At 46.7% G+C, this 72089-nt stretch overlaps 2 protein-coding genes and 1 non-coding gene across 3 annotated transcripts in view; 1 reads left to right on the top strand and 2 right to left on the bottom strand.

Moving 5' to 3' along the window:
- LOC119179900 (uncharacterized) overlaps positions 1-6752 on the top strand; it is a 127589-nt gene extending 120837 nt beyond the window's left edge. The window contains exons 5-6 of the mRNA XM_037431016.2: positions 4474-4803; positions 5843-6752. Coding sequence (XP_037286913.2) covers positions 4474-4803; positions 5843-6343 — 831 coding nt within the window. The 3' untranslated portion in view covers positions 6344-6752. The remainder of the gene's footprint in view (positions 1-4473; positions 4804-5842) is intronic.
- A 12116-nt stretch (positions 6753-18868) lies between these two features.
- Positions 18869-19031, bottom strand: LOC142767964 (U1 spliceosomal RNA). The gene has a single exon (XR_012885177.1). It is a non-coding gene; the product is annotated as a U1 spliceosomal RNA (small nuclear RNA).
- A 4286-nt stretch (positions 19032-23317) lies between these two features.
- LOC142767062 (uncharacterized) lies at positions 23318-28995 on the bottom strand. Its single transcript, XM_075868282.1, has 2 exons — positions 27091-28995; positions 23318-23704 (listed from the first exon to the last, which is right to left on the bottom strand). Exons 1-2 carry the CDS (start codon positions 28992-28994, stop codon positions 23371-23373), a joined length of 2238 nt encoding a protein of 745 aa, XP_075724397.1. The 5' UTR covers position 28995; the 3' UTR covers positions 23318-23370.
- Positions 28996-72089: the final 43094 nt, after the last annotated feature.

A 72089-nucleotide genomic window follows, 5' to 3' on the forward strand; every position in this document is an offset into this window, starting at 1 on the left:
GCACCCAGGATAGCCGCGCCGAGTCCAAGCAACCGAAAAAACCTCGACCCTCTTCTAGAGGGTTGAGAGAGAGAAAAATAAATAAACAAAAGGGAGACAGGAAGGTTAACCTAAAACTGGTTTCCTACCCTGTACAGGGGTGGGCAAAAGGGTCGGAAAGAGGATAGAGATAGTGAGATATAAAATTAAAACAAATTCACGTGCTGTGTAGTGTGTGCACTCCAGTTCCCGGACAGATCCTCGGGGTACCGAATCGAAAAACACGACCAGGTCAGTCACTATCTATTTATGTATGTATTTATCCATTTATCTATCTATTTATGTATTTTTCTATTTATCTATTTATCTATGTATTTATCTACTTATCTGTGTATTTATCTATTTATCTATGTATCTGTCTATTTATCTATCTATTTTTCTATTTATCTATCTATTTCTCTATGTATTTGTCTATTTATTTATTTATCCATGTATTTATCTATTCATTATGTATCTATTTATCTATTTATTTATGTATCTATTTATCAATTTTTTAATTATTTATGTATTTATCTTTGTATTTATCTATTTATTATATTTATCTATTTAGATAGATAGATAGATAGATAGATAGATAGATAGATAGATAGATAGATAGATAGATAGATAGATAGATAGATAGATAGATAGATAGATAGATAGATAGATAGATAGATAGATAGATAGATAGATAGATAGATAGATAGATAGATAGATAGATAGATAGATAGATAGATAGATAGATAGATAGATAGATAGATAGATAGATAGATAGATAGATAGATAGATAGATAGATAGATAGATAGATAGATAGATAGATAGATAGATAGATAGATATGCGTATGGATATAGAGAGAGATACGTATGGATATAGAGAGATGTAGATATAGAAAGATAGATAGATCTGTCTCTCTGCCTACGACTTTTGGCTCTCCAGGCCGTTTCGATAATGGTATTGATACTAAACTTGGTATTGCATAACAAGATTGCATAAAGAACATATTTCCCCTGTCATAACATCAAAATCATGACCTGTATGTCATGAATGTCATCATTTACATTTAATGGTCCTGCAGCTTTTGGCGGTGGTTTCGTTCACATGATATGTTGCAAAACTAATATGGTATGGCATGATTGCATGGCGAACACAAGCGACAGACCCTTACTTGAAAATCAGGACATGCGTGTCATGTAACAACATGACAACATGCCACACTCATGATGCGCTCGCGGCCATTTCGCTAGCTTCGTATTACGTGACGCCAATGGAGGACGAAGGTATGTGACTGGTGCAAACATGATATTCATGAGATGCGTCTCATATGAGAACATGGCTACATACCACAGTCAAGGCGCCATTACATTTCGACGTGACGCGGTGCGCGTGCTCGACGGCGTTCATTTCGTCCCGTCGCGCCGGCGTTCTTATGAGGTTCTTAAAGGGAAAAGAAGAGAAAAGTGAGACCCGTAACTGTCTGCATCAGGTGCGACACCTCAACAGTAGCTCACAAGAGATGGGGGAAAGGAGAGATGAAAAGGTTATGATTAAAAGTTATATATGGAGAGAGGAAGGAGAGAGCGAGGCGCAGGGACAACGAGCGATAGAAGTAAAGAGGAGGTGGGAAAGATGGAAACAGTCGCAGGAGTCGGAGGACGGGGCGCCACTCGACGAGAGCTCTTGTCGGCGTCAGGAGATGGCGTCGGGCGAGCCCAGTAAGCCAGCGCTACGCTGTCGTCGGAGATCGCGAGGGTACAACCGGTAGGCACGGAATGGCACTGGTGCAAACATAATAATCATAAGATGTGTGTTATGTGAGAACATGACTACATGCCACAGTCAAGTCGCCAATACATTTCGACGTGACGCGGTTTCGGTGTTGCGACGCCAGGTGCCAGCCCTTCCATAAATTGCAGGCGCGCGCCACGCTGCATTGCTTTGACACATGCGCATTTCAGCGCGTCCGATGTCCCTCCGTCACGAAAAGAGGGAGACGCAGTGTTGTCTGGGTAACGCATCGGCGCGAAATGCAGCATGTCGCATTTCGCGCCAGTTGCCGTCGGGCCGCGCCGACGGACGCTGGTCGCACAGGTCGCACCTGGCGTCATAGAAATCTCGCGTTTTGCTAACGTAGCGTCGCTGCGCTCAGCGTGCGCGCGCGTCAACGCTACATCAGAGTATATCGGGCCCGTCATGATGCGCTCGTGCCCATTTTGATAGCTCCACATATACCAAATGTGGTGTTACGAGACGTCAATGAATGACAAAATATATCTCTGGTGCAAACATTATAATGCTGACACGCGTGCCATGTAAGAACATGACAACGTACCATGCTCCTGGCGTGCTCGCGGCCATTTCGCTAGCTTAATATACACTACATTTTGTATGATAACTGATTTTGTATGTAAGCATGATAACCATGACGTGGAAGTCATGTACGGCAACATTTACCTCCACCTCGTAACGTTGTGTTGATTTTAAAGTGACGTATCAACATTTCTATTCGTGATTCGAATATCATCGATTCCCACTCTACGTGGGATCTGCAAATTTTTTCTTTCGTGACATATCGCTTCAGTGTAGTTATAATTATTTTTAGCCACGCTCTTTTATACGGAATGATCACGTTTTCTATGATGCTATCATTCGTCAAACTGTGCGTTTTGTGTATTTATGGGCCAGCTCAAACAGTGATGTCCAATGGTTTTTCCCGTGACCTGGACGTGTATTTTCTAGACGATCGCCTTGTTATACTTACTGGAAATTTTAATTGTGTATTATTCACCTTTTCACAGAGGGAAAAAAACACCGCCATGATGGGCTGCGCGCGGGAGTACGAACGCATTGACAAGGCGTCATGTACCGCCTTGTCAATGTATTTTTGAGGGGAGATGCCAATTTGCACCGCCCAAAGAGGACTATGGCGGCGCCCAGGGAGGCGTTTTTAAAAAGGTCTGTACACGCTAGCTGACGTGCAGGGTCCAGGATGGGGTCGCTCTGATTGGAACGCGCGGGAGCTGCGTCGTCTGGTCCAACATTTCTCTTTGAGCGGACAGGAAAAACTCTATTAAAAAATAAAAAAGCGGCCCTGCAGGGTTACCGGCCCGGGCTCGTGCCACCCCGACGTTTTGGGCGGTGAGGCGTAGCCTTTCTACCACTGTCCGGGCCTGCTGGATTGCCCACAGTTGGTCGTACAGATTTGAGCTAATCAGCGCACTTAGCCAACGCTCCTCGAGAAGGTCCGGTTTTATATTGTCCTCTCGGTCTATTACAGTGACCTGTGTGCATTGCCATAGAATATATGCCATATCTGCGTGTTCGTGCTTACAGAGGGTACAACTTGTTTGTGGGTATTGTCTGGAATTTACTCTGTTCAGGTGTACTTGATTTGAAAAGGTTCTGCTTTGCACTCTTCATCAATCTGTTTCTTGAGATCTGTCTATCTGTTTGTGTGGTGGCGGATATTCTTCTCGTTGTCGCTTATAATGTGCCAATATGCCATGATACGTGACCAGCCTGTATCTGTCGTCTTGTATCGCATATTCATGATTGTCATCACCTCTCTTCGATATATATGTACAGACTAGTGCATGGACCACAGTACGCCTGGACTTGGCGGCGTAGCACATTGTCTAGTCGGTTCGATCGTTTCTAGGTGCCTGACGCGCTAGCTTGTTACGTATCAAGCTCCGATGTAGTAACATTACCATCATTCCCTGTTTACATATCGGACCACCGACCATTGACACTCGAGGCTTGCTTTCCCTTTTCATCATCAGTGAGACCTTGGCGTCTTAACATCCACATTCTGCACGACGCACATTCATGCTCCAGTTCATTTAAATCTTGCGCTCCTCTCTTTTGGGATCCGGTCTGGAGGTGTGGGACACGCTGAAGACACAGTGGCGTTTACACTGCTCAGTAGCAAGGTGTGCCCTTAGACGCCGTGCATCCGTAGAACCAGCGGACACTGCAGCAAAGCTGCGTATTGCTTTTCGGGTTGATCTGCTGATTCCCTTGATTTGTGCATGGCAGCGAGAGTTACGGGGTCGTTTTCATCGCTATATTGCAGCGTCGTCGTTGACAGCGGCTGCTTGGCGTTGCAGACGTAATCCATGTGCTCACCCAAGTTGAGGTTCTGCGCCTTGCGAAAAGCTTGCTTCTCAATCTGTCGAGTCCACTTGGAACTCATGCCGCAGGATCTTTACCAGTTGCGTTCCCGGTGGAACGTTCCCGCCGTCAAAGATGTAATGCGTTACCGTTATATCTTCTGAATGGAACGGTGGAGTTCCTCCGTTCCTCCCAGAACATGGTTCCCGGAACGTCGTTTCTTCGAACAGCGTTCCGTACAACACTGGTATCCGTGATCGGATTTCAGACGCCGCATGATAGCGGAGGCCACACTTCGCGCAACCATGGCCGCTATCACAACTCGTGTCGTGTCCTGGCACAGGTTCTGCAGTTTGCTGAATTCATTGAGCTGAACGTGGCCCTGGGTGCGTCTCACTTCATCTTCTACAACCACACCGTGGGTCCGGACGTGGGCTGCCTGCTGGAGCGGTACGCGAGTGAGAACCTGGCCACCGTGCTCCCGTGGGAGCTGCCCATCGCCTCCCAGCGGGAGATCCGCACCGAGGCCCTGTTCGCGGCGCTCAACGACTGCCTGTACCGCGTCATGTACCGCTTCCGGTGGGTGGCCATGATTGACCTGGACGAGTTCATTGTGCCCTCTGGGAACATTACCATACCCACAATGATCAGGAGGCTCCAGGACCGGAACAAGGTGAGAGTCGCTTTTGACGTGGGCTGATGCACAGCCGACACGCGTGCGCGCTGAATTGACCTACGGCGTACGGTACGTACCAAACAACCGATAGTACCTCTTCTTTTTCGAAATCCGAAGCTATCTAAGGCGAGCACCTAACGTGCCTCGCTGCAGGGCACCACGAGCGCCAAAACGCAGGCAAATAAAGTGTAACATAAACATACGTCATAATGACGTCACAAGGTGACCTCATCATGAAGTACGTCATTAATGTGACGTCATCAGTTAAGATCATAATTTTGTTAAAGCTTGGCCGATGCTGAAAAAGCGCAACACATAGTTAACAGGTGGAAATAATCAGAGGGTGTATGGATTGACCAATGCTAGCAACCGAGAGCATCAAGGTTGTGCGTGTCTTTGATGCTTTGGCTAGAGATCTCTTGCAAGAAGTGTTTTTGCTCATTATATAACGAATTGCATTTCAAGTGTGAAGCAGGCTCTTGCTTTCCAATGTTACAGAGAGTATACCATGCAGTCTAACATTCTCAACTTTCAGAATACAGCCTTGATTCTTCTATCCAGGTACCTAAGACAATGTTGTGCTTTTGACAGGAAAGCGCAAACGTTTTCAACGAATTGCGATGGAATCAAAAGATAGAAACAAATGGAAAGTTAAATGTGACAAGCTTAACAGGAAATAGTACAAGTGGTAGTAGGCTTGAAAACGCAAAATTTAAACGGTGTTTGTAGACAAAAGAGAGGCTGGCACCCACACACCATCACAGGAGGTAATTCTTGCCATTTGTCTATCATACAGACACCTATTCCGGATAGTACTGCTTAAGCGGGGCTGTTGACATTAAATACCAAGTAATTCATTTTGCTATGGCGGAGTTCAGTCAATGATATTTTGAATTGTTGCGTCTAAAGTTTTCCTGGGGCCAGAAATTTGTTTTCCGATTTTTGTGTACTTCCCGCTCCTAGCAAATTAAGAAAGCACCAACTCAGCCTTCAGAAAGTTCTCACTATTCTGAAATGTACCATCCCTTCGCTGCAGAGTGGTCGAGCGGGCGCCTACTCTTTTCGGAACGCCTTCTTCTACCTCCAGTGGCCAGACGACCCAGTGGCCGCCGGTGACAAGCTACCGCTGGTGACCCTTCGCAAAACCCTGCGTAAGCTTCACCTGCACGCACACCGCCAGCGCTCCAAGTGCATCATGGATCCCGAGAGCGTGGTGGAAGTGGGCAACCACTTCGTCTGGGAGTTCCTGGCTGGCAAAACGACCGTCAACGTGGCGTCGAGCGTCGCCTTTCTGCACCACTACCGGGTGTGCGAGTTCGGTGGCAACGACTGCGTCAACGCCACCTCGGTGCGCGACACCAAGGTCTACCACTGGAAGACGCGCCTGCTGGAGGCCGTCTCCCGGAGGATGAAGATGCTCAGGCGTCGTGACCTCGCCTGTCCTGCACAGCCGCCGCGGGTGAGACCGGGCAATAAAACCGCGGTGGCGCAGGTTGGTGCGCCAACCTCGCCGTCTTCGCCCTCACCGTCATCGTGACCCCGCCCACGAAGACGTGAAACATGAACGAAGATTGCGCGATAACGGTCAACTTGTACAGAGAAGCGTTCGTGTGCGAGTGGGGGCGGCTACCATCTGTGGAAAGCGTCCCTGGTGACTCTCTCGCAATGGCGCTGTGTTCGACGACGTCTCGATGGATGCGACATCGTAGACGTGCACTATGTTGATGGGGCCCTCAACTATGGTTTGAGAACCGTGATGGGATTTGGGCTTCGGCTCTTTGTTTTCCATTCCGAGAGAAAATTGCCTCGCACGTCAGAGCTTCATTGTGAGACTTTTGAGTATGCTAAGGCCTTGCAGCAAGAGAAAACTGCTGCTCAATACCGGTCGGTATTCAGCAAGCACCCAGCCAGGCGGTTTACGCAGAGAAGGGATGACGCTTTAGTTCCAGTTTATCGGCGGCTACCATGCTCTAATGAAAAGTTTTCGTCCGAGTGACAGTGAGGATACTGTCGTGTGCAAGGGCTGTGAGACCGCATGATCTTCTCTGCACTCCGTGGAAGTTAGCATCCAGGCAGTAACGGCCCGCGAGTGTTACTTTGCCTTCGACTCAATTCAAGTGGATATATTTTAATCCTTGTCAATTATTTTATTTTTATCCTATTGTCATATCGTTTTTAGCGTTTATAGTTTTTGCGATTGCTTTTTATGCTATGCGTGGGTAGTACGTGCGATTTACTTTTATTTTATTCAAGCTAAACTACATAGCATGTCTTCGCTTCATCATTGCACAAACACCTGTCACCAGCTTCGATCCAGTGGCTTCATCATGCGCACAGGCTGCTTCCGCACTTCAAATATAAACACCGCAGCTGCCAGCGGCGCTTTTTAATCATATCACCAGTAACGTTCATTGAGTCCTCCTTGAAAGTGTCTCGCATGCGATGAAGTGTCTCGGATAAAGGCTTAATGCCATAGATTCACGTTCTTAGCTTTAGGCGCACGTTGAAGAACCGCACGTTGAAAAATTTCCGGAACTCTCCACTACGGCCTCATAATAACATAGTGCTTTTCGCACGCAAAACGCCTTCACAGAAGTGTCATGGAAAATAACTCGTGTTTAGGGTTCATGAAACTAGCATTGCTTTGTAGCTGGACATTCAAGGCAACCGTTACATTCACCTCTTCAGCTGTCTTCAGGAGGGCAAACACCGGCACGACCAGAAGAATGACCGCGACGTTAGGATGGTTAATGATGGGAACGTACTATTCGCCCGGTGCCTACCTCGAGTCGTGCTCCAACGTTAACGGCCATAACTCTCGACTTCCGAGATCTTCAGTGCTTTCTCTGCTTCGAAGCATTTGCATTTCACCGTTGCAGTTCCCAGCTGTCTTCTTAAAAGAAGCCATGAAACCGGATAGTGTTCTGATACCGTATCGGCATGACAACCTGCATGTTGGGAAGCAAGAAGCCACGACGTGTCGTGTTTCGTACGTGCCAGACAGCACTCTATAATCTAAGCAGAGCCTTGTTTATTTCCTCTCCAGCTGCAGAACAGAAAAAAACTGTGCGCTGCTGTCATTATATGCGCCATCTTGCGCCCGTGACGCTTGGTGAAACATTCTCCATAATGAATTGTGCGAAGAAAAAGTGCGTTATGTGTGTAGTGTTGTGTCCGAGCCAAGTTTGCAGTATTCGAGTGTCTATGCGTATTACTGCCTCGGGGTGTCATGTGTGTACACTTCTAAAGTCTGATCTATTTCTCAGTGAACTGGGATGAGTTGAAGTCCAATAATTTTCGCCACAGCTTCTCTTCAACGGCCGCCAAAGCGTTTTCCTTAAAACCACCTGGTCCGGACCTGCTCCTTCGGACGGCATTTAGTTGCGCCACATTGTTGAATTCTTCAAGCCTATCTGAACAAGGGCGGAGCAGTTCTGTTTTGTAGACCAGCCATAACTGACAAGACGGCTAGGTCGACAATATTGCCAAAGTGCAGTATCCAGAAAAATACCCTTGTACGTTGTGTGTACAACCTGGTACAACTATCCTGAGAGCATACCTTTCCGTTGGCTGTATCATCTTATAAATATCCTGCCACAGACAGCTCAGTGCACCTCTTGTAACGTCATCCGCGAGTTCCTCCTTTTTTTTTACATTGAGCGATGACCGAATAGAGATATTTTCGAGTTTTGCGATATTTAGTTTTTATCTTAGCTTTTCGTTAGCGGTGTTACCACTCACTATTTTATTGTTCATTGTTCGACTTGCAGGTCTCGTCAGTTACAATCGAAGAAAAGATGTCAGCGCCGCTCGCAGGAAGTGTGGTCCCTCCCATAAGTGCTCCATTAACACTTGCTTACTTTCACCTTGGTGGAGTTTGCAGATGTAGTTGACTTTTCTTTCTGGGCACACGCCTGAGTAGCTGATTGTAGGTTGGCAACTTGACCGTCCCGAAAAATATTCTCAGGACTCCTGACGTCGCAGCTCGGTGAAACATGATGCTTGATGCGGTTACGGGCAACGTTTAACGTTTGGGGAAAAAATAGATTCGGTACAAAAAGGTGCGCGGTGAAGTGAAGACGCGAAACGACAAAAACATCTTCAATTAAAAAACACTGTCCACACTTGGACCCCGTTTTTTTGGCTACATGCCTATTTTTCTCAAGTTATTAACCAGGTAGCTAAGCAACAGGCCCTGCTGGACGAAACTCTTAAGTACTATTTACATTAGCAGAAACAAATACTTACTCTTTGAGCAGAAACGAGCTCGTATACCTGCCTTTAACTGGCGAACAGCAGTTCTGAGAGCGAAGCTTACAATTTATTCCCTTATTTTGTAGACGTTCATTGGTAGCTCTGCTTTTAGCTTCAGTTTTACGTATTGTTTCACGCCTATTTGGTTAGCTGATTTCGTAAACTACCTCATCATATATTGTTTCATTCAATCACTTGGAGAGTAGGTAGATATTTGTGGAGCCGCACGTAGGCAGGTAATAACGGTGCAATGGTACATTGTCCATACTGCATTATGTAGTCAAGGTTTGATCAGTGAAACCCACCACATTGTTTTAGTGGTTGCTGTGCTCGACAGCCGATTCAAAGGCTTCGGGAACAAACTAGGGCCAAGGCAGCTGCATTTTCGGTGGAGAAGAAACTCTCATCGCCCATGTACTTGGATTTAGGCGCACTTTAAAAGATCCCAGGAGGTTCCTATTTTACAGTTTTTCCGATACTAATCGTAGCTCTGGGACGCGAAACCCCAGCACTGATTACCGGTGCAAGAAAAATTTCGCCAGCGAAGGGGCAACGACCGAGATAGTTATTACGATAATTTTCAAAGTGTTCAAGCTCGCAAATGCATACCCACATGCAGAGACGCGTGGCTTGGGAAAAGGTCTCGGAAGCATGTGCCGCGTTGTTTTGCAATGCCTTGTAGCAAGGGACTTGTGCCATGGAAACAAGTGGAGCTCTTAGTGAGGAACAAAAGTGGTTTTAGTTTCTTTTATAAAACATCGTAGGAAGCTGAACGTAGGATATCTGAGGGACGTTCTTTCACTGGTTTTTGAATAAGCTGTCTCCATGTGTGTTGTCTTGCTGTATAATGTCGACTACATGTCCAGATAAACATTTGTGTAATACGGGCCTCATGTGTGCTTGCGCTGTTATTGGGATGTATGTGCCGCGCTTTATTGGTCGTCACGCCATTTTTTTGTGTTACTTGTCTCCAAACAGTTACCGCCATACGTACTTCTCTCTGGAAAAACTACGGGATATCTCCTTAACCACCAAAAAAGAGAGAGAGAAAGAAACAAATTACGCAAGGTGTGTGCAGGTCACTCTAATATCTAACAGCAGTGGTCTAACTTCACGAAACTATGTGAAGAAGTGATCCAGACGGGTGCTTTGTGATAATAGGCCTATACTTAAATCAGGTAGCTATGTTACGCACATTTCACCAATTGAACGCTTTTCATGTAAACCCGCGAGAACTGGCTGAACTATTTTTAAGCTTCTTTTCATGTGTTGAAATGTGTTCTTATATTCGATTTTCATATCAAATCATATACATGCTGGTCAGTGCGTGGTTCGCTGTATTTTGAGCAGAGCCTTATATTAGGCTGTCCAGCCTTTTTTTTTTTTGATCCGTTGCATATTGAGGAATCGGGCAAAAAAAAACGCAGGCCGTATACGCATAGCGATTAATAATTTTGGCGTGATTTAGAAAAGCTGTGAACAGCGCAAACCTCTTTTCGAGGGCATACACTAAATACTAGAAATGAATACATATCTCGGGGCTCGTCAGAACAATTCAGACAGTAACTGTCATTAGCGGTGCAACAGTTAGGCAAAGTGCTCACTATTCTGGCCTTTGAGGAACCTCGCGTCACCCTGCTGTGCGCATGCCTGTCGGGATTTACTGCGCATTATTGCGCTAATTAAAGAGAACTCAATAGAGATGACGATTGCTGTTGAAATATAGGTCCCTTAATAAGTGAAAAATGTTAATTACCCCATCTGTAAAAGCTTATGACGGCTCATTGTAATAGCGCCCAGTGTAACTATAGCGTGATGTTGCATGTGCATAGATGCGCTTTGTGTCTGGAACTCTGTACATAATATAATAATTCCATGGCGGTTCACGTTATGTGGACGCAAACCGTGGACGTAGCGCTTCGAGCAATTCATGTGACAATGGTGTTCATGTACATAATGCACAGCGCAAGGCCAAGTGTAACGAAGGCTGGACTCGAAGGGTGATGTGTTGTCGAGTTGCCTAGCCTACGCAGGCTTCGATGAGCTCCGCAAGCGCAGATGTCCATTTTGTATTAAAACTGTGTTTCGTTCGGGTAATGTAGCACTCACGTGATATAAAAGTGTCAATACAGTATGAGAATGTGGTCACTTCTTTGGTGCTGATGTGTTTTGACGCCCACGCGGAACTTTACAAAGTTTCAATAAAAGCACAGGTACGTACTTAGCGAGCTCAAATGCCCCAACCTTTCCTCCGCCCCCCGAAAAATTATCGAGTACATACTTGCTATGGGGACTGGATGAAAAGCAACTCAAGAAAACCATTTCGATAGTACCATGCCATGTCTTCTTTTTGCGCTTAAATCACTCTCGAAACGAAAAGCAACTCGCCGTGCTGAACTCGCCCCTATTAGGTGTGCTAAATATTTTACGCGGCGGTAGCAGCAACACATGACATTCTCCGAACAAAACTAACGATAGGATATGTTAGTGACTCATGATCTTCGTGCGCTGCGCCGACAGAAACATCCTAGTTGTATGCCCATGCATGTGGTTGTTAATCTCAACATCCCTCTGCGCTTGACCCCGACTTTTAAAAGCTCTAAGTTTTTGGTGGCGCCAAGTTGTGTCAACAGTTCTATATCTGCATGACTCGTAGCGTACATCCCAACGCTCATGTTTACTTCAACTTGCGATGATAAGGAATGACCCACAACGCACATACGTGGCGGTATTATAAAAACTAATAGAGAACTGAACAGTGACGTAAAGTTTGCCACGTACACGTACATTATATGTTAAGTTCGACACGCAAAGAATAGTGACGTCAGAGTGGGACTACCACTCGCTATATGTTAGGTGAAATAAGACAAAGGACATAAGCCCCGTGAACTGATGCCTGCTCTCTTCGACCTCTGCAACTCCTGCTTCACTCCCACGACACGTGTGCCGATTTGTCCGGGGTGGAGCACAAAAACTATCATAGGTGAATCTTTTACACGACTAAAAGTCTCGTCACATCGCTTAACAGCAAGCTGTGGGACTGATATTGCGTAAAATGTCGTGGCAAATAGTCATGTGCTTAGAATCGCATAACATCGCCTAATAACCGGTCATATCACTAAAATCACCAAACACCACTTAAAAAATAGTCACGCGACTAAAAAAGCAGGCAACATCTCGGGACTATTGACGTAACTAGAATCAGAAAACATCACCTAACTACTCGCGCGTCTAAAAACCCGTTCAGGACACGCAACACTATTAAAAAATGGCCCCATATCTGCATGTTATACTGCAAATGTTGTCGAAAGACGATAGTCTTGCGTGTGGAGAGAGTGAACAAAACGTTATTTTGATGTTCTGCGCAAAAAAAAATCGGTGAATAGAATTCTGGAGGCGCTATACGTTAGAGTGCCTCGTGTGTGCAGCGGAGGCGAACGGGCGCATGAAGTCATGTCACACGTGAGAAATGAGCGCTATCTGGCAGTTGAAAAACGAGAGCGTGCCCTGCGCGCCCGTCTCTGAGCTGATAAGGTGTATAACGCAAGGCGACGGGTGGGTGCCACCACCATGTCGTCTTAGCAAAGCATTGAAAATACTTCCCTTTTCGTGTGAGCGTTGGATAGTCAGCGCCGCGTGATAAACGCTGCGGTCCGTAGAATAACCTATATATGCCTGAATGCAGGAACAGCGCAACCTAGAAGTAGTTACTTCGTAACTACGGAAGCGAAAAAAAAAACAAGGACAGAAAAAGAGCGCTGACTTTCCACAAAGATTTAATGTCGGAGTGGTGTACATATATAGGCGAAAAATGAGAAAAAATTGCCCGCAGCTTCCCTCGGGGGAACACTGAGGAGGATGCGGAGCATATAATTGGTTAACGGGGTGTTAAAGTGCGACTTACTTGGGTCGATGGCTAAATTGGTTAACGTGGTTGTGAAATGGGGTGTTAAATTGCGACTTACTTGGGTCGATGGCTAAATTGGTTAACGTGGTTGTAGGAGGGGGTGTTAAATGAGTGAACACGTACACACGTATGCGAAAGGGCGGCGCTGGTCGAAGGGACGTCGATCATTGTGTTTGTGGATTCGTTGGAATTCATTTCACCGCGACCTTGGACGTCGACGCGCCGTACAAACCAACCGACGAGCGGCAACTGAGCGAGCGAGCGCCGACCTTGAGTATATATACAGCACGACGGCGCATGCACTGTCAGCTGTTGAATGTTCTCGAAGCGCGACGCCACATGCGCGTCCACTGGAGAATCAGGAGAATTGTAGATGTCGAACGCGGTGTGTAGAGGAGGAAGGGTGCACAGATGGTGGAGGAGTGAAGCGCGCGCGGTGTGTAGAGGAGGAAGGGATGCACAGATGGTGGAAGAGTGGGCGACGGCGCGACGGCGCATGCGCGCGCGTCAGCTGTCGAATGTTCGAGAAGCGGTGCGGACGGCGCACTACAAGGCGCGAGTATAAGATGCTCCGCATCTAAAACGGGCATGCGTAGAAGGGTGCAGGAACAACTACTGCGATACAATGTCAGCAAAACTCTTGACTCTTGTTGAATGGGCTGAAAAAAATAAATACATGTGTAACTTAAAAAAGATCGAGATACGCAATCTCCTTTTGCAACAACGCAACCGATGGGCAACTTACACATTTACCGTCAATTTTGTTTATTTGATAAGCTTCAATTATCTCACGTGTGGCCTGCGAGTTGTGCTTGCTTAATACCTCGCAACGCTCAAAAACTGGCACGCAGCCGCAGTCTCGGCAGTGGATTCCGAGGTGTCCTTGAACTACGTTGTGTACATTGATTGATTGATTGATTGATTGATTGATTGATTGATATGTGGGGTTTAACGTCCCAAAACCACTATATGATTATGAGAGACGCCGTAGTGGAGGGCTCCGGAAATTTAGACCACCTGGGGTTCTTTAACGTGCACCCAAATCTGAGCACACGGGCCTACAACATTTCCGCCTCCATCGGAAATGCAGCCGCCGCAGCCGGGATACGAACCCGCGCCCTGCGGGTCAGCAGCCGAGTACCTTAGCCACTAGACCACCGCGGCGGGGCAACGTACGTTGTGTACATTGTTATTGTGCTCTCTTAAACGGTCATTAAGGCACCTTCCAATTTGCCCTATGTATACCATTCCGCACGAAATCGGAATGAGACATACGACACCAATAACGCAAGGTACAAAGCGCGTTCTGTGTTTCACAGTGCATCTTCCTTTAATAGAAGCTGGATTACTCACCAGCTTACAAAGCTTTGTAAGCTTTTCTTGGGCGGAAAAAATAACAGTGACACCAGCGCGTGTACCGATTTTTTTCAGCCGATGTGACACGTTATGCAGATACGGAACTGCAACATATTTCATGAGAACACACGCTTTGAGGCTGAGATCGCCCTCCTCGAATATTTTTATTTTGCTTCAAAAGTTTTTCCGCAACAGCGGAAATCAGGGGGCTCGAGTAACCGGCGCTGAAGAGGCGCTCTACCTGTGCTTTGAAACTGCATTGCATCGAGTGCGGGCATGACCTCTTGAGAGCGTTTACCAGGCAACCTTTAATGATACCCGGAAACAGAATGTGCGCTAGCGGATCCTGTTTGTCTTTCGTAGCCGTAGTAGTAGTCGTAGTGTGTAACCAGTATTACATTTTGACCTCCCAAGTGGTGCCGGTGAGAGATTTCTTCTGTGCGTTGTTGAACAATAAAGGATAGTGCTCAATGTATATGCCAATGGCTGCGAAGGGGGAATGAGAGACAGGAGAATTCGTCTTTTAGTTAACACGTACGCTGCGAACATTCTATTGTTCAACAACGCACAGAAGACAAGAAAGAGTTGCTACAATATACTCGCTGAGCGTAACCTCCTAGGTTTTAGAAAGGTTCCGCGAGCGTTCGGCCGCAGTGCCATGAATACAGTGAACTAGTACATACAATGAACTCGAGGTGGTTAAAGGTGGGAAGTAGACACGAAGCGCAAGCCGTAAGAAAGTGTGCGTGTGCCTCCTGATGGGTCCGTCTCATCCAGCAGCTCATCAGGTGCCGCTGTAATTCCGGCTGCAGAAATGACAATCAAGTTTAAGTTGTCGCATATGACTACATCTACGGCATCAGAGCTTGCTGCTATAAGGGCTGCTTTACAATATCTCGTTCAAGAACGTCCAGGAAAATGGGTCATATTCTGTGATTCGAAGGCAGCGCTTCAGAGTTTGCAGTCTGCCATGCGTAGGAGGAGCCATGACCAACTGGTACAAGAAATAAGACATTGCCATCATGAAGCTCTAGCACGAGGGCATGATATTATATATCAATGGCTGCCTGGACATATCGGTACTACCGGAAATCAATTAGCCGATGATGCAGCCCGCTCAGCCCATGAAGAAACCCGTGTAGTCCCGATTCCTCTATCAAGGAATGATGCAGCAAGACAACTTTACCTGCTGGCTCAAGATCTCACACGCACGTTCTGGTCGTCTACCAGCTTCCAAAGGTGTCAATTTTATGAACTGGATCCTTCGCTCAAGCTAAAGCTACCATCACAACTTTCCCGCTCCGATGCGACACTGTTATGCCGCCTTTGGTTGGGTGTTGCATTCACAAAGGTGTACTCCTTTCGCATTGGTATGGCAGACACTCCTACATGCGAGTACTGCGGAGATGAAGAGACCATCGAACACGTCCTCTGCAGCTGCACTTGCTACGACACACAGCGATGCCAGCTACGGATGGTTTTGAATCGACTTGACCCCGGACCATTTTGTGTGCAGAAGATACTAGGACCTTGGGCATCTGCCTCAGTTGCGCAGAAAGCAACTAAAGCACTGCTTCTTTACCTCAAGTCAACAAACCTGAGCGACCGCCTGTGAACTGTGTGTGCTCCCCGAGTGTGCTCGTGATTGTGTGTACCTTCTCATCTTTGTGCAACCTCTTTTCTCCCTTTTATCCCTTCCCCAGTGCAGGGTAGCAAACCGGATGTGCGTCTGGTTAACCTCCCTGCCTTTCCTTGTATCTTTATCTCTCTCTATCGCCTCCTCTCGTTCAGTCCTTGGAATGTCCGCTGGATGGCGGTGCTTCTATATGAAGAATATATGATGAAAGGATGCGAGATGGTGGAACTTGGAGTGTTGAATAGGTGGACGAATGGACACACAGACAGATGCATGGACGGACGCATGGATGGCTGCACGGACGGATGGACGCATGGACGGACGCAGGAGCGGACGCACGGACAAAAGCAGGGACGGACGCACAGATGAACGTGCGGACGCACGAACAGACGCACACACGGACGGGCGGATGGACGCATGGACGGTCACAAAGGCGGACGCATGGATGGACAGAAGCAAGAACGAATAGACGGACGGATGCTTCGCCCCACTATCCACCATTTACTGCGTGGATATGCTGCCTTTTTTTTATTTCGCTGCAACAAGAAGCCAAATGAAATATTGGCGTTTACTCCCAACGCGATGACAGGCGCGTCGATTCGAGACGCACGTTCTGTATTTACGGCAGCCCAAGAATCAAAATTCACGAAGTAAATCTCGGATCACATCGCGATTCTTCGCTTTGAGTCATAGTTGCCATAGTTATAGCAGAGAGCGGTGAAACGTTGTAGCGAAAGTTTAGTAAAACAAAAAAAATGAAAATGAAAATGACGTAATGAAATCCGTACAATGGCCCTGATTCGTTTAATGCCCCTGAAACCTCAAAAGAAAGATGCAATCATGTTGAAGCTTACGTTACATGCGCCGTCGTTCGCTGTAGTACCACAATAGGTACCGCGCAGAAACGTCGCCTTCGAGATGAGCGCGGGTGGGGGTGCGATTTAAACAAGATATATGCTAAGCTGACGCAGAATTCCGTGTCTTCACAATTTTTTTCTAATGAACTTCGTTCTTCTTATTTCAATATCTATACCGCATTTCAAGGTATTGTTCATACGCTTAAAATATATTACTGTTGTTTAGGAACTACTTTCTTTGTTGCGTGGAGGGCTGAAAGCACGTAAAATAAAGGCACTGTGGCCTCGTTGGTGGATCTTATATTTTTTCTTAGGCTGTCACCGACTGCAGACAGACAGACAGACAGACAGACAGACAGACAGACAGACAGACAGACAGACAGACAGACAGACAGAAAGACAGACAGACAGACAGACAGACAGACAGACAGACAGACAGACAGACAGAAAGACAGACAGACAGACAGACAGACAGACAGACAGATAGATAGATAGATAGATAGATAGATAGATAGATAGATAGATAGATAGATAGATAGATAGATAGATAGATAGATAGATAGATAGATAGATAGATAGATAGATAGATAGATAGATAGATAGATAGGTAGACAGACAGACAGACAGACAGACAGACAGACAGACAGACAGACAGACAGATAGATAGATAGATAGATAGATAGATAGATAGATAGATAGACAGACAGACAGACAGACAGACAGACAGACAGATAGATAGATAGATAGATAGATAGATAGATAGATAGATAGACAGATAGACAGATAGATAGATAGATAGATAGATAGATAGATAGATAGATAGATAGATAGATAGATAGATAGATAGATAGATAGATAGATAGATAGATAGATAGATAGATAGATAGATAGACAGACAGACAGACAGACAGACAGATAGATAGATAGATAGATAGATAGATAGATAGATAGATAGATAGATAGATAGATAGATAGATAGACAGACAGACAGACAGACAGACAGACAGACAGACAGACAGATAGATAGATAGATAGATAGATAGATAGATAGATAGATAGATAGATAGATAGATAGATAGATAGATAGATAGATAGATGGATAGATAGATAGATGGATAGATAGATAGATAGATAGATAGATAGATAGATAGATAGATAGATAGATAGATAGATAGATAGATAGATAGATAGATAGATAGATAGATAGATAGATAGATAGATAGACAGACAGACAGACAGACAGACAGACAGACAGACAGACAGACAGACAGACAGACCGCGCCGATGGACGCTGGTCGCGCCTGGCGTCAGACAGTAGAGTGCTCGCGTTTTCCCAACGTAGCGTTGCTGTGCCCAGCGTGCACGCGCGTCAACGCTACATTGGAGTATATTGGGTCCTTCAAGATGTGCTCGCGGCCGTTTTTCTAGCTCCACATATGCGAAATTTTCTGTTACGTGAGGTCAATGGATGACGAAATATATGACTGGTGCAAACATGATAATCCTGACACGCGTGTTATGTAAGAACATGACAACATACCACGCTAATGGCGTGCTCATGTCTGTTTTGCTAGCTCCACGTATACTAGCTTTGGCATCAAGTGACGTGAATAGATGACGAAGGCAAACGACACATCCAAACATGATAATCAGGACACGGAAATCATGTACGGCATCATTTACATCTAGCTCGTAAAGTTGTGCTAATTTTAAAGTGCCATATCAACCTTTCTCATTCGTGGTTCACATATCATCGATTCGCGCTGTTCGTGGGATCTGCCAATTCTTTTTTTATTGTGACCAAATGTCAGAGAGATTGAAATCGTTTTAGGCAGCATCCCGCTGCTCTGAGCATCCCGCTCAGAGCAGCGGGATGCACAACTTGCAAGCTCGGATCCAGACGTGCAATTAGCGCTTCTGAGTCATGTTAGGCGAGCGGCGCAAGGGGCCCTGGACTTGGCGCCTCAACCAACAGGCTTCTTAGTGCCTGTTTTCTACCCCTTCACTCAGAATGAAGTTTTGTCTGTCTAGTGCTTTTCGGTTGCAATATGGTAGGAGCCGGCGCGTACGCCTGGCCCCACTACCAAAAATTATGTGTCCCTACCGCCCCTGATGAGGCTAGTGGCGTTCTTCAGCTCATTGCAATGCAATGAAGGAGCTTCGACATGGGATCCCGGCCTGTATGATCACCGGGTATCCGACACCAGGTGAGTATGCAAGGTACCGTGTTTCGACACCATGCCACTTTGAAACACGCGCAATATCGTGCAAGTGCTGAACGTAAGTTTATTTAAAACAGAAAACGCTACGAAGCAAGCACGTCGTTAGAAATAATCTAAAACAACAAATAAGCACTCTGCCTATGCACCCATAATTATAATATGCAGTTCTTTTTTTTTGCAACTCTAATACAAACAAAATCACGAGAAACATTTCTGCAAGCACTTTTTCACATGAGCACTGGCGAACTTCTGAGCTGCAGGGGTCGAGAGTATGTTCCCAATGTTGCCATCGTGCCTTGGGAGCGCCACGGATCTAGTTTACTATAGCCACGAACAAAACGTTGGCCACGGAGAAAGAAATATTCGAGGAGCAGAAACTCCCAGGCCGCGCCAGCGCGTGAGGGTGGCGCTATGGCGTCATGCACTCGCTCACTGGATTCCGTGCCGAACGGTTGTGCCGTCGCGATCTCCAACGACAGCGCAGTTGTGGCCAACTGGATTAGCCCTACGCCATCTCCTGTCGCCGACAAGAGCTCTCGCCAGGGGTGCCCCTTCATCGGACTCCTGCAACCGTGTTCTTCTGTCCTGTCTTCTCCCTAATTCCATCGCTCCCTGTCCCTGCGCCTCGCTCTCTCCTTTCTCTCTCTCTATCTCTCTACCTTTTAATCTTATCCTTCTATTCCCTTCTATATTCTCATCCCTCGTGAGCTACTGTTGATGTGTCCTCCCCCTGAGAGACAGTTACGGGGCTCACTTTTCTCTTCTTTTCATTTATAATCCACCCCCCCCCCCCCAGGTAGCGTCACTGATAGAGAATTTCGATACGCTCGTGCGCCTACGCTCCGTTCATAGTGGAGACAAGTGCGTCGTCTGCTAGAGCGGTCGCCATTATTTGGCTCACTCCTCAGTGCGCGCAATGCAAGCGCGCAGCTTCGCGGCCTTTTGCTCTCGAGTAAAGGCACATTGTGCTGGAATTGCCTTCACAAACGCAAAATCGTTTACGAGTGTTGCCACTTATAAGTTTGTGGCCACGCATCTCAACCAGTAAACGAATGTTTCGCGCCTGGAAGTGTCGCAGAACGTATCGATCCTGGCTGGCGGCCCGGCCACTCGTCTGCTGGCTTCAACTGAGCGGTGCGCAGCTGCAGACATCACTAGTCACTATTATACTTTGCGGGTGGGTATGTTCGTATATTTTTAAGGAACGACAGGTTAGCTTTATTAAGGCAAATTAGAGATGCGGAACACCGTGCATTAGAACATGGTATGGAAAGGTGTGATTCTCAGGACTGTCGATAGGAAAGACGGGTGCAATAAAAGAGCTACCATTAAAGCACAAAACATACGCTTTTATGTGGTAGTGACGTTGTCCCAGCTTGAATTCTCGAACTTCAACACACAGTATTCAGGTGCGCATTATAAATGTCCCAGTCTTATTTATTATGAGGGCGTGGAGACCTCATATATGAGGTCTCTACGCCAGAGATATATGAAAAACGTGGAGACAGCGCCCGCTGATTGAATGGTTAGATCAGATATGGAGTGGTAACAAACTAAAATGAAGTATACCGGAGAATAACATACCCGTCCCATTCTTCGTTGCGGGCTCGCTCAGGCAGGTTGTGATTTTATGCCTGCTAACTCCACTATTAGCCAACATAGTGGTGCACATGCACCAATGACATTAGAATCCATTTAAAGTCTGATTCGATATAACTACGAATACGCATATTAGGTTTTGTACAGCCGTACGCAATCCAAGGTATGGTCTTATTGCCACAATCTGTAATATTCAAGCAATCCCAGAACACCACGCGGGTGCGCGAAACACTATGAGAAAAATCTGTGCGTTGGGTGCGCTGGCTGTTTCGTCACCATCTCCTCGTAGGTGCCGAGGGATAAAATGGAAGGCGCATGCCGTCAATTTGGATCTGTCTGCTTCATGTTGATTTCGAGTAGATCGTGAAAATATCACTAGTGTCATCACGCTATACAAACGCATGTAAATGAAAAATATTCACAATAACTGCTGCTATAGACATCCCCACGGTGGTTTATGATCTAAGCAGTGAAGCGTCACATAACCTGGTTAAGGTCTATGTTTTATCCCTCTGCTTCGAGGGTAAGTACAAACATTCAGCAATTGTTACCACGTGAGTGTTTTTCTTTTGGGGGGGGGGGGGGCACCTCCTGTCATACGTCGTCACGGAGAAATTGCAAGTATGAACTATAAACAGCATTATTTTAAAACGACAAAACATCCCTTAGAAACAGGCGACCTTGACAAGTTTTCATCGGATTCCGCGTGGAGCAATAGCCGCAGCGGAAACAACTAACACACAAACGAACAAACTCACTTTTCGAACACTGCAGTGTGGTGCATTTGGTATCAGGCTGCAACAAAATGTTCGTGGTAAAAAAATAAAAAAATTGGCAGATCCCACGTGCAGTGGTAATCGATGAAATGCGAAGCAGGAATGAGAAAGGTTGATATGTCATTTTAAAATCAACACAACGTTACGGGGGGGGGGGGGGGGGGGGTAAAAGATGCCGTACATGACTTCCTTGTCGTGATTATCATGTTTGAATGTGTCGTTTACCTTCGTCATCTATTCACGTCACGTGATACCAAACTTAGTATATATGTATACCTAGCAAAACGGCCGCGAAATCATCATGAGCGTGGCATGTAACCATGTTACATGGCACACATGCCATGATTTTCATGTTGGGGTCTGTCACTTGTGTTCGTCATGCAATGATGTCATACCATACCAGTTTTGCAACATGCCATGTGTACGAAACCAACGCAACAGCTGCAGGACCATGAAATGTAAATTATGACATTCATGACATACATGTTATGATTTTCATGTTATGACCAGTCAAATATGTTCTTCATACAGTCATGTTATACCATACCAATTTTGGTATCGATACCATTATCGAAACAGCCAGGAGAGCTAAAAGTCGTTGGTGGATAGATAGATAGATAGATAGATAGATAGATAGATAGATAGATAGATAGATAGATAGATAGATAGATAGATAGATAGATAGATAGATAGATATATAGATAGATAGATAGATAGATAGATAGATAGATAGATAGATAGATAGATAGATAGATAGATAGATAGATAGATAGATAGATAGATAGATAGATAGATAGATAGAGTGATAGATTGATAGATAGATAGATAGATAGATAGATAGATAGATAGATAGATAGATAGATAGATAGATAGATAGATAGATAGATAGATAGATAGATAGATAGATAGATAGATAGATAGATAGATAGATAGATAGATAGATAGATAGATAGATAGATAGATAGATAGATAGATAGATAGATAGATAGGATTGCTTAACAGTTTTGTAGACAAATATTTCTCAACTTTCAGCAACTAATATTAGTTACTCATAAGTTATAACTAACTCGAAAAAGTCCACACCTGTGAGAACTGACGTAAGAATCGATGAGGGCTTCCGAAATATTGTGTAGCTGCAGTTTTCGTCACTGTGGTGACTACAGTAATCAATCTGATTCCTGATGCTTTGTCGCCTGCTTTTCAATAAAACTTGCACATTGAAGCTAAACAATCTTCAATCGAGCGTAACGAACGCTGCCAAAGATTTAATGAAATAGATTAACTTGTCATCACAACATGAGTCACGGCAGCCAAAGCATTGTAAACAACAGTGTTTGAGGCTGCATCTGCAAAAACGATACGCAAGCACGACTCCTGTGGCTACTGCCATTCGTGAAGACGAATTCAGTCGCAGACATTACCTTGAGATGGAGACAGGAACTGAACACTGTGACGCAGGTGCAGCATTGTAAAAACTAAGTTCACATGAAAAACGACGCTTTCATTCAGTAATCACTATAGCGTCGGTCGCCTCGAAAATTTCGGGCTGCATGCGGATTGTTAATTCATTGATTAAAAGAAGAAACAGTACTTTTAGCTTTCACACTGTTTTGTTGTTTTGGGATTGTCCCGCCAACTATTATTCGAAAACTATTCGAATATTATTTAAATATTATTCGAAAACTATTCGAAAAATATTCACTATAATCAATATTTACTGTTTGATTTGAGTACCGAATCGAATAAAAAGCTGTTCGATTTCTTATTTTAACTTCTCAAATACCCACGCACTCTCGCTGGTTACTCTCCTATGTTATATTCCGGAACGTTAAAGTTGTGTGTGAAACGCAGGAATACCTTGGCATCGTTTGTTGTCTATCTGTTTATTATTTGGTGTCAAAAAAAGAAAGTTGGTATGATTGGGGTTCATCTGACTCGCTTCTACGAAAGGCCCTTGTCAGTCGCTCCCGCAGGAGCATTTCAGTGGATCCTCGGTCTGCCCCACTGCTGTGGGGTCTCTCACGTCTCTCACTTTGAGATAACGTCTCACCAGACTCCAGCAGTCTTCGTTCAGGTCGTCTAACTGGACCCGGCCGTCTTTGCGCATCTCGCAAGACACGCAGTCTTTGACAACGCCGGTCGTTCGCATGAACTCGTCCAATGACTCTGTGCTCTTCAGCTTGGTCCGCACCATTGCAGCAACCTCGGCGTCGGTTAGCGAAAGTTGCTGGGCGACCTCCTGGAGCGGCGGGGGGTGTTCGGCTATGTGTTCGAGGGCTTCCAAGCCCCACCTGCGTCGGTTAACGTAAGTTGTGGGGTTTATTGAACTTAAACCACGATATTGTCACGTGGTCGTGACGCTGAAGAAGGTGGCAGTCGGACTGTTCAATATGAAGCTCTCTATCGGCGAAAAGATCGTAGCACAGGCAATACACGTTGTACACTGACTGAGGCGATCACGGTAGTGGCCTTCGGTAACATTCTCGTTTGTTAAATGGATTGGCTTTTATACATGGGCACTAAATTTCCCAGCTTTATCACTGGACCTCGAATTAGCTTTATAATAAACTAAGCTACTAGTGTCCTGGGCGCTATCTCAACAGAAAACTCTGAGAGAATCGCGATATGTCTAAACTTTGAGGTGCGGCCTGCGACGAAGCGGTGCTAGCAGCTTCGCTTGGGTGTGCTATGAAGCCGCATTAGATCAAAATAAGAGAAACAGGTGCGTGCAGCAACATGTTTAGGAGGCGTGGCATAGTAGTGAACTTCTGGTTTAGCCCTCAGGCATTCATCGGCAGGTGAATAAATAAAAAAATAACATGGTTGATCCCTCCGTCATAAAACCACTATAACCTACATGAAAGTAAAATATGTCCTTACATAAGTGGCTGAATTTTCACTGCACACGTTGATATAAGTGAAACTGCACATTTCTATTGCTGTTTGGCATCTGTACCACTGGTCAATGTACATGCGCCCACGTTGACATTCGGTGGTAAATCTGTATCCCGACGACTAACGTTCATCGTTATAGATGAAACAAGCTCTAGATGTAGCTGTAGTAGTGAATGGTGAGAGGGTAATCAGAGAAAGTGGTGTAACAGCCATAAGCGCGTCTCCCAACAAGCCCGAACCTCTCACTTTCCAAAAGCAGTATTCTGGGCTGCTCTGACTGCACGGAACTGCATATACCATACTTTTTAGCTAAGGCGAAACATGCCAGAGTACCAAAGCAAAACATCATAGTGGTGTTAAGAGCGTGTACGGAGACAAGGTACAAAAAATAAAGGTACGAAGATACATGCTCTTAGTACAAACGCGGGGCAGCACAAACTCGCCCAAATTTTCGTGCTTCTAAACCGAAAAATGGCAAACACGGTGACATTTTTTTTCTTTTGTAAAAATAACAATTACCAACTATACACCCTGGACCCCAACCCTTCTAAAAAGCAGTATTCTGCACTAGCCGGACATAAGGCTACTCTGGAATACACATACGTTTAGCGCCATAAGACAACAAAGAATATTGAGGAAGGCAGTACGTGTACAAATCTCGTACGTGTACGGGGGCTACCCGCAGGGCCTTGATTGGCAAAGGAGCAACACCATATCCACGTAACGTCGAAGCTCCGCTCGTAACTCGCCGTCCTGCTGTCCGCGTTTCGGCGTGCAGAAGGTGCACCAGAGGTCTCCAGACATACACGTTTCCGTACGGATCTCGGGCACAGCGCGCCACTGAGTTCGTTGTGCGTGCGGCAAGCGCGTGGACTTCCAAAATGGCGACCCCGACGCTAGAGATCCTCGCGGATGACGTCAAGCGCATACCCTGTTGCCACCAGCTTCCGAACAGCAATATCAAGGCGATGGATTGCGCTGGCTGATGCAAGCAGACTTGAATGAAAAGCAGACGAAAACACGAAACAGAAAGAGAGCCAGCCTGTTCCGTCATTTTCTTTATTTGTACTTTGTTTTCTCTTTTCTTTCTTTTTCTATGTGCCGTTTCCTATACCATTCGCGAACAGCAAATCTAATTGCGCTCCTGACTAATGTAGCTTTTCTGGAAAATAGCCGGAATTCAGAGTGCCATGAATAGTACATGCAAGACCTAATTTTCTCACTGGCAAAGATGGGTGCTTCTTGGGTTAAGGATTGGAAGGCAGGGAAAACAAACTTGACATACAACAGAGCATAGCCGGACAATATTTTCAATCCAGACGTGCGAGAGCAAAGTGGCCCAGCCCCCGTGACAAACCATGATGGTCATTCCAATGTATTGGTCATACAGATGAAGATGAAGTACATAGTCAGTGCTCACATCTACAGAGAGAGAAACAGAGACTAGATTCAGGCAATGCAGATTTTTCTTTAAAGAACTATAATAGGCACTTGTCTACTTAGCCAATTCCCTGGTCGAGGCCAAAAGACCTTGCCACTACTTATTGCACGAAAAACATTTTACAAAAAGTTAATTACCTTTATATTATAAAATTTATGGCGGTTCTTCATACGGTAAAGATGTTGTACGTCACAAATCATGACGAGCTTTACTTTTTTTAATAAGAATATCGCTTGTTGTTTCAAAAAAACCACCGTCGAACTTTCAGAAAAAGATGCTGGAGCAACCAAAACTGAACGCACCAGGTACGCCAGAATGGCAGTGAAGTACTGCGTCACGTCCGGACTTCCTTTAGGTAGTTCGAATGATGGAGCACCGCGTTAGAAACGAAGCGTCGTCTTGCCGACCAATGGTCCTCCGCGCGTGATGTGTGGTGCTGCTGTGATTCTTTGCAAATTTAACTTCTGAAAGCCGCAAGGCTCGAGAATTGTCGGTGTCCGCTACCCTGGCACTGTGCCAGCAGTGGCGTCTCCCCCGCACGCGAAAGTGCTGGCACGTGGATGACGTCAGCACAATGCTCAAACTTCACGAATACGAATGACTGCGAAACGGGGGCAGATTAGTCTCGCGTCTCGTTGTGAGACTAGCGAATTAAATGTCATATATGGGCACAATAGTTCTTAATGTCGTGTTAAATTAAAATAACCAGCAGAGTAACTACAACGAATGACAAGGTGGGACCAGGCGCCTCATTGAAAGTGAAAAAAAAACTCATAGCAAATTGTGATGAGTCGGCGAGTCTAAGTCCTAAGATCTGTAATGTCTACGTTAGGTCACCGACTAGTGAAAGAAAGGACGCGTGCACAGACTGACACATATATGGACACGGATGGATGCACCGACGGATGTACGCACGTATGCACGGACGGACAAATGAACGCATGGATGGACGTACGTACGGCGCATGTGATCGTGTATTGGGCCGTCATGTAGTACTTGATTGATGTATACACATGAAGTCGGTTTTTTACGCAGATGTTTTCGTTCTTTGTGGTGCAGATGTTGAGTTTTGGTTTCGCTTTTGTAGAGTCTGAAGGACGCAGACGATGACAAGGCGCTTCACCTAAGAAGCTTCACCCCTGACATAAGAACCATCGTGAGGATGCAGCTAGACACACCACACAGGAAGAAACAGGCGAGACAGGCACTGTGTCTTGTGTTTAGTTGTGTCCTCACGATGGTTTTTATGTCAAAGCACCATCTCGCCCAAGCAGTCAACTCTTCTTTTTGAAGTTCACCCCTGAACACACGAACATGCACGTGATGCCCACACTTACGTACCTGTCGACCAGAGCTCCATTAATAAACTCTGCCGCTCGAGCAACGAGATCCGAGTTGCGCCTGGTTACGTCCCAGATGACAAACCATTCTTCACATATGCTGGAATCAAGTAGCACGTACTCGTTCACAGAGGCGCGCAGCAGGATGTAGTTACCCTCGATCCCATCACGTAGTCGGTGAACGTAGACGGCAGCCCCCTCGAAGGCTTTGATATTCACGTGGGCTCCGTGAATGTTCCCACTGGACTTCACTGCGTCTGCCAAGAGCCGTGCCTCCGGTTTGGTAGCGTAGCTCGTGTGCACGTGCAACTCTCTTACGCTGGTGTTTTTGCGCAGCGATTCCACGATGATCGCCCAAGATGCCTCTATGTCTGCGTCAGTTGCTACTGAAAAATCGTTGCGCAGCCACATCCCCAGGTGGAGCTCCTTCAGCGCGGACGTCGCGGCGATGTAATGACCAATTTCCGAGCTTAGCTTCTCGTCCAGCCCCGATCCAGGTACCTCTAGGTGAGCGATGGTGACATGAGTGAAAGACGGCAGTTGCCGAAACATTCGTGAAAGCATTTGCAGATTGTCTGGATTGCAAAATACGTAGAACTTGGAGAACCCTTTGCTTCTTAACATATCGTGACCGTCCCTAATGACGAGCGTTGTGGCAAAATGGACGTGGTCTTCTGCGCCGCTCCTTTGCGCAGCACCGCAAAAGCTCTCCCAGGAGCATCCCATGTGGGGGTCCAGTTGTGTTTCACTTATAGTCAACCTCAAGGGACTAGCCCTCGCTGAGAGGGACTGGAAAAGGACTTCCCATTGTTCGGGATCCCCAACTTGCCGGGAAAAACTGACTGCTTCCAGTGTTTCGTTGCACGCAAGAGCAGAGAGCCACTTGCTATAATACGCCTTACGACACATTACCGTATATTCTCTGCCGCTCTCAAAAATTGAAATGTTGAATATGCGCATCGTGCGGTTGCGAGCAATAACTTCGGCTGTGATTTCAGCGCAGTCCGCATCAACGTAGAAGTCGTGAAAAGTCACTTCGGTGATAGTGGTGTTCCATAGCAGTCCCTTAAGCACCCACTTCAGAGAATGTGAACCCACTTCGGCATGACCACCCACGGCCAATTTTTTCAGTGTCCTGGTGTTTGCGAGGAACTTCACGATCGATTCGCGGTGTTCCGCGCGCGCCTCACTGATTGCGGCAGCATTGATGCAAAGTTCCTCTAGAGTGGAGTTTGTCGTCAGAGCTGTCAAAAAGATGTCCGCACCATCGCCATTCATTCGCAACTCTGGAATTCTGAGGGCCGTGAGATTCGTCGGCATTCTCAGTAACTTCGCGAGCGCGACGCGAAACAGCTCCGGGCACATGCAGGACGCCGAGCATTCAAGCTCTTTCAAGTTCACGAGGGTGGTGATGACAGAAGAGAGGAGCGTGAGCCAATCGGCATCTATAGCAAATGTACTGTCCTTTATCTTCACGAAACGAAGGAAGCGGTTACCACGCAACGCGTCGCACAGATGTGCTTCGGACCCCCTGAAGTTGTTTACGTCAATGTCAACTGAGGTCAAACAGTGATGCGTCGTAAGCAGTTTGCGGATTAGCGGCGTGGCGTCGCGAACTGGAGGCTTCGTGCGAAATTTCTTCTTCAAGCTTACAAGCGACAGTCCTTCGCGCACGGTGTGTCGGACTTCTATATCAGCGCCCCAAAGTTCTTTGTTCCACACGGACAATCGCTGTGGGCAACAGGGTGTCCTTTTGCCAGCTTCGTCGAGTAGAGGGTTATGTTGAATGGCTTCCCCTGCGGCTACGGCGCCCTCCTGGACGGCCAGGCAGCTCGAGTTCGACGTCAACAGCTCCGCTCTACTGGGTGCCGACTCGTCATTCACGTTGTGTCCGGAACAAGCCATTGTCGCTGCATAAAGTAAGGTGAAGCTTAGGGTTTAAGATATATACGACATATGCGTTATACAAATGTGAAGGTCAATGCGCTTTTTGACACGAATGTTTTTTTTCACACCGGCTTCCAGTAAGCCTTCTCAGACGCCACATCTGTCATGTAAGTGACATCATTAAAGTGTAAGTGATTAGGTTCCATAAAAAATCTGCAGAAACAACTATTTGGATGACGCTCAAGTTAGTATGTTTACCCGAGTTCAGAATGGTGCGTTTTTTTCTCTCACGTCGTCACTATAGCGAAGCTGCATATCTGTAAAGGCCTGACTACAGGCACCCGTTGAGAGCTTCAGCGCGGGGCTTTTTCACGCCGCGTCGTCAAGTTCTAAGGGTTTTAGCGTCATGACCTCTTCCAACAGAGAGAAAGAACGATGTCGCGTGAAAAGGCTCCGCGCTGACGCCCTACAACGGTTTGTGATTGGCTGCTGCCATGCGGCGGTGCGATGCGGCGATGAAAAAGTGGGGGACTCTTAAGCGTCGCCTTTAAGAGTTGAACGCGATATCGAAATCCAGCCCCTAGTGCACGCTTGAACCGCTAAGTGCGTACTTATTAATATGTTTTGTTCCACACACACGCACACACACGCACGCACGCACACAAAAGCTCGCGCGCGTGCAAACGTGAAGTATCTGTAGTAATGCGGTGACTGTGCAGTCAATGTGCAGTGACCCTACCCTGTGCTATAATAATGCTCTGCTGTAGACACAATTTTCACACACACACACACACACACACACACACACACACACACACACACACACACACACACACACACACACACGCACACGCACGCACACACACACACACACACACACAAACACACACACACACACACACACACGCACGCACGCACGCACACACACACACACACACACACACACACACACACACACACACACACACACACAGCGTGCGCGCGCGAGTGGTATATACAGGTTTTTGATCTAAAGCAACAGTCGAATGGCCTTAAAGATACACGCCACGCGCGCGCCATCTCGGAGGCCATAAAGAGTCTCACATTGCGTCACGGATGACAGCACATTATCCAGCGTTTACTGTTTGCTTCATCAACACCTCTGGAAAGGCATGATATGTTTTGCGCTAGATGGACATAGTTGTCCATTTAGAGCTATTTGAAAGTTCCTGTGTGTATTTAACAGCAATGGCTTTCCTATCACGGCCTTTTTTTGGCCTAGTTTTATGGCCTCCCAAACGCGCTTACAAATCGCCGAATGGGCTCGTTTTCGTCGTGACACCTGCCAAACAAAATGCGTTAAGGAGACTCTTTCCACTACACGATATTTATGCAGTCGTTTTCCCCGAAGCAGCTGCAAGTAGCATCATGGCTAGGTGGTAGGACGCCTGCTTGCCACGAGAACAGCCAGGTTGCGATCTTGCATGGAAGAAGAAGAAGAAGAATAACTTTATTTATGAAGTCCAGCGAAGTTGATTTGGGGCGGGCCTAGGCGTCGGCCACGAGCCCTTGGGCTCGGGCGGCTTCCTCGGCTCGCTGGACGGCCCACAGTTGTTGTTCGAATGAGGAGCTGAGCAGAGCCCCCTCCCAGCGTGTCCTGCGGTCCGAAACTGCCTCTTCGTGGTTTTCATCGTTGCTTTCATCTAAACTCGAGCATTCCCATAGTATATGTGAAAGTGTCGCCCTTTCATCGCAAACCTTGCATTTTTCTGTTAAATACAGATCAGGGTAACAGAGACTAAAGAGAACTGGATTCGGATAAGTATATGTTTGCAGTTGTCGCCACGCAACTGCCTGTTTTTTATTTAACCTGTTGTGTGGCGGAGGGTACTTTCGCCTTTCTAGCTTATAGTGCTGCGTTATTTCGTGGTAACTAGTCATGCGGTCCCCCCACTCCCACTCCCCCCCGCGTGGAACTTCGTCCGAGGCGGCGTCGGCGTTCGCAACGGCTCGGTTCGTGAGTGCTCGAGCCGCCGCGTGCGCCGCCTCGTTGCCGGCCAGCGGGGTTTGTGTGTGTGCGGGGGTCCATATGACGAAAGTGTCATTTTTTTCCCGAATTTTGTCTTCGTTAGTCATTAGGATTCGCAGCGCCTCTCGGGAGACACGACCGTTCGCATAGTTGCGTATCGCTGCTTGCGAGTCACTAATTACTACTTCGGCCTCAGTGGTCGCCACCGCGAGTGCTATGGCCACCTCCTCGGCCGTCTCGGTCAGTGGCGTTTGCACCGTAACGCTCGTCATGCATGTCCCTTTACCGTCGACCACCGCGGCCACGTAACCACACCTTCGCGCGTATCTGGCCGCGTCCACGAATACCGCTTCCTTGCAATTTCCGAATTTTCTCTGCAAGTCCTGCGCTCTCTGGTTTCTTCGGCCGGTGTGATGTTCCGGGTGCATATTTTTGGGCAACGGCGGAATCACTATCTTTTCCCTCACCATCACGGTTATGTCGGCTTTTTCGCCTTGCTGCGTGTGATAGTGGATTCCCAGTTTTTCGAGGATGTACCTGCCCGTTTTAGTCTTAGAAAGTCGTTCATACTGTGCTACGTTGTGCGCTTCTATTAATTCGTCAAGCGTGTTGTGCAAGCCTAGTTCTAATAATTTCACTGTGCTTGTGTTCATGGGTAAGCATAAAGCTTGCTTATACACTTTCCTGATTAAGCAATCTAATTTTATCTTCTCGGCGACGTGCCAATTCAAGTAAGAGGCAACGTACGTGATTCTACTGAGGACAAAGGCTTGCACAAGTCTAATAGTGTTCCCTTCTTTCATACCACTATGTCGGTTCGTAATTCGTTTTAGAAGTCGGATTGTCTGATTTACCGCGTGTTCCAACCTGCGAACAGTTTCGCCATCTTGCATGGAATCGAAAATTTTATTGTTTTCTTTATTTGCTTCTTTCTCCATGTTTCGCTCACGGATGATTTTTCGCTCACATCCAACGGTACCGATGCCGATGGCGGAATTGCTGCCACACGAGTTCTCTAACGCCATCGCGTTAAAATATCTGGCCAGTTCGACGCTTGCCGGACTGGCTACGTGGTGGTGCGACGCGATGATACGTCATGGAACGTCACCACTCCGGCCGCCGCATCGTCGCACCGCGTCCGCATATAGTGCGTGTTGTATTCCCTCGACCTCGTTTAGAAGAGAGGGAAGATTCATCATCGCCAGGTTAAAAAGCAGAGGAGACAGGACTGCCTCTTGAGGTGTACCCCGCGTTCCTGCGCGCGAGTGAGCGCGCATAGTTTCAATCATGGCGTCGACGTCGCGAGTGACCACTTCATGAAAACAGCAAATTTCGAGGGATTCGCGTACATCTGGGCTGGAATATTCAGATGACGACAGCAACACAGGCTCGGAAGGCGACATCGACACTTTTGATTTCAGCGCGGACGACGAGAGTTCATCAAACCGCCTCGAAACATCAGCGGTCGTCCACTGGTGAGTTCAGCTTTGTGCTCGGGCCGGGTTATTGCCGGTGGCGTCGGTGTGAGTTGATCTGATGTGTTCTGAAGGTTAGGGCTCTCATCTGCAGGGCGTCCACTTCCTTAGACCGGGACTACTCTCCTGAGGCAGCGCACAGAGTGCGGTTTCTTGCGCGGAGGCAGCCGAGAGTGAACATTGGAACCGCGTTAGGTAATGCTGCGCGGCGCTTCGTGAGAGCTGTCGACTTTTTGTTTTTCACTGTTCCAGTTATTGGAGAGCTATGCAAAAGCACAATTAAATATGCTTGGACGCATATATTTCAGAAGCCGACGTACAGCGAGAGAGACAGTTCTTGGAGGTCGCACAGTCCATTTTGACGATGCTACACGAAACGCTCCTCACGGCTAACGGCACCAGCCAAAAAAAGAAAAACTAATCAGTAACTGTAAATAATGCTATGAACAAAACAAAGTTGAACAGATAGCAAGTGTTTTCTATGAAACATGCGTAGCAAAGCTGTGTTTCCCCGCATCGCAAAACTCCTTCACAGGGTGGCATTAAACACACTACGTGTAATGTTATTTTATGTATACAAAAGCTTTTGCATTGACAGTGCTTATATTCACAGAATAATTGTGTGTGCTGCTTCCGCCTAAATGTATGTTTCGATTGCTTTTTATGTTTAGCCCGTTTCGAGCAGTGTTCATGGTTCTATGAAATTTCTTTGTTCATGTTTACAATTTTTTTATAAATTTTTCGTACCATTATTAATTCTTTTGTGGTTTAAAACAAGCCGTGTTTGAAAGATAACTGCTAGCTATAAAATATAGCACCCTAAACATTGCAATAGTAACTTTGGGTGCCTTAAAGAAATGAGGTTTTCTCTACTACCCAAGAACGTCCAAATTTCTCGTGGTCAGGAAAGTGTTAAGCCTTCCAAGATGAATACCCCGTGAATATTGCCATGAGCATTGGAATATTCCCACTGCTTATACCGTCGTTGCACTAAAAATGAAGAAGCGAACAGCCGGGCGGCAAACACTGATCAATATTTCAGAGCAGGTGTATTCAATGCAGTGATTGAACAAAAGAACTTATAACATCCATGACACCCAATTTTAGATCAAAACCTGTGTTATGTGGTTAAATCCGTTGGTGTTCACCAACAGGCTGGTGAAATTTTAGCACCTTTGGTCGAGCATTGAGTGTGCAATAAATATTTCCATAAACAAGCGAGTGGTGCGAGAGTCTGACATTATTGGCGAACTCGCTAGCCGCGACGAGAGTGACCTAACCGCGACGTAACAAGTCCTTCGAGGGCATCTTCGTTCCGGTCAACGATATCGTTTCGTGGTCAGCCGCGCGTGCAGTGGAGCTATTTCAGATTCCTCCAGCTTGGCATAGAAGACTTATTCGCAGGAGATGAATCTTAAACGCGGCGACAACTTTCTGTGGCAGCGCGGCGATAGCTACGTGGTGGAGCTTGTGCACATGTGTTACTGCGCCAAGAAGTGCGTTTGTCGGTGATTTAGGTTTTGATTTCGCAAGCGCATTCAACAGCATGAGCATAATGCAATAAACATTATTTTTTTAAAAAAAGCGAACAAGAATTAAGCTTTATTGAAGAGTTCCGGTTCACTTGAGAAAAAAAAAGGGGGGGCATGGCCGAGTAGGAACCAGGCGATGGGAAAAGCGACCTATAGGCAAAACACCGCTTCCTAAATTTTAGTGCATACTGGGTCGGCCTCATTGTTTCCTTTCTTTTGGAGGCGAAGAATTTTAGGCCAAAAACGGTTATGAGCAGGCATCTGCCATTCGTAAATCCAAGTGAATGAAATACTGATTTTGCACAGTCAACAGTATGATATAGATATGAACGCGTCTGTTGCCTAGCGAAACCTTGCAATGGTAATTTTATCCTCGTAAGTCGCCGTCATCACAAAGCGCAAAGAACCACTCCCGCAAAGAAGCAAACCTCCTCTCCACCCGAGTCACGTGTGAAAAACGAAGAAGGAGCGTAATGTTTATGCACATGCTTATAAAAACTTGACAGATTCCACGTACAGTGGGAATCGATGATATGCGAAGCATGAATAACAAAACTTGACATGTCACTTTAAAATCAGCCCCACCTTACCAGGTGGAGACAAATGATGCCCTTGATGACTTCCGTGCCATGATTATTATGTTTGGATGTGTATTTTACCTTCGTCATCTATTCACGTTGTTATACGAAATTTAGTAAATGTGGAGCTAGCGAAACGGCCCCAAACACGCTATGAGCGCGGTACGTTGTCATGTTCTTACATGACACGCATGTCAGGATTATCTTGTTTGCACCAATCTTATATTTCGTAATGAATTAACGTCACGTGACACCCAATTCGGTATATGTGGAGCTAGCAAAACGTCCGCGAGCGCATTATGAAGGGTACTATATAGATTAATGCTGCGTTGACGCGCGCGCACGCTGGGCACAGCGAGGCTACGTCAGCAAAACGCGTGCACTCTATGATCTGACGCCAAGCGCGACCGGCGCGACCAGCGTCCGTCATCGTGGCCCGACGGCAACAGGCGCGTATTGAGACATGCAGCACTGCGTCTACCTCTTTTCGAGATCGGGGGAAGCCGAGCGCGCTGAAACGCGCATGCGTCAAAGCAACGCAGCGTGCGCCTGCGAGCATATGGCAGGACCAGCGCCTGGCGTGGCAATGCTGGCGTGACGTGACAAAATCAACACCGGCGAGCACGCGCACCACGTCACGTCGAAATGTATTGGCACCTTGACTGTGGCACGTATTCGTGTTCTCACATGACACGCATCTCATCATTGTCATGTATGCACCAGTCGCATACATTCGTCATCCATTGACGTCACGTAATACCAAATTAGGCATATGTGAAGCTAGAGATACAGCCACGAGCATATCATGAGTGTGGTATGTAGTCCAGTTGTTACACGACACGCATGTCATGGTTATCATGTCTGGTTGTGTCATTTACCTATGTTGTCCGTTCGCGTCACGTACTACCGAGTTTAGTACACGTGCAGCTAGCGAAACGGTCGCGAGCGCATCATGAGCGTGGCATGTAGTCATGTTGTTACATGACACGCTTGTCATTCTTTTCATGTTAGGGTCTGTCACTTGTGTTCGCCATGCAATCATGTCATACCATACCAATTTTTCAACATGCCATGTGAACGAAACCACCGTAAAAGCTGCAGGAGCATGAAATGTAAAACATGATTCATGACATACATGACATGATTTTCAAGTCGCGACTAGTCAAATATGTTTTTCATACAGTCATGTTATGTCATACCAAGTTTGGTATTGATACTATTATCGAAATGGCCAGAAGAGCGCTAAAAGTCGTACGCGGACAGACGGACTGACGGACGGACGGACGGACGGACAGACAGACAGACAAACAGATAGACAGACACGCTCAAAGTTGCTGAAGTTCGCTAAGAATACTTCGCATTTACAAGGTGATGCAGGGCGCTGACATCTTCCGTTTCATTTAAAACATCGCAATGCCCACGGCCTATAGGTGGCATGCCGTACAATCCAATATGGCTGCGGAAGGATGATCAACCCGTGAAGTGGCATAAGAAAAGATAAGATGCACGGACGTACTCCCCGTGCCGTTTGCACCGGATGAACTCTAGATCGTGAAATCAATGTATATGGAACCAAGAGTACATTCCCAACCGATAGGAACTGCTGAATGTTCGCTACCTCATTTCTCGCCGCATTGCAAAGGGTGGTGGTCTCAGATAATCGATCGTGTATCTACGATGCTTTGCGTAATGTTGTGCGTACTACAGAAAACTGCGCGAACCAGAATTCACGTTTGAACTGAATTCATTAGTGCCGAGCCTGTCTGGCGGCTTTGCTGCGGTACAGTAGGCCACTAACGAGAAGCGCGCCATCGCGGCTGCACAGGACCGAATGTTTAACTTAGCGATGGTTCGCAAACATATTACGCCGGCGTCATTATTTGCGCTGTAGGCATCATGCAGCTGCTCATTCTACGGAACACAAGCATTCAAATTCTCATTAAGTAGCGCTTGTGTCACAGCTATGATCAGACTGTAACAGAGCGCAATTCGCTGCACTCGGATGTTGCAGGTTCCATCAGTGCGATCGAAACAAGGATATCAACAGGCGTACGCTTTTCGCAACGTCAGCATTGGGAATTCGTCGAACACAACTTCGTTCGCACGGCACTGGTGAAAGACATAAGTTAGCGTGGACTGTAGTCGTAACTGCATATTTCATTGCTCTAACCATTTCGCATCGCTGGTCGAGCTCGAGTGTGTTGGCGGCATGCGGCGTTTTGTAATATCCACCGTAATTGAGACACATTCAATGCACAAGAAAACCTATGGTTTTATTTTGAGCTTGCTGAAGGATAATATACAATAAATACAATCAAAGTCACTTACGAACGTCAAAAAACATTAACGCACGACGGGACGTGAAGTGCAACTCCCTGCTTGTGAGCTAGCTGTGGATCGTCCATCGTCGCGGTCGCTCTCAGCGCGTTGACAACCATCTACATCAAGTGAAAAATCCTCGACGTCAAGACGGTTCTTTGAGCATCCCTGCTGGAATAGCACCAACAACGCGTCATTCATCACGCACAACCCCCAAACAGCGTGGCTCACCACGTCTATCTGAGGGTGCGAAGATGATTTAGCTCCGATACCCAGCAAGAAAGGTATCGCTTAGTGTGCCTTGATGCATGCGCGGCGTCCTCGAGTCACTTGCAGTATGCTGCCATCCATCAACAGCAAAAAAAACAAGCGGTGCAGCGTAGGCCAAGGTTTAGAAACGCCAATCACGAGCCTGTGCTACTTGCCGCGTACAATCGATCTTATGGGATTCATGCACTGCAAAAGCACTGACGAATGCTACACGCACGTAAACAAGGTGAGGTTTAACAGGAATGGTCAGACTGTAACACTGAACTATCCAAAGTGCCTGTACAAAATCTCGCGAAACAGAAATGTGTATACTGCGGGCTATAATCGAAAGTGCGATTTGCCACGTATTTTCATGAAAACTTCCCGTCTCGCGAGAACAAATCAGATTGATCGTGTCACGGACGGTCCGGTATATTCACTGATGCACGAAACATACAAAGTGATTAGTGTTCGTTTCTTGCTAACGCGTTAACCTTCAGTCAGCGGCCGCCAAACATGCGAGCGTTAGAAGCATCTGCTTGCTGATCATCCTTGAGTGGACGCTCCCGAAATCCGCTAGGCGGCGAGACAGTCTATGAACATTGCGACTACGCGGCATTTTGGTACGAGTAGACGGTTCAATGCCAGCAACAGTGGATTTCACCCGCCGAAGCCGTCACAGGAATGAGGTTTGCCTGTGCAAGCGGCTGTTCACACGAAGCCGATCTGTGTCGCGTCGCTTGTCGCTGTCGCGTGCATTTTCGCGTTTATGGGGTTTGGCCTTAAAGCTCGCGGTAAGACATCAGCTGTCTGCAAGAAACCCTTCGCGCCGTTAACAGTCCGCACAGCTGCAAACGACGAGTTCACCCGCCGGGCACAACTTGTTTTAAAAACATAGGGGCGAGGGCAAAGAGTTTCATACAATAATACCTAGAGAGGAATCTGGCGCTGCGATCGTGTACTCGCATGGGAATTATGGTAAGTACAGGCTTCAGATCGGATCGCGCTAGCTAGTGAACTGTTTAAAGATCTTTTACTTCAGTTTCAGTTTCATTCTTCGTGTAGAGTGGGTAGTGGGGTGGGTGCAAAGGACTTTAGCTGCCCCTTTGTTGTTCAAAGAAGCTAAAAACTGCTAGGCCTCTCAATTTTCTGCAACGCAGGAGCTGTATACATCATGTTTGACAGATTGAGCGAAGCGTCGACCACTCACCGCTGCGCATAGATGTAGCGTCCCTTGCCAGTGCAGGCTTTCACGCTTTCACATCGATTTCACGTTTGTTGTTAGTGCGTCTTGGCAAAACTCGTCGAAATCAACTGCAAAACGACGGCGACGCGAAGTAGACGCACCGTCTCGCTTCTGCGACGCGACTTCACAAGAAAACGAGAGGTGCGTTGGGGGCAGACCAGTTGAACAGACACACCTGGCATCGCAGCAGACCAACGCTTCCTAAAAGGCCTTGAGCAAAGAAATTGTTAAGTGTTGCTAATTTAATACTATGTTGTTATTTCCACAAATAGATATTTCGTACTTTTGAGGCAAACCAAGAATGTTTGTATTCAAATGTTGTAAGAAATAATTTATTACATCTTGATGCCAAATCTGGAATGCAATGGCAGAGCAATGCATACGCTGGCGGTTAAATTTGTCGAGGTTTCACTTCTACCTCCTAATCACAAGAACCGTTTGCAATAAAAACTGCGACCAAAAAATGGAACAAGTTTTAATTTGATATAACTTCATATTACTTTGTTTCACACTCGGAAAAGAAGCGTCACGAATCTCAAGAACGTGATTCATTCGAAGCAGATCCGAAGCCTGTACTTTCTATCATTTACATGCTGGTACAAGCGCAGCTGAAGGAGCGCACGTAGACACTAGCGCCAGATTCCACTCTAGGTATTATTGTATGAAACTCTATGAGCGAAGGCTACGGAGCCAAATCGCACGCATCCTGCCGCCAGTGAATGTAGTTCCACAATATCACCAGTGTTTTCTAGGTCAACTATGAAACGTCCTCCTCTCCTTTCTACATGAAGCTATTGGAGACAGGACGGAGCTCAGACATTTAAGATATTCGCATTCTGTGAATTATTCGTCGTGGCTTTGCATTTTTGAACACGTGATAAAATCCCGCCTTTTAGCGTGCACTTCAAACGCTAAGTGGCGTCTGCGTGTACATGAAACGCTCACGGTGCGCCCCCGTCACTTTCCACAGCCTTACGGGACGAGCGCCAAATCGGACTACTTCGCGTACCGTTACATAAGCAGATGCTCCACCCCTTTATATCTCCCTTCAGTGCCAAGAAAAGCTGTCGCGGAGTATAGTAGGAGTAGCGAAAGGCTGGCGCTTCTACCACAGATAACACGACCAGCTTCACGTGATCAGGGGCTGGAGTTCGGACATTCTTGCAGAGTGCGTGACAGGCTGCGGTTCGACTCTGCATGCTTTGTCTGCGCCAAGGAGAGGCCTAACATCAGGTAATTTCGAACGCCACGTCAAGGCCGTAAACATGGCTACAGTGTGAACTTCTCCATTTTCTTCATGTTAAGCAACGTAGCCAGTAGCATTCCGCTAGCTGTTCTACGAGTGACTACGACCTCAAAATCGATTAGTGTGGCGGCAATTGGGAAGGAAAAAGTGACAGTCTGATACTTGCCTTTCTGTACAGTAAGAGCCCTTATGATGATAGTGATGATGAGCTCGCAAACATGGCTCATACCCACTAAGAGGAATCAGCCTAGTATTCCTCATTGATAGCGCTTACCCACCATGGCAAACTGGCTTAACAGCCAGCCGTTACTTTTTAGTTAAAATAAGGGGAAGGTATCGTTCACGCCTTTTAGAAATATCAGTGCATCATCATAAAGTGAATGGTGATCTGTGAGTGAAGCAGTAGGATCGTTCGGTGTCACCGTAAGTCACCCGTAAGTCCACTGACACGTGTAATTAAGTGACAAAGCAGTGTACAGCTATGCACAATGTTTGGAATAGATATGTGCTAGTTAAAACGCTAGAGCGACTGCGAGTCAGATCCGAAGAAGTTTCCCGGGTGCTGAACGAGCTTAACAGTTATATACAATGTTTATTGGTCATAAATGGTATGTTGTGTTGTGTTGCAGATTTCATTTTGCCTTAATTATTACTGTTATGTGGTTCGTGAAATGTAGAGCCAATGGTTCTTCTATCGTAGCTACTTGAAGCTGGTAAAGATGAAGTCTAGGCACGTTCTTCTGTCGGTTGTTTCCAGTCATACAAAATTCATCGTGCGACCTCATATACTTCACGAACCAGTCAGCGTTGCTGCTGAGCCACCGCTCAACCTATCGTCAACTTCGAGAGCGGGTCAATTTGTGGAAAATGGCGCGCATAGCCATTGAGTCTAACCATGGTCGTGAATGGTTAAGCTAGCCATGATGCGTCCGACCTAGTAAAAAAGCGGCAAATCCCACGTGCATTGGGAATCGATGATATGTGAAGCATGAATGATAAATACTGATACTTCACTTTAAAATCACCACAACGTTACGAGGTGGAGGTAAATGGTGCCGTGCATGACTTCCGTGTCATGATTATCATGTTTGGATGTGTCTTTACCTTCGTCATCTATTCACGTCACGTGATAACAAATTTAGTATATATAGAGCTAGCGAAACGGCGGCGAGCACGCTATGAGCGTTGTATCTTTTATGTTGTTGCATGATACGCGTGTCAAGATTATCATGTTTGCGCCAGTCATATATTTCGTCATCCATTGACCTCACGTAACACCAAACTTCGTAAATGTGGAGCTAGCAAAACGGCCGCGAGCACATCATGAAGGCCACAATACACTCCAATGTAGCGTTGACGCGCGCGTACGCTGGGCTCACTGACGCTAAGTTAGCAAAACGCAAGCAATCTATAGTCTGACGCCAGGCGCGACCAGCTTCCGCCGGCGCTGCCCGACGGCAACCGGCACGAAATTTGACGTGCTGCATTTCGCGCCGATGCCACAGAGTAACATTACTCTATGCCGATGCATTATCCAGTGTCACAGAACGAGCGCTAAAAACGGGCGCGCCGCCAAATTCTTGCGATAACGCGCCCAGAGAGACGCGGCGAGGTCAACAAAAAAAAAAGAAAAGAGAAAACAAGCATCCAAGGCTCCCCGGGCGCGCGACGCCTCTCCTCTCGGAAGCGTGGCTTCGCCGATGAACCTCCTCACCCCACAGCGGCGGCCGGGCAAGCGCTAGAAATTTCCAGAAGGAAAGGGGCGTGTATGCCGAGTTGAGTCATCTGTCGGGGACGGCCCCCATACAGTCTCGCGCCTCTCCCCAGCCTCCGCTGCGCATCGCGCCGACGAAATGAGGAGAACATTCTGGAATGTCGCGCGGAAGGTATTTAACCGAGCAGCGGAGACGAGAGAGGAGGAGAAGACGGAAGTAGCGCCAGAGTGCGTAGGGATTCCGCCGTGTAGTCGGCGAATGTTTTGTCCGTAGGGACGAAGCAGGAAATGAAGAAGATTTCCACCTGAGGGGTGAAGGCTCGAGCTACAGGCAAGAGCGTGTGTTTACCGCTATCGAGCGAGGACACGTGGCAACAGCTGCGTGTGTGAAGCCGACGTGTTCGGGCGAAGAAGTTTGGAGCTTGGAGAGTGGCCAATTGAAGACGCGAGGTTTCCTGGAAGAGAAACTTCGAGGGCGCGGAACGACAACAACGCTGGACTTTGAGTGAGTGATTCTCGGAAGAGTATCATTCAGACTTTTGTTCCAAGGACTTTGGACTGAATAGGTTTTATATCTCTTTAGTCTTTAAGTGTCTTGGTTGTTCAATGCATGCGACTGCATTGTAGTGCATATCGTTGTCGGTGTCCGTTGTTTTGAGTGTGGCTGATTGTACCGTGTAGTACGTTGTTTGATTGGTGACGTATTGTATGTAACTATTGTGGAGTGTGCATTCTTGTGCATTGTTTTCGATCTGCCTTTCTTGAGAATATAATATTTGTTTTGTTTATCAACTCTCGACTCTGACTTATTCTTTGGGCCACAGCCGGCGTCTGCTGGCGCGCCAAAAAGGACCACTTCTAAATTGTCCACGCTTTCGTGGTGCGGTTCGGGGGGGCCCATACTTCGGCCCTTAGAATTAGCCCGGCTATCGCCTCCCTAATTGACGGGACCGGTGTGACAATTAATCTGGCGTCCGCGACACAGGACCTTTTGGTGCACAGTGTGTCCAAAGTAGTGAGAAAGAGCCTCGAGTTGTTGATAGTGCTATCGGAACAATTTTGTGTGTTGCTCTGTGTTCTCGTTAACGAGTGCAGGGGAGTGTTCTGATAGACTGATTTAGGCAGATACTTTTTATACGCGGCAAGAATTTATTTGCGAGACACCATGGATCTCGAAAAGTTAGTAGTTCTTGGTGAGAAGATAGGTCTTTCTGGTGCCGAACTACAGAAGTGGGTAAGCCAGAAGGAGAAAGAGGCGGTGGAGAGAGATAGGTTGGCAGCTGAGAGAGCGAAAGAAGAAAGAGAGCAGCAATTGAAGTTGGAGCTGGAGAGAGAAAAGTTGGCAGCCGAAAGGGCGAGAGAAGAAAGAGAGCAGCAATTGAAGTTGGAGCTGGAGAGAGAAAAACTGGCAGCTGAGAGGGCGAAAGAAGAAAGAGAAGCGGAGATGGCTGAAAGGGAACGGCAGCGGCAGCACGAGATGGAACTCGAGCGGCTCCGTTTGCAACAGCGAAGTGAAACTCCCGTCCAAGCTAGAGTTGAAAGCAGCGAACGGGAAGATCATGGCTTCCGCTTGAACCCAAGCAAGCTGCTCGTGGCGTTTGATGAAAGGAAGGACGACCTTGACGCGTACCTCCACCGATTTGAGACGATTGCGAAGAGCCAGAATTTGCCAGAACATCAATGGGCAACTGCTTTGAGTACTTGCTTGAGTGGTGAAGCGCTCAGTGTGTACGGTAGGCTGACGCCGACCGATGCAGCCAACTATGCAAAGGTGAAAGCTGCTTTGCTGAAGCGATTTAGATTCACTGTAGAAGGATTCCGGGACAGATTTAGGACAGGAAAGCCAGCTGATGGTGAGACGGCTACGCAGTATGCCGCCCGACTTTGCCATTATTTCGACAGATGGATTGAATTTTCAGGGACAGCGCAGGAGTACGATGAACTTAGAGAGCTCCTAATTAGAGAACAATTTCTTACTAGTTGCCACCCAAGCCTGTCGCTGTATTTGAAAGAGAGGAAGGCTGAGTCACTTGAAGGAATGCTTGAATTGGCTGATCAATTCTTGGAAGCGCAAGGCGGAACTAATTTGGCCAAGGTCAAGAAGGATTGTCCCGATGATTGGAAGAAATTGGCTCCCGAAGAAAAGAAGCGTGCACTAGAGGGCATTCCGCGATGTTTTCTGTGCAACCGAGTGGGTCATCGCGCGAAAAACTGTCGAACGATCTTTACGAGCCCTACGGCAGTAAAATGTTTCAAGTGTGGTCAGACTGGGCACAAAGCAGACGCTTGTCGGAACGGAGTGAGTCAAACTCACCAGGTATCCTGTGTGCAAGTGGCACCGAAATCTGATAATAATGCCGTCACCGCTGGATTCGTAGAGTTGAAGAATGGGGAGAAAATTCCTATTGTGGGTGCTGTAATGTCAAAACAGCCAACCGGTGTTACGAAGGGTATGCCAACGCTGCCTGGAAAGGTTGCAGGCAAGAAGATTACGGTTCTAAGAGACACCGGTAGCTCCACGGTTATCGTGCGGAGAAATTTGGTTCGGGAAAGTGAGTTGACAGGCAGAACGAAACCGGTTTGCCTAATTGACCGTACAGTCCGGATGCTTCCCGAAGCAGAAATTGAGGTTGAAACCCCGTACTTCAGCGGGAAGGTTACTGCTTTATGTACGACGACCCCCCTGTACGACCTTGTCATCGGAAACATCGACGGGGCGCGAGGACCGAATGATCCGGAATGTTTGGGAGAAGACCCGAAGATAGAGCCCTCGCCAACCCAGCGACCGCGAGATACAGTGGAGGAGCATCCCGTGACGGATCTCACTAGAGCCCAAGGGGAAGCCGCGGCGCAAGAGACAGTGAGTGAGAAGTTGATCGTGTTGAATGAGTTCGCGGGCCGAGCAGCTGGACGTACGTCGGCACGACCCCAACCGACCGACAGTGTAAGGGAGACGGAGTCGGCCAGCCAGGCCAAATGTAGAGACATGAACAAGCTGTTAAATAAACAGACCGGACCCGTCGAACGTCATGACCCGTTAGCAGGGTCGGAAGTGACAACGATGGCTGAGACGCTGCCTCAGATATCGTCGTTGGAAATAGCTCGCCGAAAAAGAACGTGGAAACACAAGAAGAGATCGAGCGAGCACCGCAAGAAAGGGCGCAAGCGCCGCTCAATGTACACAGGATAAGTGCTGAAGTCGAATAAGAATGTGTTTGGCAGTGCTGAGTGCCATACGTTGTGTTAATGTTGTGTTATCCTGTGTCACAAATGTCGAAGTGTCTGTGCTGTGGTGTGATGTATAGTGTTGTATATTTGTTGTAATGAGAGAACCTTGTACGTTTGTATTGTTTGGAATGAGTGATGAGGTGTTGTAGTCATGTACCTGTGGCTATATTTCATGTGTTGTGGAATTGAACTACAATGTAAGATTGTATTGAGCGATCTATTGCGAATGTGAAGAGTCATGAGCGACGGTTTGTGTTACAGTCTTTCAGAGTGTGTGGTGACTGTTCGCGCTCGTTTGTGTGGTTTTGAATATTATGAGATAATATTCTTAAAGTGGGGGGCAGTGTCACAGAACGAGCGCTAAAAACGGGCGCGCCGCCAAATTCTTGCGATAACGCGCCCAGAGAGACGCAGCGAGGTCAACGAAAAAAAAGAAAAGAGAAAACAAGCATCCAAGGCTCCCCGGGCGCGCGACGCCTCTCCTCTCGGAAGCGTGGCTTCGCCGATGAACCTCCTCACCCCACAGCGGCGGCCGGGCAAGCGCTAGAAATTTCCAGAAGGAAAGGGGCGTGTATGCCGAGTTGAGTCATCTGTCGGGGACGGCCCCCGTACAGTCTCGCGCCTCTCCCCAGCCTCCGCTGCGCATCGCGCCGACGAAATGAGGAGAACATTCTGGAATGTCGCGCGGAAGGTATTTAACCGAGCAGCGGAGACGAGAGAGGAGGAGAAGACGGAAGTAGCGCCAGAGTGCGTAGGGATTTCGCCGTGTAGTCGGCGAATGTTTTGTCCGTAGGGACGAAGCAGGAAATGAAGAAGATTTCCACCTGAGGGGTGAAGGCTCGAGCTACAGGCAAGAGCGTGTGTTTACCGTGTTACGACCGGCCCTGGAGAGCCAAGCAGGGAGAGTTTGGGGGAGAACCGGTTCTTGACCTGACGGTGTCGTCCACCCCCACCTCCCCATTCGGGTTCCTCCTCGCCGGGAGAGCTACGGGGTCTGCTGTGCGTTCGTGACCATATTTGGTAACATTTTGGGGCGCCGGGACCATATATGGTGTTGGGTTGTGCCACTCCTTGTGTTGTGAGAGGTGTTTTCCCCTCCCTCGTGGCCGAGGTGCCGGCGACACCGTATTGGCTGAGGATGCGGACAAGGCGCCCAGTGTCAACAACGTGGCGCTATAAAATGCCGAAGACGTTTTGTATCGCACGCACTCTTCTCTCTTTGGGTCAGTTGACCACTTCTCCACATGTAAATAAATCTCTGTTGTTCGTTCGGGCGCTTCTTCTCGTTGAATTGTTGGACGATGGATCCTGCGACGGGGCCAGCTACCGAAAACGAGACCGGCAGGACCCGGAGTCCCAACAACTGGATGGTAGCGGCGGGATGCCGATAACCCCGAAAGCAACCACTGGACGGAGTGAGCCCGAAGTTCAACAATGGGGCGACAGGAGAAGGAGGACACGAGCTCATCGACTTCCAGAGGGAATCGAACGGCACTTCTGAGAGGCACGACGCCGGAGACATGACTGCGAACTGGGTGAGTGCCGGCTTTCTCTGTTAAATTTTACCAGGCATTTACTCTATGTGTTAAGTAAAAGCTGGTAGAGAGGGGCTGTCTTGGTCATTGGGTTAACAGGTAACTTGCGTCAGGCAGAAATTGTGTGATAGCTTGGTTAAGCTCTTTCTGTCAGTGGCGTCAAGGTTAACAGTGACAGGGCAGGATTCCGTGTAAGAGCTTTTGAAGCTTTACTTGTAGACTAAGTTAACGGAAAACTTGAGGCAAGGCAGGTATCTAGAGCTATCGTTGCCGTCAAGGTTAATTAGTTGCAGGACAGGAATCTTTGTGGAACAGAGACAGCGGTACTGGAGGCAGCCATGAATCTGAAATCCCTGCGAAAGTCCATGTTGCTGCTTCTTGCAAGGGAGTTGAATCTGGAGGTGTCGGACTCTCAAAGAAAGTCAGAGCTGATAGAGGCGATTCTCGCAATGGGGGCGGAGGATGACGAGCTGTCGGAATGTGTCGAGGAGATTCAGGAGAGGCAAGCGGCAGAGGCCGAAAGAAAGGCGGCCGCGGCCGAGGCCGAAAGAAAGGCGGCCGCGGCCGAGGCCGAAAGGAAAGCGGCAGAAGCCGAGGCAGATAAGATGCGAAAGCACGAGCTTGAAATGAAGCGCCTCGAGCTAGAGATTAGCCATAATAGTAGAACAGGAGGCAGCGAGGCATCCGGTACCGCAGAGCGGGTCAGGTTCAAAATGACGAACCTAATGAGATCGTACAAGCTAGGGGAGGACATTGGGCTGTTTCTCGTCAACTTTGAGAGAACTTGTGAAAGGCAAGGTTTCAGCCAGGATACGTGGCCTCAACGCTTGTTGTCCCTACTTGCGGGGGAGGCCTCAGAAGTAATCGCGCGCCTCACGAAAGAGGAGGCTGACGAGTACAGCGAGGTAAAGTCGAGCCTTCTCAAGAAATACAGGTTGTCAGCGGAAGGTTTCAGACAAAAATTTCGCAACGCCGTAAAAGAGAGCAATGATTCATACCCGGAGTTTGCTTACAAGTTAATGGCCAACATGGGGGAGTGGCTGAAAGAGGCAAAGGCATATGGGAATCATGACAAGGTGCTCAAGTGTATCGGTCTGGAACAATTCTATCAAAGGTTACCAGAAAAGGTGAGGTTCTGGGTGCAGGATAGACCGGACGTGAACACCGTAACAAAAGCCGCAGAGCTCGCTGAAGAATTCGTTACGCGCCGCGCCCTTGGGGCAAGCAGCCAGCCAAAAAGGGAAAAATTCCTACGACCGAATAAGGCGCCGTTTAGAAAACAACCGACAAGTCTCGCACAAAAGGGTGAGGAAAACAATTCATCTAACCATGGAGCGTTGGCAGAGGCAAGCAAAAAGAAATTTGAGGCGAGAAAACCGGCTGCTTGTTTCAATTGCCACGAAACAGGGCACTTCGCGAAAGACTGCCCGAAAGAAAAGGTGGCCTTTTTATCTATAAATGAAGCCGACGAGAACATGAAGTTGTTAGAGCCCTATATGTACGACCTTACCGTGAACGGCAAGCAGTGTCGGGTTCTTAGAGACTCCGCAGCCACTATGGACGTAGTTCATCCGTCCTTTGTTCAGTCCGGACAGTATTCAGGAGACTGTGCCTGGATTAGACAAGCCGTAGAAGCAAACAGTCAGTGCCTCCCCGTAGCTAAAGTTGTCCTTAAAGGCGCATTTGGTACGTTGGAAACAGAAGCCGCGGTATCGCCATATCTACCCCCTCAGTATCCTTACTTATTTTCAAATAAGTCAGATCAAATGCTGAAGGAGAAAGGTCTAACGTTGGGAGAAGGCATAGTGCAGGCACTGACTAGATCGAAGGCACGTGCGCTAGCTGCGAGAGCATCATTCACTGAGGCAAACAAGCCTCAAATCGACAACGGGACTGGTTGCGAGTTGGACACCACGGTAACAAATCGACTTGTGCGAGAACAGGCTGCAGAAGCCGTAGTCGCGGAGGCAACCATTCCTAAAGGCGACGTTGAACCTCCTCCCGAATTGGAAGGGGTCAATTACGCCTCGTTGACCGAGCAAATAGAAAATGTCGTTGCTCCCAAGCCGATTCCTGGTAGTACAGAGGATAGCACAGAGGGTGACACATTCCAGGTACTAGGAAATACAAAAGAGTTGTGTGTCATGCCAACTTCGGATAATTTCAGTCGGCTGCTGCAGGTGAGTCCCGCTTCATTAATAACCGAACAAAAGGGGGACCCGACGCTTAAGCAATTCCAGGACAGTTCGAAAGAGGGAATCGCCAAACGAAATGTGAGATTCCAAGAGAGGAGCGGCATACTCTATCGAAAATATCTAGATAGGCGAGGAGTAGAATTTGACCAGGTAGTCGTACCTCAGGCGTATCGTCAGGATTTGCTTAGTTTGGTGCATGGAGAATCATGGTCAGGCCACTTAGGCGTAAAGAAGACGAAAAATCGTCTCTTACAGGAATACTACTGGCCTGGATGCTTTAAAGATGTAGAGAGGTTTGTAAAATCTTGCGATGTGTGTCAGCGAGTGGGTAAGCCGGGAGATAAGGCGAAATTTCCAATGAAGCTGGTACCCGTAATCACGGAACCCTTTCATCGGTTGGTAATCGACACAGTAGGTCCTTTGCCCAAGACAACTTCAGGCTACCGTCACATCCTGACCTTAATCTGCCCAGCTACTAAATTTCCAGAGGCGGTCCCGCTAAAAGAGCTAAGTTCCGTCGAAGTAGTGAACGCACTCCTGTCCGTGTTTGCCCGGGTAGGCTTTCCTGCCGAGATACAATCAGACCAGGGCACCATTTTCACGAGTGCCTTAACGACAACCTTTCTAGAGCGGTGTGGCGTGAAATTATTGCATAGTTCAGTCTACCATCCGCAGTCGAACTCGATAGAAAAGCTTCACTCCGTGATGAAGCGAGTGTTAAGAGCCTTATGTTTTGAACGGAAAACTGACTGGGAAATGTGCTTACCTGCAACGATGTTTGCACTAAGAACTGCACCACATGAGACAACAGGGTTTACGCCAGCGGAACTTGTTTACGGCCGCAGACTGCGGTCTCCTCTTCGTATGCTGAGAGAGTCGTGGGAAGGTCAGGGTGATGATCCTGTAGTAGTGGAATATGTCCTCACCTTATTGGATCGTCTAACAACAGCCCAAGAACTGACCGAGAGTGCGATGACCAAAGCACAGCAGAAGGCTAAGCTTTACTACGATCGGACCGCTAAAGCACGACACTTTGCTGTAGGAGACAGGGTCATGTTGTTGAGGCCCTCCCAAAAGAATAAGCTTGAAGTACAATGGGTCGGCCCGGCCGAGATTACTCGAAAATTGTCTGACACCAACTATGTGGTAAAATTACCAGGAAGTCGTAAGGCACACCAGGTGTATCATAGCAACTTACTCAAACCCTACAAAGAGAGGGAAGCCATCGTGAACATGACTTTAAATGTTCCGGAAGAGGTTCTGGCAGAAATCCCTGAATTAGCTCCCGAATCGGACGAAGTCCCGATCGAGAAAAGAGTTGAGGATTTAGTATCAAAGTCACAACTAACAACGAAGCAGAAGCAGGAATTGCGTGGTCTTTTGACCGAGTTTCAGGACAGATTTGTAAGCGAGCCAGGCCGGACATCCGTCCTCACTCATGACATAGAGCTTACCTCGTCGGAACCGGTAAGATCTAAGACGTATCGGGTGTCTCCTCGCCGGCTTGAGCTAATAAAAGCAGAGGTTAACAGGATGCTGGAATTGGGCGTGATTGAGCCGTGTGAAAGTGATTACACTTCCCCGTTAATTCTCGTGGAGGTACCCGGCAAAGATCCGCGTCCTTGCGTAGACTATCGTAAGTTAAACCTCATCACCAAGGATCAGACATACCCAATTCCCCACATTGAGGAACGCGTCGAGAGGGTAAGCAGCGCGCAATTTATCTCAACGCTAGACCTAGTGAGAGGTTACTGGCAGGTGCCGCTTACCGAGAGGGCGAGCCGGTATGCTGCATTTATTTCACCATTGGGGACATTCCGCCCTAAAGTGTTGAGTTTCGGCCTAAAGAACGCGCCTTACTGTTTTTCCAACTTAATGGATAAGGTTTTGCGTGGTCAAGAGGACTTCGCATTGCCTTACTTGGACGACGTCGCCGTGTTTTCCTCGTCCTGGCCAGAACACTTGACGCATTTGAGAGCAGTACTGACACGCCTACGCGGAGCAGGTTTAACGGTAAAGGCGCCCAAGTGTCAGCTAGCACAAGCCGAGGTACTCTATCTCGGGCATGTTATCGGTCGAGGGCATCGCCGTCCCTCTGAAATGAAAGTGGCAGCTATCCGAGACTTTCCCCAGCCCCGAACGAAAACCGATATTCGGGCTTTTCTTGGAATAGCTGGTTACTATCGTAAGTACATCCCTAGATATTCCGACATTGCCAGCACTCTTACTGACGCGTTGCGCAAGACCGAGCCCCAAATGGTCGACTGGGATGAGGAGAAAGAAAAGGCTTTCCGCGTTTTGAAAGCGGCCTTGTCGAGCCAACCTTTGCTTAGTTCACCGGACTACTCGAGGCCTTTCATAGTCCAATGCGACGCTAGTGATAGAGGCATGGGGGCGGTTCTTAGTCAAAGGGATGAGGGGGATCAAGAGCATCCCGTCCTATATGTTAGCCGGAAACTCACCCTTCGCGAGCAGGTTTACAGCGCTAGCGAAAAGGAATGTGCGTGCTTGGTTTGGGCAGTCCAGAAACTGGCTTGTTATATTGCCGGAAGCAAGTTCATTGTGGAAGTGGACCACTGTCCTCTCACCTGACTACAGACCATGTCCTCTAAGAACGGCCGCCTGCTGCGTTGGAGCCTCGTTTTGCAACAATATACGTTTGAAATACGCTACAAAAAGGGTGTACTCCATGGCAACGCTGATGGCTTAAGTCGATGCCCCTGACGCGAGAGGGTGTCTCGAGAACTCTGGCATTTTTTTTCCTGACCTAGACAAGAGCTAGTGATTGTTTTTTTACTCTTTTAGGTGTACTTGTTTGAAAACGTTGAAGACACGGCTATCCAGGGTTTCGGGTTCGGTGTGCTTACAGTGTTGTTGTTTTGTGTCACCTTAAAGTGTGAGTAACATTTTGAATAAATTGTGTATTTCCTTTATTATCAGTTAAAGGGGAAAATTGCCTGGTGGAGTTTGGCGGAATTGTCCGGCGCTCACCGGCTGAGTAGTTGTGTTTTCATGTGCGTATGTGACGTCTGTTGAGCCCTCAATGAAGCAGGTGTTGCCCTCTACTTCATCAAAGACGGTCGTCACCAAACCGACTGCCGGCGCTGATCTCTCCGGACAGTGGCTGCAAACCTCAGCCCATCGAGATCTTCACCCCCCCGCGCGAGAGACTGTTACGACCGGCCCTGGGGAGCCAAGCAGGGAGAGTTTGGGGGAGAACCGGTTCTTGACCTGACGGTGTCGTCCACCCCCACCTCCCCATTCGGGTTCCTCCTCGCCGGGAGAGCTACGGGGTCTGCTGTGTGTTCGTGACCATATTTGGTAACATTTTGGGGCGCCGGGACCATATATGGTGTTGGGTTGTGCCACTCCTTGTGTTGTGAGAGGTGTTTTCCCCTCCCTCGTGGCCGAGGTGCCGGCGACACCGTATTGGCTGACGATGCGGACAAGGCGCCCAGTGTCAACAACGTTGCGCTATAAAATGCCGAAGACGTTTTGTATCGCACGCACTCTTCTCTCTTTGGGTCAGTTGACCACTTCTCCACATGTAAATAAATCTCTGTTGTTCGTTCGGGCGCTTCTTCTCGTTGAATTGTTGGACGATGGATCCTGCGACGGGGCCAGCTACCGAAAACGAGACCGGCAGGACCCGGAGTCCCAACAACCGCTATCGAGCGAGGACGCGTGGCAACAGCTGCGTGTGTGAAGCCGACGTGTTCGGGCGAAGAAGTTTGGAGCTTGGAGAGTGGCCAATTGAAGACGCGAGGTTTCCTGGAAGAGGAACTTCGAGGACGCGGAACGACAACAACGCTGGACTTTGAGTGAGTGATTCTCGGAAGAGTATCATTCAGACTTTTGTTCCAAGGACTTTGGACTGAATAGGTTTTATATCTCTTTAGTCTTTAAGTGTCTTGGTTGTTCAATGCATGCGACTGCATTGTAGTGCGTATCGTTGTCGGTGTCCGTTGTGTTGAGTGTGGCTGATTGTACCGTGTAGTACGTTGTTTGATTGGTGACGTATTGTATGTAACTATTGTGGAGTGTGCATTCTTGTGCATTGTTTTCGATCCGCCTTTCTTGAGAATATAATATTTGTTTTGTTTATCAACTCTCGGCTCTGACTTATTCTTTGGGCCACAGCCGGCGTCTGCTGGCGCGCCAAAAAGGACCACTTCTAAATTGTCCACGCTTTCGTGGTGCGGTTCGGGGGGGCCCATACTTCGGCCCTTAGAATTAGCCCGGCGATCGCCTCCCTAATTGACGGGACCGGTGTGACATCCAGTCAACACTGCGCCTCCCTCTTTTCGTGAAGGAGGGACGCCGGACGCGCTGAAACGCACATGCGTCAATGCAAGGCAGCGCGGCGCGCGCCTGCAAGTATATGGCAGGACAGGTGCCTGCCGTGGCAATGCCGGCGTGACACGACGAAATGAACGCCGGCGAGCCCGCGCACCGCTTCACGTCGAAATGTATTGGTGCCTTAACTGTGGCATGTAGTCATGTTCTCACATGACACGCATGTCATGATTATGATGTTTGCACCAGTCACATACCTTCGTTATCCATTGGCGTAACGTAATAATAACTTTGGCATATGTGAAGCTAGTGAAACGCCGCGAGCGCATCATGAGTGCGGTGTGTAGTCATGTTGTTACATGACAAGCATGTCGTGATTATCATGTCTGGATGTGTTATTTGCCTATGTCGTCCATTCGCGTCACGTAACACCGAGTTTGGTACATGTGAAGCTAGCGAAACGACCGCGAGTGCAGCATGAGTGTAGAATGTAGTCGTGTTGTTACAGGGCATGCATCTCATGTTTATCATATTTGCACTATTATCATACTTTTGTCACCCATTTACGTCCCGTAATACCAAATTTGGTATAAGTGAAGCTAGCGAAACGGCCGCCAGTGCATCATGAGCATGGAAGGTAGTCATGTTGTTACATGACACGCATCTCATTATTATGATGTGTGCACCAGTCACATACTTTCATCATTCATTCACGTACCGTAATACTAGAGTGTACTAGAAGCTTTTGAGTGGCGCGAGCGGCTGCCTGGGAGCGGCCGTTTTGGCGTGGAATGATGCGGTGGCGCTGGCGTCGACCAATCTACCCGGGTGGATGGCTGGCAGGCGTTCCGCGTACGTGTTGGTACCTCTCTGTCGCGCCAAGTGTGAAGATGATCTCCCTCTTTTTTTTTATTCACATACCTCCCCTTTTCCGCGCAAATAAACGTTATTTGACATTATTGTTATTGAAGTTTCTGCTGACCGTACTGCAGCCCGAAGCAGCATAGTACACATTGTACAATATAACGAGCGCGTTTTTTTTTTAATTTTTAAAGTGTACATATTTTATACGAGAAACCAGCTGGCCGGTACACACCAGAAGCGCCCCCCCCCCCCCCCCAAAAAAAAGAAAAGGAATATGCTGCACACAAAACGAAGAACTCTTGGTCGATTCCACGTAAAACACCAAAGCTAGACTCAAATAAAAGGCTCGTTGCTTGTGGCTGCGTGCACACACGACAAAAAAGTAGGCTTTATTGATAATATTTGAAGAACGGCAGAGTTTTTCCAAACCTCTTTTTGGTTTTGAAATATGGGAATAGATTCATTGTTGTAGGACCCACAGAAATGCAAATACGTAATACTGCAGAAGAATGTCTTAGGTGAAACATAGTAGTCGAAGATTTTGAGAGTTTAAAAAACGCAACAATACTGCAAAGCAAAGTCGTAACTAATGATAATCTTAATTGATAATATGAAAATGCAAGGTTTACATATTTAAAAAACAATACATTTGGACTTAGGTAAATTGTAAAAAACGTAAAATATAGAGCCAGGATACAAAAGATAACATAAAACAAAGCAAACAAAACGACAGAGTTTAGGTTGTCTTTCCAAATTGCATTTAAATAAAAAAAGATGTTATGGTCGAAACATCGTTTGAAGGGACACTGAAGTGTAACAATGAATTGGCTTAGATTCATTAATTATGCACCGAGATCCCTACTGCTGCTAAATTTCCCATCACAGGTTTAATACAAAAAGATTCAAGATCAAAGATTTATTTTGAGATTTCGCGTCATTATTTGCAAGTTCTCTCGCTTACAAGCCTCTTCTAGGAAAAATTGTTTTTCTTCTTGGTGTACCGTTCAAAAATTAAGTGTGTAAGAAAATATGCACGAAAAATGACATCCTTTTTACGCCACTGTAGCATTTTATAGCCTACTCAATTTTAGGTGCTGCTGTGCGCTTCTTCGTTTCTCATCCCGCGACTTGTTCAAACAGGTGAAGTATACGGCTCGTTGAATGCAAAGTTCACGAGTGCTAGGATTCAGTGAGCACGCTACGTACGACACGCCGTCAAATCCAGGAAACTCGTGCAGCGCCCATGACTTTGATGGTAGGACAAGACCACGAAGGTCACCGAGAGTGACAACCGCGTCAGACGAGGGACTTGAGCTTGTCTCGTCAGCTTCGTCGCCATCTGAAGAAGTTGCACCGTTGGTATCCACAAGGAGCTGTGCGGGAGTGCTAATGCGTCGCCGTTTTCTGTTGTCATTCTCAGCCGGCACACACTGATGCCGCCACTTTGTTTGGGTCCGCGGAGCCGGAGTTTTGAGCGTCAAATATGCAGGCAGGTTGGGCAAGATCGTCAGGACTGCATCAGGGGCAAGTGTCGGCGTTCCCCTAGAAATTCGGACTTGAACACCATTGATAACATGTACGTAGTCTCTCACAATGAAATGCGGTTCGAAATGTAACTCGCACACAGCACGATCGGCGTCAAGTGGCTTGTCAAGCCGATGGAGGTTCCGCTCCCAAAGAAGTCGTCGTTCTTCGTCTTTCGGGGCCTTAAAAAGCGATAACTTCCAACTTTGTTGCACACGCGGATATCCAGTTGTGCAACCTGGCGCGTAACAATGGTTTAGACGCTACTTCTTTGTCATTTCGCGACTAAAACCGAGATGCCGGCCATGCCGCCGAGCCAGCCGAGTAAACCAAGTGGATAGATTGGGCGATGGCAGCGCCGCCGCTACTTTCGCCACAAGTTGGGGATGGAGAAAGCAGGGGGAAAGCGTTTCGGTCGCGCCACTCAAAGGTTCTAGTACACTCTAGTAATACCAAATTCGGTATATGCGACACTTCGAAACAGCCGCGAGCGCATCATGAGCATGGCATGTTGTCATGTTGTTACATGACACGCATGTCATGATTTTCATGTTAGGGTCTGGTGCTTGTGTTGGGGTCACGTCGTTTCGGCCTTGGAATACTCCATGCGTCACGTCTCCCAGAAAGAATATCGCGTCTCCAGCAGGCATAAGGACGCGGCCAGCCATTCCAAATGGCGCTGCGCTGTGCTCTCCGGGCTGCCGATATTAGGTGCCTCCTTCTTCTAACCACTACCACCACCAATGCAAATGGCTAGCAGGTTGCGTCCGGCTGCTGCGGACGCGTGACTAAATCTGTTTATTGAAAACACCTGAAAGGAAGAAATAAGTGACTCTTGAAAGGGTAAAAGGAAGAAATAATCGCAGTTTCGTTAGTGCCTTTCTCAATGGAGGGCGCCTCCACAGTTCTGCGGTGGGAATGGGGGGAAGGAGAGATTAAAAAAGGATAGTGAGGAATGAAATCTATACAGATAGAGAGAAAGGCAGGGGCAGCCACTTACGGAAGTAAGAAGAAGATAGGAAAGATGGAAATAGTCGCAAGAGTCCGGGGACGGGGCACCACTGAGCTAGAACTCTTGTAGGCGGCAGGAGATGGCGTAGGGCGAGCCAGTCGGCCAGAGCTGTGCTGTCGTCGGAGATCGCGGGGGCGCAACCGGTCGGCACGAAATTGAGAGAGCGAGTAAAGGAATGCGCTAGCCACGGTGTCACTGCGTGCGTCGGGCCTTTCGCTTTTTTCTGTACTGTTTTTGTTTTTGTTAGGAAGGAGACAACGTTATTTCGTTCCCAGGACTTGCTGAAGAACTGCCACGCAAAGTGACGCGCAGTTAATGAGCAGCATTTCCTTTGCTATGTTCCTTGAGGCAGCCGCGTCCCACCCCCGAGTATCGCATAAATACTCGTAAGTGGCATTTCATTTCCTGACGCATTGATAGTTTTCACTCTTGACAAAAATCACTTTGATCTGCTAAACTGATGTGTCAATGCGGTAGGCTCCTCTAGCTGACGGATAAGAATGACTCAGGTGAACGGCTCTTGTATCAGCTGTCGTTGATCGCTTATGGGTAAATATATGCATTTTGTGTTTTTTTTTTTGTTCTTTTCCTTTGATTGAAAGAGCGTGACAAATATTGCTATTTTTTTCCTTTAGGGAGCACTGCAACAAGAACTGCAAAAAGTGTGGATAGCGTGATGCACTGGTCTCGCTGTGCTGAAAGGAAGTCTGGTAAGATGCATCCTTACTTGCTTAAGCCCTACGCAGTTTTTTTACATTACATTAGGTCTCAAATGGGCTGTAAACGCTGACTGAAAAATATCTGCCATGCCCGCCTTTAAGGTAAGATGTGTTGTCCTTAATTTATTTGTTGTACTGTTGGTTTTTCAGGAACATATTACGAGAAAACTGTGTACTCTGGGGCTTCAATCACGTTTCAGAATCTCAATAAACCGACATAATTATTGTATGGGCACAGATTTGTTCTTATTTGTGTATATACCCTACAAAATGTTTTGCCGAATTTCGCGAATAGAGCTTATAAGGGCATGCAACTGTGCAACCAGTCATGTGAATAGTCTGCCTTCCTCTAAGTATTAATCGTTCTGTTTGTTCTTTTCAGCTCTTTGCAGCAATTGACAGAACGATGCAAGCCTAACATCTCGGTCGTAAAACGTCGCCCACCGAATAAGTATTGACGGCCAAGAGCACAAAAAAAAATAACCGAAAGAGGGAACTTATCTGGCAGGAATACCACTCCATCGACTGTGTAGTTGGGTTGGCTGCAAGTCATTCCATGCGAACAATGTTGCATGAAAACATAGTGCATTTATACAACTGTGGAATAAACGTAATAAGTGAGGAAGCTTACGTTCGTCTTTCTTTTATTGCGTGTTACGTAGTTACATACTTTAGAAACGTTGAATTTCGTCTTACATGTGCACTGTGGTCATGTGCACAAAATACAAAAGAAAAGCAGAGAAAGGAACGTTGGCGACCGACCTGCAGCCAGCGGTAAATCGACGCTTATGTAAGGTCGTTCCATGGTCAAGCCACGTGCGGCTCGCACTCGGGCTCGTCGGCCAACGCGTTCCAGCATACGTCAATCCCCAAGACCGGCCCTGCGTTGGTTGCCAAGGTCGGGCCAACCACTTCGCAGTCAGTGACAGATCTCTCGCTGACCTCTTGCCGAGGACAAATTGTTGCAATTTTTGTTACCCTGTGTTCTCGATGTGCCACGTGTGTACTTTTTTGCCTGCACACGCATGCGTTGTTCTTTGATTGCCTGTTTATATATTCTTGCCTTTCTAATAAACAGTTTAGCTGCTAGAAAGCGCTTGTCCTCTCTTCCTTTCTGTTTATTCGTGCGCTTGAACTGACTGTTATACCATACAAATTGTTGCTTGGGATATGCCAGCTGTGCACGAGAACGGGATGTGGCGCCAGGACCCAGTCATCCGGGAAGCCCAGTAGAGCAACGCCGAGCCCGTGGCCACGCGACGTTAAAACTTTGAAATAGCCAAATGTTGAAACCACGAAATCGACCAGCTTCGCTGTGGTTTCCTTGCGCGACCTAGCGGAAATTGCTTGTTTTGTTGTTTTTTTTTAAGCTAACTTTTCTGGCTCTCTGTCAAGCACTCCGCCAAGCACTCCGTACGAATGGTTACCCAGCGAAAGTTGAAGCATTCGGCCCCGCTATTTAGCAGTGGGTTCACTTCGGCGCTGTACTGAAGCCTTTCACAATTACCGGTTACATGTTCGTGAAGTTAGACACACGTTGGGCTTGGGTGGACCACAGTGTCTATTTCATACGCCACCCATTGTACCTCGCATGATCACGGTCATGTATGAGTGCAATGAGTGGCTAAATGCGTTTCGCAATGAGTTAATCACTGTGGTTGTTCTCCAACCAGAGGCGGTCGCAGCCGAAGCCAAAGTGCCGCTGCAGAAACTCCCGCCAAAGAAGGTGTTCGACGATGAACACGCTCCCGCAATCATCACACTGACGCTGCAACGACGTGCTGTTGCAAACGTTTGACATCGTGAGCTAACTCGTGCACAACGCAGCCAATGGCGCGCGCGATTGGGAACAACGCTGCGAATGACGTAACTGATAACACAGCCAATCGAGACAGCTCATGACACCGCTGCTAGACGGTTTTTCGTTTCTGCTATCCATGTATATACCTTGCTATAAAACCCTTCATTTTAGAGTTTGCGCCTTTCTATGTTGCCATTTTCGTTGCCCGAAAGCATATATTTTCGGAAAGAACATTTAATTGTGGAAACTTTGGTATGCTGCAATGCGTGCTCGAGTACTTTTCAAAATGGCAAAAATCATTTTCCCGAGACATGAAAGCTAGCCATTCTCGCACAGTAACAAAAACAGTTATTTGACGCATGCATGTGGGAGATATAGTGGCCAGATACTGCACGAGGGTGGCCATTTCTTCTCTGGTGAGGCAGTGCCTCCTTTTATTCAGGAGGCACTGGGTGAGGGACTGCGTTACCGGCGGTGATTACCGGTGAAGCCCCACCCCAGGCCTCTTTATGCAATGCAATCATCACGAGGATTTTTTTTTCTTTATGTTACCTGCGCGACACAGAGATTCGAACCATGGACGTCTGACACGCGATGCTGACACTCTAACCACAATGCCATCTCTGCGACCTGTATCACTACTACAAATATCTTTCGTCCTGATAAGGTATGCTTCTAGCATCTTTCGCTCAATCACATCCTTGCTGCTACCTATAATGTTTATATTGAGTGAGAATGACGCCTATGCTATGACCAATGGCACCGGTACAGGCTACAATTGGGGCATAATAATCAAAGTGACCTAGAGCGGGTAACGAAGCAGCAGTGCAATGAGCTGCGAAAGCTTTTGGGCAAGACCACAAGAAAAATGCCATTTTACAGCACGGTTACTCGGGATCGAAAACAAAAGCAGGTAAATTTTTAGAGGAAGAAATGAATGGATGTACTTGCAGCACTAAAAGCTCTATGCGTTTAGTTTCACATCGCAAAAAACATTACAACTGTAATTGTCCTAAAGCTTGAAAATTTGTTGCCCCAAGCAAGCGTGGTGAGTAGACTTTTTTTTTAGAAAATCCAGGAAGAAAAACAAAGGTCATTTTGAACCACATGTAACACGAAATATTCGAATATTTTTGTTCAATGTTTAGTAAATGAAAGATTAAGAACTGCATGTCTACTGCCTACGAGAATGTGTAGTTGGGCTAGTTCGTTCATGCTGAAGAACGGTTGCCGCAACTCATGAAGACGAAAAAAAAAAGAAGGGGAATGGACAGAGCATTATCCTGTTTCTTTCTTTTTGTCTACGTGGGTTTTGTCCTCAACCTTTCTTCCAGCATGCCTACTGCAGCAGCATACATCATTCAGCTACAGCGTGGCATGAATGATCTAAATTTTTCGGCTTTCTTTCAGTCAAATTATAGCATGCCTTGACATATTTGCTTTGGGGAGGCAAGCACCACGTGCGAATTCCAGGGGCAAAGAAAAAAAACAAATTATCCGGAGTTATTAATAAAGTTATTACAACGAACAACCAAGCCTTCGCGGAACGCACAGCACAGTCACAGCGAAAGCTGCAAGAGTGGCCTTTCAGAGCCTTTTATAAACACTCTTTGGGAAACTGCTACAGGCACACTTACTGGGTACCCACTATGCCATAAATAAGCATAATTTCTGCGTAGTAAGCTGGCATTCACTATGCTATCCTTCGTCATTCTTCTGAGAAGTGTTGTGTCCGCTACACACTTGCAAGAAATATTGGGCAAATTTTTTGTGCAGTGGCTGACTACTGAATTAGGCCTGGAGTGGCTATGCGCCACAATTAATAGGTGATCTATAACAAGCTTTTGTAATGCGTTGAAGCATCTGATGACCCATTCAATACGCGATTCGAATTCTGTGACACCTGGTTGTTCCTTTGCTGTTACAAAACGCTTTATGACCTATATTAACGCGATTCCTTTTCCGACATCAAGCCTGCCTAAGGCGAATTTGCAGTCGAGTTTCAAGCACCAATACAGCTCAGTTTAGTTTTAAATTACACACCGGAACACTTCCTGTAAGAACCTATCTGGAGGAGCGTGGGTTTTATATGCCTTGGGGATCTCACTGTGTAATCTGTAAGAAACAGGAGACCATAGACCATGTCTTCCTGCACTGTTGGGAAGGAGTTTACTTTTGGGACGTATTACAAAGGACACCTAAAAGAGTTCCCGTTAAACCCTCATGGGATCAGGTATTTGGCAATAGAGAATCGGGATGGATTAACTTTCGATTTTATCACGACTGCCTTGCACAGTATATGGCGCTCTAGAATGGCTTGATTTCACTGTGACCCTGACAGGAGACCAGCAAGAGAGTATTTTAAAGAAAGTATCTCAAGACTTCTCGAGGTAGTAAGAACAGACGAATGTGTATCTTTATGGGTAGAAAGGGTAAAAGCCCTACTGTCCATGAAGGAATTCTAGTACGTGATGTATTATAGTAATGCTTGACGGCCTTAGTTATTTTTAAAATTTTTTTATTGTTCGTTGTGTGTTGTAATATATTTATCTTAGCACCCCGTTTGTGAAGTTTAACCGGAAATAAAGAGAAAAAACGTTATGATGCAAGTGCAGCCTTGTTGCAGAAACTATTGAATGACCACAATTTAATAGATGTGGGAGCGCATGCACCTTCCTCGGTGAGGTTCACGCGCTTTCAAGGCATCTCTCATGATCGGCTTGACCGTGTGTATGTATCTCTAAGCTTATGGTCTCACATTCATAATTATGTTGTAAAGCCCATATTTTTTACAGACCATTGCTTGGTAACCGTTTCTTGGTGTCCTGAAAATTTTCCTAAAACCCCTCTAAACTGGGACCTATGGAAGCTTAACGTACAGTTGTTGCGCGAAGATTGTTTTGTTAAAATAGTAAAAGAATCGGTACAAGAGGTAACACAGTGTCAACAGCTGCCAATTTTCGCTCAATGGGAAAGGTTCAAAGAAAGAGCCAAGTATCAGGCAATTAGTATTTCATGCGAAATAGCGCAAAAAAAAGCTGAAAAGCGCTATTTTTATTAATTACTTCATAAGTTCTATACTTTTGAAAGTCAACAGCCGGGATTGTACGGGGACGAGATAAATGTGATTCGAGCACAGATACAAAAACATGATACAGATTTATACAGAGGAGCTAAGATTCGTTCCCGTGTTACCCGTTTCACTGAAGAGGAACCCACTAAAAAATCCTTCGGGGACGAAAATAGATATGCACTTTCTAAACAGATACTGCAAATTGAGTCGCGGGGTTCCCTTTGCACAGAGACATGTGAAATAAGAGCCGCATCTGAAGATTATTACAAATGTTTGTTCACCACGGCTGAGCTTCAGGAGAATTTTCAGAAAGAAGCTAACCACTTCATTGCCCTTGTGCCTCAGTTACAACATGATGATAAACTCAATGTAGAGGGGCGAATAACCAGAGAGGAAATTGGATTTGCAATAACAGCGTTGCAGAAAAACAAAACTCCTGGCCCAGATGACCTTAGTGGCGAATTTTACATAGCTTTTCAAGAACTTCTGATAGCTTTCCTTGAGCAACTTTTTAAAGAGGCTTATGACCGTGGTGAATTTCCTCCTTCTTTCTATCAGAGTCATACAACATTAATCCCAAAAAGTGCTGATCCTGACGCATTAAAGGGAGTTAACGAATACAGGCCTATATTGTTATGTAAAGTTGACTACAAAATATTTGCTAAATTATTGACAAATCGGCTACAGACAGTGATTACTAAATGTGTAGGTGACCACCAATCATGTGGAATTCGTGGTCGCTCTATGCAGACAAACATTCATATTGCACGTTCAGTTCTTGAGTGTATTGATGGTAGCATGGACCAAGCAGCCCTCCTTCAAATAGACCTTGCAAAAGCATTTGATAAGGTACAGCATGCTTTTTGTTCCGGCTCCTAAGACACCTGCAGTTGGGTGATGTACTATACAATGGTATCTCACTCTGTTATAAGAAGTGCACAACTAGGCCAATTGTAAATCGCACACTTTCCAATATGATAGAGTTAAATTCATCTGTACGTCAGGGATGTCCGCTGTCACCTTTGCTTTTTGCAATTTATCTGGAACCATTATGTTTAAGTGGGCTTCTGAAGTCCAGCATAAGAGGCTACCGATATGATGCGGAGGAAGTTAAAGTTCTAGCTTATGCAGATGACATTGCCTTCTTTTGTGCTGATAAGCGCAGCGTTCAAGAAGCAGTCAACGCTACTTTACGTTTCTGTGAAGTCGCTGGTGCCAGCATAAATTTCGATAAAAGTAGTGGATTCTGGCTAGGCACGTGGGCCCAAACTCCTTCGGTCTTCGCAAATATTCATTGGAATGGGACTCCTATGAAATACCTTGGTGTGCCTCTCGATAACTATCGTAACAGCGGCCCACACTGGACCGCTGTGATAACTACGATTCGCCGAAAGGTGGCAACATGGCACGGACGGGAGCTTTCCATTTTTTCCAGAGCGAAAGCGTGCAATATATTCTTTGTATCGAAGCTTATATATATTCTGCAGGTGTTGCATTGCTCTCGGGTACACATTCAAGCCTTTCATAGGATATTTGCCTGCTTTATTTGGAGCTCTTTCTGGGAACCCATGAGAAGAGACAATCTTTTTCTTCCACTTGAAAAGGGTGGCCTCGGCCTTGTGCATTTGTTCGTGCGACAGTTGGTGTTGCGATTTTTCTACCTCAAGGATGTGTGTCACCCATTTCTATTAGCGGTTATTCGTAACCGTCTACTTTACCACCTTCCTTTTATTCATGTCACAACAAGCGTTGCTCAGGAATTGCCGTTGCGGGGATTCCTAAAAAAATTGTTGATACTGTCAGTTTTTTGAAAGCCAGGTTCACCTTAGAGTATTTGTATATTATTGACAGAACAAATTTAACCGCTGCACTTGTGAATACCCTTTTCCCCGAACCTGTTTATCGAAAGCCATATTCGCTTCTGCCTGGTCACGATGTATTATTTCGTGTACGTAGAATGTGTATATCTACTTCAGCAAGAACATTTTTCTTTAAACTGCACACTTCCACGCTGCCAGTGAAAACGTGGCTGAATGAAAAATCGATACACGTACCCTGGGCAGTGAATTGTAGACTCTGCAACCAACCTGAGACTATAGAGCATTGTTTTATTCATTGTCGTGACGCTTTTTATTTTTGGGACATCCTAAAGAGAACGTTAAGAAAAGAACTTCCGATCACAGCCCATGGTATTAGGTTCCTTCCGTACAAAAAGAGTCTGACTGATAGTACTCCTTACGACTTGTTTATGTTGTTGGGACTTTATTCATTATGGAAAAGCCGCATAATCGATAGACACGCCGAGCCACCACGGTCGACGAGATCTGTCTTCCGAGAAGCAGCTGCTCAAGTGCGCAGTGTTGTCGAGACTTTTGACCCCGTTCCGGAGTGGCTTCCCGTTGTTGACGCTTGTGTGTGTTTGCCTGACTTCTGATGAAATATGTTCTCTGTACTTTACTGGTGATAATTTCATTCACTACAGAAAAAAACAGTATAGCTCGTTCTGTGTACTTTACTGGTGATAATGTCATTCAACAAAGAAAAAAACAGTATAGCTCAGTGGTAGAATACTGGGCTGACAAGCAGAAGTCCCGGGTTCAAACCCTGATGCTTCCTTAATGTTTTATTTCACTTGAATGTTTTTTTTCTTATTTCAGCGGTATTGGTAACTGACACCGGCAGCGTTGGATAACTACAATGCCACACACGACCTGTGTTGCGATCTCATAACAGCTTTCGCTGTAAAAAGCCACCCGCATCTTCCCACGGGGGGGACTCAAGTAGAAGTGCGGCAGAGTGGTATCGTGTGAATGTTGCGTAACTGGGTATGGTTTGGGAATGCTTCATTGTTATTTCGACATTATTATCCTTATTCATGCAATCAAAGAAAAGTGTTGCGTTCTACGAGTGGCGGGACGCTGGTGTTGGCTTGTGGCCCACTACTGGTAGAAGGTACTGTTACCTCCATCGCATCTACTCGAGTCAAGCGAAAGCCAAGTAAGGACGCCCTAGACTGAATTCCAAACATGCGACCCAGTGCCTACATATACGGGGTGACCGGTGAACGGTTGTACAGCACGAGCAATCGGTTTTTACTAGCAGACGCTGCCTGCGTCGGCCTTGCGAGGCGATAGGGGGAACGACAGCTGGCACGAGACGCGAGCAGTGCAATCGGGGTGCCACCGATGCCGTATTTGCTAGTAGGTTCAACTATGAAATGCTCCACATTCACAACTTGGTCAGCACTTGTGAAAATGCCCGTATGTTGCGAAAAAGCTATTTCCAGGAAGTCTACTTTATTGATAACTTTTTACCTGTAAAAAAAGAGCCCCCCCCCCCCGCCCCTCAGTGAAAATGAGGGCAAAGGTGCAGCACACCTTCCATAGGGCATATATTTGTGCCCCTATTTGTGTATAGCTATGCACTGGCAATGGCAGTGAAGACGACTGATCTGCTCGAGAGGCACTGCATGAAAGAGTGAAGAAGATGCTTCCTTCGTGTATAATCCACCACACTTCAGCTATTCGCAATACAGCTCCTGTGCTTAAACCGTGACGATATCGTTGCCTTAAGGAACATTGGTGCTGATGAAATCAATCGGATGCACATGTAGGCACTACCCATCCAACAAACAAGCCGTGAAACTGCTTGCAGACTTCAATGGCAAGAACTAATGTTCTCGTGCAACAGCTGGCATACATGTGTTTCTTGTAGTTTTTTTTGTTCCAGACACTTTAAACACTTTATTTAAACTCTCAAAAGCATTGCTTTGTCATGTGGTATGCAGTGTTTGTGGTGTTGTGCAGTGCATCGATGAAGTCAACGAAACAGCGGAAATGATGCAAAAATAATAATTTCAACCATTATCAACCTGACATGAAAAGAAGAGAGGATAATAAATAAGACATTGCAAGCTATATACGAGACAGGAATTGAAGGAGGCAGTTCCAAGTAGCAGGAGCTCCTTTCCCCCTACAATAATGTCGACTGGGCGCTCGTGGTATCTCAATAAATAAATCCTGAAGCCTAGCCGCTACCTAGTTAATCAACTTGCCTGCCTCCCTTTTGCTTGGCACTTCTATAGTCAGCTGATTCACTGTTCCTAGATGTGGGACATACTCCAGACCTGTTCTGTCTGGCACTTCTTTGTGCCACAACTTTCCCGAATGTCCATGCCAAGTTTATCACGAGGAGCAACCCACCGACCCATTGACACCACATCGCAGGCCTAATGTGAACAGTCATAAACACGACAGGGGGTATGAGTTTGAGCTCGTTCGTAAGGCTTCGTCAGTGTGAAATAGCGCAGGAAAAAAAGGACACAGAAAGAAACGGACAGTACCAAGCGCTCGGTTCAGTCTGTTCCTTTCTATGTCCTCGTTTTTTTTTCGTTTTTTTCTGCACTCTTTTGGGTCGATGAATTGGAACATTTTGCCTTTCAATTGTGGACTACATAAATAAATTTATTGATTGGATAACGTATGCCTCGTGTAATCATTGCGGTACCACCAACAGAAAAAAATTGCGGGATCTTCACGTTTATTATCCTCATGCATACTCCAGCGACACATGCCCATCATGTGGACACGCAGCGACACTCGCACACATGCTCTGGGAGTGTAGAACAACTCCTCCCGACTCTACCCCAAGCAAGTGGGAGAGGTCCCTCAGCAGCTCACTTCTCGCCGACCAGCAAGGGGCTGTCCAGCAGGCCCACGAAGCGGCCGCCAGGTACGCCCTGTCGGTCCCTACGTGGGAGACGCCCGCTACGCGCTAAGCGCGCCCTGCAGGACTGAAATAAAGTTTTTTTTTTCATTCCATTCCATTCCATATGCAGCGCGTGGCACTGCGGCGAGAAACTGCATTCCTGTGCCTCCTAGTGTACCGCAGAGACTATTGTACCCCACCTTGATGATTAGCAACGGCGCTTTTAGACAATTAAAAAAACGCGCCACTGCTGGATCTAATCTTGGAAGCCATGGCCGATAACCTCAACACCATGCTGCATGTCACATTATGTGGCGCAGCAATGCAGTTTGCCGTAAAGCCCCTTGGTTTTTAGTTGGCCGCCACTCCGCCATGCGCTGCAGATGCCACAAACTTTTGCTGTTGATAGTACATATTTGGTGGTAACTCGCGTGCCACTTCTCTAATTTTAAAATAGTCGTTCCAGATGCGAATGATGCAGTTGGTGTGATTTTACGAAACTTCCCACACTCGCCGACAGCGTCAACAAGATGACCAAGCACTGCGACCTATATATGGCAAAATTGACATTTTAAACAGTTTAGCTGAATACCACCTAGCATTATGAAAACTTTGTAGAGTGGATGTAGTCATATACATGACTTGTGAACAAAGGTGCAAAAGGTCAATGTAGCGAAGGCAAGTGGGACACACGAAACCGTAAATTAGGGAGCCCCTTATTCTTAAGCAATGCAAAGGGCATGCCTTAAACTATTAGAGCCAATTTTTTGTAATGAAGGTGATCACATCTTGCTTACTTCTATTACAATCGGTAAATAACTGTCCGGAAAGTCTGCAATTTAAGAAGTGAGTCATCTATCCTTCATGGTAAACCAACTCCCGCCAAACGTACTGGCTGAGCTCACTACTTATGAACATCATAATCCCACTATATTAGTCCACCTGGAGTAGATGCAAGGCGATTCTTCTTCATCGAGCAACTCCCGCACCCTCGCGGATGGAGGCCTCGACACCTTGGTGTTCACATACTTTCCAGGGTTGACCAGAAATTTATCTGCCCGTGGCATGGCCAAGGGGGTGGTTGGGGGGGGTTCAAACCCCTTACCCGAAATTTTTCGTCCAACACCTCCCCCCCCCCCCCCCGCTGCCACTTACTCAACTTATTTTTCTTTTTCGTCGCTTCGCGCTGGCATTATTTAGAAACTAAGCGCTGCTACTATCACAATATCATTGCTGGGCGCTTTTACGATGAAAAATGTCTCCACAAGGAAAAACGTGTCACGGTGTTTCTCAAGGCTTAGCATTCTGTGAGATTTTGGGCAGGAATCTCGGCCGCGAGTGTTTCAAGTTGGCTCGGCGACGGGATTAATGCTCAAGCAGTGGTCATACTTGTAACCGCCGGAACAGATCTCACCAGAGTCGATCACTGCGATAATTTTGGATGTGGAGAGGCTCGTTTTAATGGAAACAGCCACACACAGTTCCAATGTCTGATAAGCCACGTTGAAGCCTATTACAGCGTGACTCTTCGTACGTGTGCTAAGATATACTCAAGCCAAAGAATAACATTTCTATTTAACCATTTCGCGTTCTTCTAACACCTAAACACACACACACACACACACACACACAAACACACACGCACACACGCACACACACAAACACACACACATGCGCGCGCGATAGAATATTCGATTTATACACCTGACCCGGCTTTATTGCGAGTGTACGATATATTTATACATATCTTTATTATGCCCTAAAGTCTAAGGCACTCCGAAATGTTGTCTAGTGACGAAAGTGCGACACAGGCAAACGTGCCAGCCAATCACAGCCTCAGAAAGGCCTACTAAATACTCATCATCTAACTTTCATAATTAGAAATATGGTGGTCATAAACCTACGGCAGCGTAATGAGAAATGCAGTGTGGGCAGCTGTAGTGAGCACAAGCTTTATTGTTCAATGTGGCTAACAGCACAAGGATAAGGAAGATAAAGCTGAAAAAAAAATCGACAAATTGTATATATTGATTCATTTCATCTGTTCATTTATTTACATGGATGGATGGATGGATGCTATGAGCGTCCCCTTTATAGCGGGGTGGTGACAAGTATGCCACCAGGCTCGACAAAACAAAAAAAAAACTTTTTTCTTTTTTTTTATGTTGGCCTAATGCCTCTACTTCGATAAATTCTATCTTAATGGAAAAAAAGGTAAATTTTCAGCTTAAGTTCTCTGCCATTTACGGCACACTGTCCATATTTTATTTTTCCAATATTTATTTTTGTCCTTTCTCTCTAATTTTCTGCCACCAATACTCTAACCGTCTCTTACTTATTTCAATCGCGGGTGTGTTCAGCTTTCCATTGTTGTCCCTAAAACCCAAGGCTTCCTGTAGGCTCGTGCCCAAACGTACACCTGGGTGGATATCTCCACATTCAATCAGAACATGCTCCGCCGTTTCCTTATCTTTCCCGCAGCATGTGCATTGTTCTTCTTCTTTACTGAATCTTGCTTTATAACTACGCGTTCTAAGTCAGCCCGATCTCGCTTCAAACAGTAAAGCGCTTCCCCTTGAATTATCGTAAAATGCCTCCCTCCTTATTTCATTTTTGCCCTTTCGGTAGTTACTCAAAGCCGGTTTTTTCTCCATAGCTGCCATCCAGTAAATCCTCTCCGCCTCCCTGACTTTTCCCTTAACGCTCTTTGTTGACATATGGCTCACAATACCAGCCGTATATTTACAAGTGAGTCTTCTAGTTCTTTTTCTCCACTGTGTGTCCACGCTCTTCCTATACAAATAACGGAACACCTTCTCTGCCCATCTACTCTCCTTCATATTTCTTAGCCTTTCTTCGAACCTTATTTTGCTCTGCGCTTCCCTCGCCTCAAAACCTGCCCACCCCGTATCGCCCTTTACAGCCTCGTTTGTCGTCTTCCCGTGAGCACCCAACGCGAGGCGTCCCACAGTCCTTTGATTTACATCCATTCCCGATTGCACCTCTGCCCTCATGCACACCACTGAGTTCCCAAAAGTAAGCCCTGGAACCATTACACCCTTCCACAGACCTCGAAGCACCTCATACCTATTGTATCCCCACAACGCTCTGTGCTTCATTATTGCCGCATTCCTCTTTCCTTTTGCTGCCGAGGCTTTTTCCTGTACCTCCATGTATCTATCACTCTCATTTACCCATACTCCAAGGTACTTGTATTCACTTACCCTCGGTATTTCTTGGCCTTGTATGGACACCGTCTGATCACAGGGATCATTGAATACCATCAATCCACACTTCGTTACACTGAATCCTAGTCCAAGAGCTTCACCTTCCCTTCCGCATATATTCGCCAGCTGCTGTATATCATCTCGACTGTCCGCAAATAAGACGATATCGTCCGCATAAAATAAACCTGGAAGCTTCTGCTCAATCATCATGCCGCCCTGTTTGTGTGACAGATTAAAACCAATGTTGCTACCTTCTAGCGCTTTTTCCATACTCACCATGTACAGCATGAATAACAGCGGGGACAAAGGACATCCCTGTCTCAGGCCCCTGCTAACCTCAACGTTCTCTTTGCTACGCATTCCTTCCCACTCTATGCAAACTGTATTTTCTCGGTATATCTCCCTCAAAAGCTGTATACAGTCGTCGCCCATGCCCATTCCTTTCAATATATCCCACAAAATTTCCTGATTAACGTTGTCGTATGCCCCAGTGATGTCTAGAAAAGCCACGTACAAGGGCCTATTCTCTATTTTAGATATTTCTATACACTGAGTGAGAACAAACAGGTTATCGTCTAACCGCCTGTCGACTCGAAATCCGTTCTGAAGTTCTCCCAAAATATCGTTATGTTCGGCCCATGTTTCTATTTTCATTTTTACTGCTTGCATCGCCAACCTGTATAGTACCGATGTAATGGTTAGTGGTCTATACGAGCGAATCTTGTCCTTTTCTCCCTTGCCTTTATAGATTAATTTCATTCTACTTTGTCGCCAACTGTCCGGTATTTGTCCGCCCTTTAAGCTTTTTTCTACTGCTTTTAACAATGCTTCTTTAGTGTTATGTCCTAGTTCGTTAATGAGGCTAACGGGAATCCCATCTAAACCCGCGGCAGTGCGCTTTGGAATTTTTCCTTCGGCCTTTTTCCAGTTGAAATTATCAAGTACTAGCTCTTCCTCTGTTGCTTTCTCCGCCACACTTTTACTCACCGGGGAGATCCCCTGGACGCTCTTTTGAAACGAATCGGCTGTTACCTTTTGGATGTAACCTAGCGCTTCGTACCCTTCCAATTGATTTCCTCCTTCATCTAGAATATGTTGTTGCGTTGTGACAGACTTCCTACCTAGCGCCTTTATGTGGCTCCAAAAAATCCTAGGCGCGGCCTCCTTTTTTTCGTGTATCTCTGTCATCCAGCGTTCACTTTCACCTTTAATTTTTGCCTCTACCAATTTCTGTACATGGGATTTTTTCTCTAAATATATTTCCCATATTTTTTTGACTTCGTCCTGCGGCCGCTTCTCCTTTTTTGCCTTTCTATGCTCCCGTGATGCTTCGCGTCGCTTCTCGATCGCCTCCCGGATTTCCTTGTTCCACCAACTTTTTGGCTTCCTTTTTCCTTTCCAGCAAACAGTTTTCTTCTCTTTCCCTATCTCCTTCGTCATTAGATGTAACAGCTCACTATACTCCCAGTCCTTGCCTGGTATTTCGCCTACTTCTTCCTCGACTCTTGCGGCTATATTTATTATTTGTTTGTCATTTAAATACGAGCTGCCAGACTTTGATTCCATGCTCATGTTTTCAGTTTCGTATCCCATTTGTAATGTTATTCGTTTATGATCACTACCCAAGCTGTTAATGCCTTCCTCGTCTATCCTCATTTCTGTCAGTTTGTGGTAAATTCCTTCAGTCATGAGACAATAATCAATACTTGATTGCTTGTTTCCGACTTCCCATGTGATCTGGCCGTCACATTTAGGCCCCGTGTTAACTATCTCCAGACTATAATGTTGCTCGCAAAGATCTAGTAATAACTTCCCATTGGTGTCTGAATATCCGTCAAGGTCATGTATGTGGGCATTCATGTCCCCTAGAAGGATGATTTCGGCCCCATTACCAAATTCCTTAATATCCGCACTCATGCAATCCACTATCTCCTGATTCTTTTCTCTGCAGTTATTCCCCGTCCACAAGTAGGCTACCCCTAGCCACGTTTCCTTTCCACCTACTGTGCCCAGAACCCAGAGGTGCTCTGAACACGTCTGTTTCACTCTAACCCATTTGGCTCCGCGGTGAATTAGCATTCCTACACCCCCACCTTTCCTTTCCGATATGGTCCTGTTAAACCCTTCCCAAACATAATTTTTAATATGTGGTGGCTCTTCCAAGTCTCTAAGGTGTGTTTCTGTAACCGCATACACGCCTATCTGTTCTTTGTTTAACTGCTCCTCAATCTCTAACCATTTTGCCTTCTTTCTGCCACCCTGCATGTTTATGTAACTAATTGCAACACGCGCCTTTTTCCTTTTTCTTTCTTTTTTTTTACATTGACATGAGCAGAACGACACACCAAGCAATTTCTGCAACTAGCGACATGACGCATGACAAGAAATGCATAGAATGGAGAAACATAGATGGGCGTGTTAACACGTAAAATCACGAGCAATATGCATAGTAACCATAATTTTTACAAGAAATGAAAGTTACTTTGTGCAAGAAACGTCTCACGCCGCAAACAGACACATTGCATAGCGGAATACTGTTCATCATCTTTTTCAATTTACACAAAG

Source organism: Rhipicephalus microplus, chromosome 7 (assembly GCF_043290135.1).
Source record: "Rhipicephalus microplus isolate Deutch F79 chromosome 7, USDA_Rmic, whole genome shotgun sequence".
Taxonomy (NCBI): domain Eukaryota; kingdom Metazoa; phylum Arthropoda; class Arachnida; order Ixodida; family Ixodidae; genus Rhipicephalus; species Rhipicephalus microplus.

What these genes read in the sequence shown, in the direction of transcription:
- LOC142767062 (XM_075868282.1), bottom strand. Translation starts at nt 28,994, where the DNA reads ATGGCTTGTTCCGGACACAACGTGAATGACGAGTCGGCACCCAGTAGA. An exon ending in AATGGAGCTCTGGTCGACAG is followed by an intron (nt 23,705 to 27,090) that starts GTACGTAAGTGT and finishes TAACCGACGCAG; the next exon opens with GTGGGGCTTGGAAGCCCTCG.